The sequence below is a fragment of the Marmota monax genome, unplaced genomic scaffold (assembly GCF_021218885.2).
Source record: "Marmota monax isolate L192 unplaced genomic scaffold, Marmota_monax_Labrador192_F-V1.1 WCK01_AAM20220418_F8-fsc00003, whole genome shotgun sequence".
In the NCBI taxonomy this organism is placed as follows: domain Eukaryota; kingdom Metazoa; phylum Chordata; class Mammalia; order Rodentia; family Sciuridae; genus Marmota; species Marmota monax.
Genome location: NW_026694084.1, coordinates 5,210,749 through 5,282,837, shown reverse-complemented (window position 1 = coordinate 5,282,837; position 72,089 = coordinate 5,210,749). Strand labels below are relative to the sequence as shown.

The following is a 72,089-nucleotide window of genomic DNA, read 5'->3' as shown; positions in this document are numbered from 1 at the left end:
TTAGGAACACAAAGCTGTAGTGAAATGTCCCTAGACATACAGCCTTTAAAGGTGCTCGCTTTCCTCGAAATGAAGAGAAAGAGGCACCCACCCCTTGATCACATACCTGGGATGGATGACTGTGGGACTGTCACCCCGCCTGCCTACCAGGTGTCATTATCAGGCATGAGTGACGGTGTGCCTGCAGGTCTCATCCAAGTGCGATGACAGCCTTCTCCAGGAAGGTCATGCAAAACATTTCTCCTGGAATATATCGCTCTAATCAATTTCAGACCTTGCCTTAGATGTCCCCGAAGCTTCCCAGGAACCATCTGAATGTACGTTCCCATGAGATTCTAGCCGCGGACACCAGAACACTTTGAAATTAAACGGCCTGATGAGTTTAGACATTGCTATGCACATATTTCTAGGGCGATCTAAAAGTACAGTGTAATTTCTATTGTGCAGCTGGGGGTTGTGTTTATCTATCATGTGAAATGGCAGAAAAGGAAACACACATTGATTTTTGCAAATGTATCGTTTTTATGGTCTCTAAAGAAATGAAGGAAATCAGAGACTCCATTTGCTATTGCCATATGGAATATAGTGCGAGAAAAATTTACCAGCCAGAGAACCTGCAATTTCTCATCTTAAATCTTACCTATGAATTGTGTTTTTCTTCTTACATGTGGAAATCCCTTGAACAATAAATGAGGGGCTCACTTGCTTGTCCATTTAATTGTAGTTCCGTGCAGATACCCTTTTCACTGGATTATATTGCTTAAATCTTTCTAGCCATGATTTTTTCCCCTTGTCATCCCCATTTCTTTTGGGAAAGTGAGTAGGTCAGGAGGAGAGATGTCAATTTGGTTTAACTTTTGTGTTGATGGCAGGAGAGTATAAAATGTGAGCTTTGAAGTTGGGCAGACCTGGATGAAAATCTTGTATTCTCTACTAGTTCTGTAATTTGGGGGAAGTTATTGAGGGAGGTGGTATTGAAGAGAGTTTAAGAACACGGGCTTCTTGGTCTGACAGCTTGAATTTAAATCTCGGCTCTCTTTATACTGTGACTTTGGACAATTGACTTTACCTCTCTGAACCTCAGTTTCTACTTCTGTGAACTAATGCTTACTTCACTGGGTGAAGATTAAGTGAAATAATAATGTATGTAAAGCTTTTAACACAATGTCTGGGACATAGGGTGCAATATATGTAGCTGTTATCATTATCATCTCCATCATCACTTATATTATTGATTGTGCTATTAGTTGAGATCATGTAGTAAGTTTGCAATGAACTCAAAATGAAACAAAACAAAATAAATCCTGCTAATCTATTCCTAGTCAAAGTGCTTTTCTACTGTGTCAAAATATGTAATTGTAGGCAATGATAATTCAAGCTGAATGATGGTGAGGTCAGTGATGGTGATCAGTTGAACCACTGGTTTCCTTAGAAGAGTGGGTCTCATCTTTGGGTATATCGAAATCATTTGGGTAGCTTTCAAAAATGCCTGGATGTCACCCCCAAAGATTCTGGTTTAAATGGTTTGCAGTTCAGGTGGGGAATAGGGTTTTAATACATGTCCCTGGGAATTCTAATATGCCACCAACACCGAGAACTACTGCTTTCTAGGTGCTATCTGTGGCTCTCAGATCCTGAGTGACGACTGCCAAGCCAAGATCAGGCTCTCGTGTCTGAGTGGAGGAAGCCCAGCAGAGAAGTTTCATTCCCTGACCCCAGGAGTACCTATTGCCCCAAGATTGAGAGGGTGTCCCTGAGCTCTGTCCACCTTGCTGGGTGTCCAAAGAGGAAACAAGTATCTGACAATCTCCCCACTCAGGAGCCACTGACCCTGCATGTCCTGCCTGCTCCTATCAAAGGGCCACTCAGAGGCACATTAGGCCTTCACACGTTTGAAAGCATGGCTATTCCCAAATGCTAGTGTGTGTGTGTGTGTGTGTGTGTGTGTGTGTGTATGAGAAAATGAATCACAATAATAAATTTCCAGACTCCCCCCTATTTCACCACATTCAACATAAATAGCTGAATGGTGTCTGAGAAGGGGGCACTGATTCTGAGAGCAACTTGCAGTTGCTCCAAGCCACAGGTGGCACCATATTGCTAAAGGCCTTCTGTTTGAGGGTTAGTGGAGTCCACCTCAGGATCAATGGTCATTATTTGCCACATGTGATAGCCTTCTGCCCTGGTTTGGGCAGAGCTTACAAAGTCAAGGATGTCTGGGAATTGTGACGTGTCAAGCTGGAGGGAAGAGACCTCAGAGTTGTGTCCCTGAGGAATGGGGAATTGAAGCAAGGGTAACCAATCTGAGAACCATGGCGCAGGAGCAGGAACCAAGCAGGAACCAAGATGTATGTCCAAACAGGGTGTCATGACACCAGGAAGGTATCATGGGTGTCATGATACCAGGATACCAGAGGGGCCTTGGGGAAGTGGCCAATGTGCCTCCATTCTCAGGGAAAATGGGCGCCAGAGTAGAAGTGGACAATTATAATTGTTTATGTGGTAAATCCTTTGCCTTTTGTAATCCTGGGTATGTCAGTTAGCTGGAGCCAGTGACTATGAATCCATCAATCTCTTTCCATCTACCATGAGGTCTTGTCCATGGACACCCGACCCTTCTGGAGTCTTCTTCATCTTTGCTCTAGTTAGGGTTTCCCAAGCCAAGTCTGCCTTTCCTCCTGGGGTATATCTGCCTTGGAGGAGCCACCTCCACCCTTTCCGGTCAGAGCTCACGACATGGGACTGCTGTGGCCAGCTGTGCTGGAAACCTTTGCTCCCCCGCCCCACCCCAACCTTAAATACCAGTAGTTAGTAAACTCCCCTATTGAGAAGGGTGGATCCAGTAATCTATACCGAGATGGGGCAGACTTAGAGAAGCTTCCTGTTCTGCAGTTCTCTTTAGGTTACTTGCATTTTTATAAGGAAAAACCGCTATAAGGACAGAAATTTGTAAATTGAATTGCACGTGTCTGTCATTAGACCAGTGACAGATGAATCGAGAAATTGATTTCTATTAGGGCCTTGCAGAGGGTGGTGTCTGGGTGTTCCGGGTAGCTCAGAAGCCATTTCCACAGGCGGGGGCGGGGGGGGGTTGCCAAAGGGTTGTAGGAGAAAGAAGTCTCCAGCAGGTTGGCCTGAGGTGTGGGAAGATCAAGGGAATCAATGAGCATGAACAAGGTTTATTTTAACCTGAAATGGGCAAGGTGAATGTAAGTGGAGATGGAGGCAGAGCTGGGGACTCTCCTTTGGCTGTGGGGGACCTTGGCAAGAACTGCTGATGAACTGTCTTGTAGGAAGCTGGAGAAGATTGGAGTAGGGCTCCTGCCTCCCTCTGCCTATGTCAGAGGTCGCAGCAGGCTGTGGCAGGCAAGATCATCAGAAAGGACTCCTGTCACTCCCCATGTAGTCTCTTGGGTGGGAAATTTCCTGTAATAGCTCTATGCAAACTAAGAATAAAGTTGCTGGAGGTAGACTGAATTTAAATCCACTTTGTCAATCACTACTTAACCTCAACCTCCTTTGGCCTCAGTTTTTATATCCATGAAATGAAGTTGTTAATACCTACCACACAGCACAGCTCTGCTGATGAAGTGGGCTATGTGGGAAGCACCAGAATGGTGCCTGGTGCAAAGTCAGTGCTCAACGAGAGGTGGCTAATTCAAATATATAAAATGGTAATTGCACTTATTAAAATTGTATCTATCAAAATCTGTTGTGAGCATGAAAGTATTGAGGGTAATGTTTAGCATAGAACGCATCCTCGGTGAAATCATTTGCTACTATTTCTGTTCTAATGGATGCCCCAGGACCCAGGGGAAAACCCAGAGAGGGAGAGGTAAAGGTGTGGCCAAGGAAAGATTTTCCTGTTTTAATGAATCTACTTGAACATGAGCCTCGAGTTGATTGCATTTCTGTTTGAAGTTGAGTGTTTATTGGTCATTTTTTTTTATTCATAGATGCAATTAGCAGTTTCCACCAATGGGGGGGAGCTCTTTATTACCCCCATCCTCCTGTCCCCTCCCTCCAGGCACCATCCCAGGTTTTGATCTGCCTGAGCTGTTTGAGTCCACACTGGATGAGGCAGCAGCATAGACCCAATGACCTCCTTCTATCTGACTACTCCTTTCAGAAATGGGATACCATTGGGATACTTCCAGAGATCAGATTTCCAGTGCGGTTTTGTACAGAGCCTTTCATCCTTGACATTGACCTCAATTGTTTTTTCAAGATAAGATGAGAGTAGGGGGAGGGCAGAGGGAGATACATCTTCTTCAGGATCTGAGGAGTAAAACCTCTGCGGAGAAGAGAAGGTGAGCACTCTGTAAAAGAGCAGTGGAAACAAAACATCAGGTCCGTGGAAAGCTGGGGAATGGAGTCTTTAGACTTTGTGCTTTCGGCTCTATGCAGAGCAGTATGGCTGCTCAAGGGAGAGGTGGCTTCCTCCTTCCAGGACAGAGCAGACTGGGAGCCCAGTCCTGCCTGTTGAGCACTCATCCATAACTACTTACTTAACTCCTCTAGCTTTTGCTCCTCATCTGCAAGATGAGAACCGCCACTATCACAGTCATGTGTTAGGAGTGTTTAGAAGTGTTCAGGACATAATAGCTTTCTTTCTATTTCTCAGAGAAGTACTTTGTTGCCACCTCAGAGCCTTTGCACATGCTCTTTCTGCTGCCCAGAGTGCTCTCCCACTAGGCTTCAGCATAGATTATTATTATTTTTTTCATTATTCAGGCCTCAGAACAAATGTCTTCTCCTCTAAGGGGCCTTTCCTGATCACCACATCAAAAATGGCCACCCCTGACACTTACTGCATTTATTTCATTCTATTGTTGACATAACACTCATCACTATTTGAAATTATCTTTTCTTGTTTACTTGGCCAGGTATCTGTCTTCCCTGCCTGGAAAGTAGGTTCTACAGGTTCATATCTATTGAAAGAGGCACCATGCTTGCCATATCTGATAAATGAATAACATAATAAAAACACTTATATATTCAGTGCCTAAAACTCAATGTCATTTGAGGTGTTATTATTTTACCAGGAAATGTTTATCATTCTCTTGTCTTATTTCCAACAATTCATAGCTCTCTATGAATTGTTAAATTTTTTTTCATTTGTTCTAATTAGTTATAAATGTCAGTAGAATGCATTTTGACTCATCATACATAAATGGAGAATAATCTGGTTGTACACGATGTAGAGTCACACAGGTCATATAATCATATATTCACATAAGTTAATAATGTCCAATTTATCCTACTGTCATTCCTACTCCCATACCCACTCATCTCCCTTCACTCCCCTCTACCCAGTCCAAATTACCTCTATCCCCCCCCATTGTGAATTAACATTTGCATATCAGAGAAAACATTCAGACTTTGGTTCTTTGGGATTAGCTTATTTCACTTAGCATAATGTTCTCCAGCTCCATCCATTTACTGGCAAATGCCATAATTTCATTCTTCTTTAAGGCTAAGTAACATTCTATTGTGTATATGTAGCACATTTTCTTTATCCATTCATCTATTGAAGGACACCTAGGTTGGTTCCATAGTTTAGCTATTGTGAATTAAGCTGCTATAAATATTGATGTGGCTACATCACTGTAGTATGATGATTTTTAAGCCCTTTGGGTATAGACTGAAGAGTGGGATAACTGGTCAAATGGTGGTTCCATCCCAAGTTTTCTGAGAAATCTCCATACTGCTTTCCACAGTGGTTGCACCAATTTTCAGTCCCACCAGCAATGTATGAGTGTACCTTTTCCCCCATATCCTCACCAACATTTATTATTTCTTTGTATTGTATTCTTTCTTTCTTTCTTGTGTGCTGGATATTTTTTTTTTGTACTAGGGTTTGAATTCAGGGGCACTCAACCACTGAGCCACATCCCAAGCCCTATTTTGAATTTTATTTAGAGATGGGGTCTCACTGAATTGCTTAGTGCCTCACAGTTGCTGAGGCTGGCTTTGAACCCGAGATCCTCCTGTCTCAGCCTCCAGAGCCGCTGGGATTACAGGCATGTGCCATTGCATCCTGCTTGTGCATTCGAGGCAAGCACTCCTTTCAGAAATGGGATGCCATCGTGACACTTCCAGAGATCAGCCCTGTTGCTTGTATTCATGATAATTGCCATTCTGACTGGAGTGAAATGGAATCTCAGTGTAGTTTTAATTTGTATTTCTCTAATTGCTAGAGATATTGAACATTTTTTCATATATTTGTTGACTAATTGTATTTCTTCTTCTGTGAAGTGCCTGTTCAGTTCTTTTGCCCATTTGTTGATTGGGTTATTTCTTTTTTCAGTGTTTTTTTTTTTTTTTTAGTTCTTTATATATCCTGGAGATTAATGCTCTATCTGAGGTGCAGGTGGCAATGATTTTCTCCCATTCTGTAGACTCTCTCTTCATGTTCTTGAGTATTTCCTTTGCTGTGAAGAAGCTTTGTAGTTTGATACTATCCCATTTATTGATTCTTGATTGTACTTCTTGTGTTTTAGGAGTCTTGTTAAGGAAGTCAGTTCTTAAGCTGACCTGGTGGAGATTTGGGCATGCTTTTTCTTCTATTAGTTTCAGGTGACAATAACTTTAAGTTATGTGCTACTTAACTCTTATAAAACCCATCTTTGATGAAGATGGGTTTCTGTAGAGACATGAAAGTCCCATAATATTTCTAAATATTTCAGATGTTACACCATTAGGAAAACTAGGAACTTGCCCTTTTCAAAGAGTGGCTTAAATTTAGTTAAGTTGTTCATTTTGCTCTCAGCTTTCACTGAAGGATGCTAAACCCTAACTGAAGAATCATGTGCTGTATGAGTACAGTTAGGAAGATGGTACAGATCAGCCTCAGGAGTCATGATGAGAAAATCCAGTGTGAGAAATTCCTTTCAAAATCTAACCTTTGTATTTTTGTCTTTAGACTTTGGGTAACAGCCCATGTTTTCCTTTTCAATTCAGTTAGCAGGAAGCTCAAGGTCAAATATTTAACTCACCTATAGCAACAATGTTTGCTATATTGTTAGCTTGCCTACTCGTCTTTATTTCCTCTTAGTCTTTATTTCATGCTCTGGATTCATCTTCACCATAATTGATCTCTGGGAAGACAATTGGCTCAGAAAAATGGTCAGATACCCATAGAACTGGACAGTGAAAACAACGGTCTAATCACATCATAAGGATCATTGCCACCACAGCCCCTGGACACAGCGTCTGCCACTGAAGATGCAGAGTCCTCAGTGGAAGTGTCCTCGGCCAGGACCAGGCACACACAGACCTCACAGCCAAGAGAACAGCACAGAGCCAGTGTCTGTCCTTCTGGGTGTCTGTTCAGGAGACAGCCCTGCCTTCCCTCCACTAACACAGCAGGGAAACCATTCTAGAAAGACCCTCAAACACGGGAAAACGGCACAGATCTTAGACCTCAAAATACAAATGTTCCTTAGAGCTTATTTGCATTTTATAGATTTCTTTATGCATCTAAATCTTTGTGAGATGAAGCGGGGCAGGAGTAAATCAGCACATATTACATAACCATGCCACAGGGCGAAAGAAGCCTCTCTTTTGAATTGAAAACCAGGTCCAGGTCTCATCCACCAACACTGGGGAGAAGTTCAGTCTAAGTTACCTTTTTTTTTTTTTTTTTACTTTTTTGTGGCTCCCTTTTTAGTCTTTGGACTATCAAAGCTACAAGTCACAGTTTTTAGGAAAAAACAGAGAAAGGGGGAGCCTTCTCCAGTGCGCACTCCACTGTGGTTGCGCCCACTCTCCAGATACCTGCACCCAGTCTAAGGCCGCACTTCCTCCGGCCACGAAGGGACAAGCATTTTAGGTACCTAGTGATGGGCTGGCTCACTTCTGGCGGAGGAGGCCAGCTGTACAATGGATTCCCCAGCATGCACACGCACAGAGGCCCCCCAACACCTGTGCGCCTTTCCCCACCCTCCCGTGTTTCTCTGTTATTTATCACCTTACACCCAAGGACGCTGTGTCTGCAGTGCAAATCCTTTTCGATCTCATCTTAGCCTGGATATGAGCTCCGTGCAGAATGTGGGACAGCGGGGATTCTCCCTCGGGGAAGGAAGCAGGTGACATTCCAGGATTTAAAACATAAAAGAAGACTGGTTTGGCCAAACTCTTCACAGCCAGCACATTCCCACGATGATGCTTGACTACCAGGCTGAATTTCCAGGACAGCAGTCTTGGGTGATCTCAGCCTAAACAAGGATAGAACGTGGAGAGGATCCGGCAGGCTGCTGCCCTCAGGGAGGCGCTGTTCACTCACCCACCTCTGGTGCTCCCGCGCGGGCCTTCTGCAACTAAGACGGTCATGTTGCCATCTGACCGCTAGAGGGCGCCGCTGGCTTGTTTCTGGACGCTTGGCCACCGCTCCAATTAGTGTAAGAATCTAACTGGTGTGACGTCCTGAAATAAAACCCAATGTTGATGGATGAACAGAGACTGAATTGTGGATTTAAAAAAAAAAGAAAAAGAAAAAAAGAAAGAAAGAAACAAAGAAAAATAAATTTTTGTTATGTCAAAAACCATAATTAATTTCTTATAAAACATTGGCTGTGTTGCCACTTTGTCCTATAAGTGCCCCATTGGGAGATGAATTAGATGTGGTCCTTTGCCCAGGTATGTTCATGTTCTTGTGAGAGATAACTACATATAAAAAGGAATTGCTGGACGAGAGAATAAAGAATGGAACATAAACAGAATCACTAGAACACAAGAAGAGGAACAAGTCAATATGGAAGATTAAAGGCACTCTGTACCTAATCACACACTCATTCATTCAACACATACTTATTACTGACCTCCAGGTATCAGAAAAGGTGAGATCCTGAGCCCTTAGGACAGATAGAAACCCTTCCTGCACATGTGGTCAACACAGGTTGACCTGAAAGACAGGGTTTTCTTTCTGTCTCCTTGACCATATTCATGGACCCAAATAGGTCTTATGTCTCCTTTCTCTATTTTTCCTAAAAACTGTGACTTCCAGCAGAAACATTTGTTGTTGTTGTTGTTCCTAAGGGCTACTGGTCTGTGAAGAAATGGAGGAAAGAATAGCTGAATCTAGAAAAGTCCAATAGCAGTTGCCAGAAATCTACCTGGGACAAACTTTAACAGAAATCAGAATTTATTGGAATAACTTGGTTTGATTTACAGAATAAAAAATAACGATGTGAACAGGCCAGCCTTGGGAGTAAAGCTGGGGACCTCAGAAGCTGGAAGCAGCTTTTGTATTGATCAAGAGTCTTTTGGTCATAGGTCATAAAACCCAACTAATACTAGCTCAGGCCAAGAGGGACACAGACTGAAAGAAATAGGGAGTCCCCACCACGCTAGTTGCCTTCTCTCACCTGAGCCTCTGTGGGAGCTGGCCTCTGTTCTGTCCTGTGGAGTGCCAGCTTTCTCTGAGGGTGGTAACCAAGGTCCTGGTAGCTCTTTGCTGAAATCTTGTCAACTGAGTCATGAGAGAGGAAAGGAAGTCACTTTCCCCAACTCTGTTTAGAAAAATTTTGGCAAATGGTCCTGATAGGCTCAGAACCTGTCTTTCTTCAACTCTAGACAAATTCCAGAGGCTGGAGGGAAGATGGAGAACCCCATCTGGGTCCCATGTTTCTCTGTATTGGGGGGCTGGTGGGAGTGGAAGAAGATGGATTTCCCCTCAGTGCTACACTATTAAAAGGAAGAAGGAGGAAAAGAAGAAGAAGTAGAGGAAGAGGAGGAGGAGGAGAAAGGGGAGGAAAGGGGAAGGAGGGGGAGGGACAGGAAGGAGGGGGAGGGAGGGGAGGGAGGGGGAGGGGAAGACCATCTATTTGCCAGCAGATGGAATAAAGAATATTGGGCCAACAAAAATATCAGGACTACTGCTGGAGGAAAGATTGGGGAGGAAATTGACAAAACTTCCAAAGCTTTAAGTTTTAATCATATGCATTGTATCTCAGTCACATTTATATTTGAAAACAAGCTTGATTTTTAAAAAGAATTCATCTCCAAAGCTCTAAGGTGAGCTTTAGTTCATCCCCCAGGAAGAAAGAGGAGAACAAAAATAAAGACTTTAATGAGGGAATACATTTACAAATATATGGTTTCTTTTTAATGCAGTATACTAAGAGAGAATTTAATTTTGACATTTTGGGATGACTGTGTTTTATGGAGCAAGAGAACTTTTATCTTTATGTCTGTCACCTAGGAGCATATTTCTTTTGCAGGGAAGAGTCTCTTGGATAATCTTTAGGATCCTTAGAGAGGTTAATTCAACTAGGCACCCACTGGCCCTGGGTGGTGGGTAAAATAGAACTTTAGTCAAACAAAGAGTGTTCTTTCCAACACTGCTTAATAAGCTAAGCTGAAATTTGGGATGAGGACAGGAGATAATGCACACAGGTAAAGAACTTTCCTAGGAGGAAAAGAAATCAAGACCTACAGTCTTTCTTTTCTGATAGACTGAGAATGTCTCAGCTGAGACCCGCTGGTGGAAAGGACCCCAAAGGCCTTTGAAGAGAATTCATGTGAAGAAAGGAGGACAGTTTATACTGGTCCAATGTATATTTGGATCTTGGAGTCACTTTTGACCCCGACACCCTGTTAGAAGAGGCAAGGTTGAGATGGATACGTGAGCATAAACACAGAAGCAAATGTTCAGCATCCTTGGATGAGAGTGAAATATGGAAGGGCGAGGCAAAGATGGCTCCTTGGGATTCAATGAATCTCTGAGGCTTTTAACCATTCAATTGGAGGTACAAAGGAGGTAAGAGCAGACAAGAAGGAAATCAGACAGAGGGGTAACATTGGATAGCCTGTCATTTGGGAAGTCAATTGATTATGTGATTTTTATTTACTTATTTACTCACTTAATTTTGCAGCTCTGGAGATTGAATCCAGGTCCTCATTCATGCTATATAAGTAGTCTAAGATACACACCCAGCCCTGAGTACTTGATTACTTAAGAAAAAGATGAGCCAGACATGGTGACACATGAAAATCTTAGCTACTTGGGAGATTGAAGCAGGAGGACTGCAAGTTCAAGGCCAGCCTGGGCCACTTTGTGAGGCCCTGTCTCACAATAAACGTAAAAATGACCCAATGTATCTAGTTCAGTGATGGAGCTCCCTTAGGTACAATCCCCAGTATGAGAGAGAAAGGGGGGTGAGAGATGAGACTTTACTTGGATTTAGGCTGATGGGGCAGTTCATTCCAGAAATATTGGATTGAGTAAAAATTTGGAAACTAATAATAAAATAAGATGTATACTGTATCGAAGATAGCACAGAATAAGGAATACATCTCATTTAATAATAAAAAGAGTTGTATAGACCACCTAAAATTTGGAGTATGGACTTGGAAAGCAATTGTTTTTCAGGAATAAGATTTTCAGTATGCAATCTAACATATTACCTCTAGGGACTTTTAAAGCCATGTTATACTAACACAATTATTGTGGCAAAATTGGGTTACCTGTTAGATTGTCTCCTAATGGACCACATGTAATTAGAGAAAGACTAGCTTTTGAACCAACTCTACTAATCCTCTCCCTAAAATATCTAGTTGGGACAATTCAAGAATACATCCAGAGTTGGGCCTTGCGGTGCACACCTATAATCCCAATGGCTCAGGATGCTGAGGCAAGAGAATTGAGAGTTCAAAGCCAGACTCAGCAAAAGTGAGGCATTAAGCAACTCAGTGAGACCCTGTTTCTAAATAAAATACAAATTAGGGCTGGAGATGTTTCTCAGTGGTTGAGTGTACCTGAGTTTAATCTCTAGAATCAAAAAGAAAGAAAGAAAGAAAAAGAATGGATGTAGAGAGCCTAGGGCATCTCTGCCATAGATGTCATATATATATATATATATTCATTCCTATCTGGTTCTCATTTTTTACCTTGAAGGAATCAGGCCAACCACATGTTAAAATGTACCAACACATCTAAGCTGTCGGTTTAAGGGGTTTTTCCTCCAGCCATGATGATGTTAACCATGAGATTGACATTTGACTTTATCCCACAGGCATGGCTGGGCAGGCAAGGCCCTGGCGGGTGCACTGGGCCGACTACTAAATATCATTAACAACAGTAAGAAATTCTGTGCTGAAGAGTCCTGGAGGTCTGAGCACATATTTCCTTGATCAGAAAATTCTTTCAACATGCTTAGTTTGTACAAACCCTAAATGTCACATATTTTAAAAATCCATTTCTGAGTTAAGAAATTTTATTAAATATCCATAATGGTGAGAAGAAGGAAAATGCTGGGGCTGTAGCTCAGGGGCAGAGCACTTGCCTAGAATGTGTGAGGCACTGGGTTCGATCCTTAGCACCACATAAAAATAAACAAATAAAATAAAGGCATTCTGTCCTTCTACATCTACAAAAAATAATTTTAAAAAAATTAAAAATAGACTATATCTTTTTTTTTACTTTTAAATATTGGGCAGAATATTTTATATCAGGGTAGGAATTTAACCAAACTCACAGGAAAAGCAAACTCCTGGCTTCAATATTTTTGCAGGCTTATATAAGCAATTAGTTGATGCAGGCTATGTGGTTGATTCTGTTGTTTTGCATGGCCTTGTACTGGGCTTTATGTCTTTTGTAGGGGAGAAACAGAGAGTTATTTTGATTTATATAATAAAGAAGCAGGATTTTGAGATTTTAAGAAACAGAAAGGGGTCAGGGTAGAGTAAGGAATAAGACACAAGATGTGGATTAGAGTTGACCATTGAAGAGGTTGCAAATGTGTCCCAAATGAAGACCCTATAAGAAGAAAGACTCCTTATGTTGCTCTTGATTCATCTGCTGGGACAAATGGCCATCTACCTTCTTGACACCTTCAGGACAGCCTTATGTACTGCAGGGAACCAGAGGTCAGAAGCATGGTAACTGCATTCCAAGCAAGATTGCAAAAATAAGGCAGATATAGGGCAGAAGGAGGGAAAACAGGACATTAGAATAAGAAGAAACTCACTCCTCCAAGAATCTGCAGAAATACCAGGGATAAGATGAATACCGATGTCCCCCATATGAGATGGAGATTCCAGACATTCTGAGGTTAAATATTTTTTTTTTAATTTTTTATTGTTGGCTGTTCAAAACATTACATAGTTCTTGATATATCATATTTCACACTTTGATTCAAGTGGGTTATGAGCTCCCATTTTTACCCCATATACAGATTGCAGAATCACATCAGTTACACATCCATTGATTTACATATTGCCATACTAGTGTCTGTTGTGTTCTGCTGCCTTTCCTATCCTCTACTATCCCCCCTCCCCTCCCCTCCCCTCCCCTCCCCTCCCCTCTTCTCTCTCTGCCCCCTCTACTGACATTCGTTTGTCCCCCTTATATTATTTTTCCCCTTCCCCTCACTTCCTCTTGTATGTACTTTTGTATAACTCTGAGGGTCTCCTTCCATTTCCATGCATTTTCCCTTCTCTCTCCCTTTCCCTCCCACCTCTCATCCCTGTTTAATGTTAATCTTCTTCTCATGCTCTTCGACCCTACTCTGTTCTTAGTTACTCTCCTTATATCAGAGAAGACATTTGGCATTTGTTTTTTAGGGATTGGCTAGCTTCACTTAGCATAATCTGCTCTAATGCCATCCATTTCCCTGTAAATTCTATGATTTTGTCATTTTTTAATGCAGAGTAATACTCTATTGTGTATAAATGCCACGTTTTTTTTATCCATTCATCTATTGAAGGGCATCTAGGTTGGTTCCACAGTCTTGCTATTGTGAATTGTGCTGCTATGAACATCGATGTAGCAGTGTCCCTGTAGCATGCTCTTTTTAGGTCTTTAGGGAATAGACCGAGAAGGGGAATAGCTGGGTCAAATGGTGGCTCCATTCCCAGCTTTCCAAGAAATCTCCATACTGCTTTCCAAATTGGCTGCACCAATTTGCAGTCCCACCAGCAATGTACAAGTGTACCCTTTTCCCCACATCCTCGCCAGCACTTGTTGTTGTTTGACTTCATAATGGCTGCCAATCTAACTGGAGTGAGATGGTATCTTAGGGTGGTTTCATTAAAGAAAGATGACAGTGGTTAAGATTCCCTGGCACACAGATAGTTGGCCATTGAGCGTCACTCATCTCTGGCATTCACTTAGGACTTCCCATAGGTTTAATTCACTAATTTCTTTATACATGTTCAATTCCTTGGTTCTAATGCATACTAACATACTTGGAGGCTAACTGGTCTGGAGTGAGTTCTTCTAGATCAACAAATTTCAAAAACAGTGATGTAGTGGAAGAGGATAAGAAATAACCAGGTTAAGTTTGCCATCTATGTATTTGAATTCTAACAGAGTCTCAAAAAAAAAAAAAAAAAAAAAAAAAAGCCCACGTTGAACAGTTGCCATGAAGATCCCTTCCAGTTCTTTGTGGGGGAGAATGGCAGCTTGAATTAATTGGCCTCAGTTATTGGTTTTCTTTCATCTCCAGCCATGTAGGAAAGATAACCACAGGACTGTAGTAATTATAGTCATCAGGGTGATTTGCTAAAGGTAAACCCATCTGGTGGAGTACAAGGGATTCTGTAAACATTTTGTCAGTTTGCACATTTTGCAGACAACTTTTAAGGAAACATCAGCTTGTTTAACGGGCTTCCTTGGGTGAGTTCTGTCAGCAGAGATACTGACTCTAGCCTTTAATCCCTCTTTCATTTAAGCTGATGCCGCTAATATTTTTTCAGCCATCAATCATGTGGTTGCTGCAACCCTTCCTGGGGGAAATTTTGAAAGCTATGGTGAGGGCTGAGGGCCTGGCTGGTGGGTGGGATGGTTTTCCAGAAAGTGGTAGCAATGAACAGCCCCTTCCTGTCACTCCCAAATTCCCAATTCTCCTGGAATCGCTGGAGTGGTTGAGATACGTGAGTATCTGGGCAGCGAATGAATAGATACAAAAGGCCTTTGCTGATGTAAACATTTATTCCAAAAAAATCAAGAAGGCTGTTGTTCCTCCCCCAATTTCTTATTTTCTTGTTATGTATGTGACTGGAGATGTGGCTCAGTGCTTAAGCGCCTCTGGGTTTAATACCTGGTACTACTACTACCACCTCTAATAACACTAAATAAAATAAAATGTGCAAGAATCGTTCTAAAAAAGTGCTTTTAAAAAAAAAATGTTAACCACTTCTGTTATAAGAATTTCATAGAGCATCCCACAACACACACAGACACACACACACACACACACACAGTTTTCCAAGAGTATATTTGTACTATGCACAAAGCATTCTAAAGTTTTATTTCCTTTTCCTTCCCTTCACTCTATTACTTCTCCCATCCCTTCCCTTCCTTTATTTCTTTCTCTTTGAAAACTTCAGGTCATTCCTTACTAGTCTAATGTCATTAACCCCACTCGACAACCCACAGTGTGTAAAACACCACAATCTAAGGCCACAGTATTGACGCTCAATTTGTTTTTAATTCTAATGCCTGGGTGGTGATTAGAAGAGAGCATCAGCTGAGTGTGGTGGTGCACACCTGTAATCCCAGCAACTAGGGAGGCTGAGGCAGCCTGGGCAACTTAGCAAAACCCTGTCTCAAAAAATAAAAAGGGTTGGGAACATAGCTCAGTAGTAGAGCCCCCCAGGGTTCAATAACCAGTACAGCAAAAAAAAAAATTTAAAATTTTACTAAAAAAGGCAAAGAGCACATCTGTTAATCTGCTGGAGGCTCTGCTCTAAGATCTGTCTTTCTCCTGGACTGTTTAGTCATCCTTGAAAAAATCACTATGAACTTGAGGAAGAGCATCCACCCCTCTCCTATCTGGTTGACTAGGAGTCAGGAGACCTGGTTTCTCATCCCAGCTGTTGTTCCAGCTCTGCCACTGATTGTGAGACCTTGCAGGGCCCAGCTCTGAGACTTCTCTCATTCATAACGTAACCATCCTAACCATAGCAGTTAGGATGTGTCTGTAGCCAGTCACTACAATGCATGTTTTACATGCATTCTTTCATTTAACCTGTGAGTTAGATGGTATGCTGTCCTCAACATCATAGCTGAAGAAGATTGGGCCAGGGAAGGTTCTGTAACATGCCCAGTGGTTGAGCTGCAATGGTGGAGCCAGGATTTGGGCCTAGACAGCCTGTCCCATGATCCTGCACTGCCTGTTCGGATCAATTAAACAGGGTGATCTCCTGGGGTTTCTTACTCTAGGAAGAGGTGTGTGCGTGTGAACGTGGTCAGAGAACATGTACAGCAGGAAGCTGAGAAAACCACGCAAGGAGGATTTTCTCCATTATCCTCAGATCCACCTGTATCCATCAGTTGCTGTGTCTATTGTGGTTCTGTGCAGAGGGGAGAGAGGAGGTAGGCAGGCCAACCATCTTCTATGAGGTACATGTATTTTCAGGAAGTAGTTGATGTGATCTGCAGTACTGTGTGGTTCAATTGCCAGGTGTCTGCTCAGGAGCAGCAGGAGGTGAAGTTAGGAGTGGGCTCTGTAACCCTGGAGTGCCAGGAGAAGCCAAAACCCTTACTGGAGGGACTTGTAGCATTAAAGTTATAGTTTCAGATGTTATTGTATTACACTCCTAAAGTGATATTCTTGGCAGGTTAGGTACTGTCTGATATTGCTAAAATATGCATCAACTTCTAAGAGAGGGTCAAACAGAATCCATGACAGCCACATGAACCTTTAGAAAGCACAGCAAGGGAATTGTGGTGTTGGTTCCACCTACCATAAAAACGCACCAATACAGGGAAGGAATCAGTATTTATTTGATGTCATATTTTTTTAAAAAAATACCAAATAAAGTCCTTATGGGAGAGATTGGTTTTCCCCACCCGCTTTCAGGGCCATGGTGGGGAAATAAATCTACCAAAGGCCACATTGAAATAAAAGGAAAAGCAGATTAATTTTAAGTGTGTTCTGGTTTTTTGTTGTTGTTGTTGTTGTTTGTTTGTTTGTAGATGAAAATATCAAGTTCAATTCACTGGGTGTCTAAAATTAGGACCAAGATGAATGTGAAGTTTTAAAATGTGCTTCTGTCCCAAATGCTAGTGAGTTCTATTCCTATAGAAAAAGATGGATTGAGGAAGAGAAAAAGGGCAGGCGAGGGATAAGAGGTGGAGTGGGAGTAGAGAGAGAGGAAAAGGAAAAGACCAGGAGGCAGAGCAAGGAGCCACGCTGAGCAGAGCAGAGATCAGATGATGGAGGGGCTGGGATGAGAGAGTTGGGCAGCCCGGGGCTGGAGAGAACAAGAGGCGGACTGTCCCCAAGCATCATCATTGCTTCATCAGTGGACTCTTGGCATCTTCTTGGCCTGGGCAGTCTCATTAAATTGCTGGTGGATGGATTAACCACTGTTTGTGCAATGCCAATGTTAGTGTTCCTGAGTGATTGGAAATATCCTGCATTCTGCCTCGGTGACTGTGTTCTCCAGGGAGAAGTGTCAGGGTCCAGAACTGGAAAATTTCCTGAGGACCAGACTAAGGAATCACATGGCTGCATCTGATGTCTCTCCTGACCAGGTCTCATCCCTGTCTTGAGAGAAGGGCTGCACTTTGGCCAAACAGGGTCCTGTTGAAATGCTTGAAACAGCCAGTATTTTTCATCAGGGAAAAGGGAAAACAGGTAGGGAGGTCACAATGGTTTTCCAGTAAGCAACCTACTCCATAGGGATCATGATGCCTGTTTTTGCCCTGCAGGAGGACAAGAGAAAGTGAAGGTCGGTCCATTTCAGAATGGATGTTGCTATAGAAGACAAAGATTGATAACTGTGTCATGTGTGCCTGACCCAGTGGGATGCACCTAAACCAACATAAAACATATAAATATCTATGTGCTAGTGTTTTAGAAAGATCCCTGAACTCATACATGATCAGGGCGCCTGGGATCTAGACTCTCCATCTCCAGAGCTTTTTCATCTTCCCAAATTGGAACTTTGTATGCATTAAGCACTAATTCCCTCCTCCCTTCCTCTCTGTCCCTGGCAACCACTAACCTACTTGCAATCCTGAGTGATTGGAAATTAGTTTTAAAGACCAATTTATTACAGCTTGATTAAGTCTCTTACCATAACTGGCCCAAGCCAGCTATGATTGCAATGTATACATGAGAAAAAGTAGCAGGAACTCAAGAAAACTCAGTAGCCACATGGACACAGGCAGCCATTACTGTGTCTGGGTTGCCACCATTCAAGATTCATGATTTTTTTTTTAACCTGAATACTTTTTGCTATTTAAGAATGTTTTATTAAAATACATATCCTTTTGGGACCTGAGGCCTGAGGTTAATTTACTCCTAAGTGGATATTATGCATTAATTGACAGCTGGGAGAAAGAGACATAGAAAATGGTAACTCTAGAAAGAGAAAGCAAAGAGGAAAAATAAATTTTTAATGTTTCAGAATTTTCTCCTCCTTGGAGGATTGTTAAACACAGAACAGGCACACCAGAAACTTAGAGAATCAACTTATAGACTCAACATTTCATATAGCACTTAGATATTTCCTTTGCATATTAATTCTTCAATAAAATGAAATTAATGTAGCAAATTCTGATTTTACTTATCTAAGAGGAAAAAAAAATAAGATGAGGAATTGAGAGGCTTTCACATGATATGGTTAGAGAGGTAAAGAAGAGTTGGGTTTTTACCCTTATAGGACTAATAAATGTTTCCCCTTAACATTTGTGTAGATATAAAACCACACACATTCTTGTTAACGGGGTGTACTGAGCCTGAAGTCAAAATAGTCAACCAGGCAACCTAAACAAAGTACTGCCTTTAAGCATATTATTTTGCAAATTGACATCTGATGAATTGTTTTATTTAACCTTTGTTACCTTTTAATTGTGGTTAAATACACTATAAGTATACAATTGACCACTGTGACCATTTTTAAAGTGGACTGTTCAGTGGACTTCAGTACATCCATGTTGTTGAGTAACCAACTACAACGTCCATCTCCAAGTTGGAGCTTTGTACCTATTAAGCACTAATTCCCTCCTCCCATCCTCCCAGCTCTTGGCAACCACCATTCTAGTTCCCATCTTTGTACTTAGTTTTAAAGACCAATTTATTAGAGCTTGTAACTGTGATGTTTCATAATCTCAGCACTTGAGAGGCGAAGTCATGGAGAGAAGGTTTTTTGAGGAAAAGTAGGGTTTACACTGTCTTTTCCAACTCTTATGTCCCATATTTATTTCTTTCAAAATGAGATTTCAACCATTTCCCAGAATTTCAAGTGTTCATTGAATGAATTCTAAATGAATAGGCAACACAATTGATTTATTCTTAGTGATTTTAGGAACAGATGCATCAAAGTGCTTCAAAAGCGCATGGATTTGGGGCTGGAGTTATAGCTCAGTGGTAGAGCGCTTGTGTAGCATGTGTGAGGCACTTGGTTCGATCCTCAGCACCACATAAAAATACATAAATAAAATAAAGATATTATGTACATACACAACTAATTTTTTTTTAATTTAAAAATTTAAATTTAAATTGTTACTTCAATCATTTCTGTTGAACTAGGACATATTGAAACTAGTCAAGGCAGGCTTCTGCCCTAGATATTAACATAAAATACATGGAAAAAAATTAAATTTATAGGGAAAGTATAGACACTTTTAAGTGAGTATCTAATTGCTCTTTGTGATTTCTTTCACAAGCAAAACCTAGTATATTAACAAATAGACAAGAGAGCAATAAACAGTTTCTGTGATCAACTTAGTGAATGCTAAAGTTCTAAAGCAACATACAGATTATGATAAATTGATAATAAATGTGACATTCTCGGCACACGTAAATAAACCCTGAATTTGAGAACCTCTGGTTTCCCAGGGCCCTAGTAAATACACTTTTAATAGAAATCGCATGTAAAGAAGCCATATGCTTATAATTACCCAAACATTGTAGATCCCTTGTGTGAAATTTCACATCTTTATTGCTTCTATTTTAATGTTTACAAAGTTGGTAGTAATTTTTCAAACCAAATATGATACTAAACAGGAAAGACAATTTCCTATATAATCATAATTTTCTATGCAAGATTTGGCAGGGATCATATCGCTCCTAAAGTTTAATCATTTTTTTACTCTCATATAAGCATCGTAGGTGCTCATTTGAGAACAAACTTAGCCTGCCCCATTTAAGTATCCCAATACCTATTAGAAAACTGCAATGTGTTTTTAATCTAGAATATTTGGACAGACATAAAACATGTTGAATCATTACAGAAGAGAAGTGTTGCCACAAATTCACAATGAAATACAGTAAAATCTTGCTGTGTCAAACAAACAGCCCTTTTAGAGAAGTGACGTACCAAAAAGAAATTCTTCAGAGAATATGAAAGCCTAATTAGATGAAAAAATTTAAATGCAATTTCAGAACAAAAGCATAAAGATTGAAAATGTCTAAAATTAATCAAGTATTTTTATATTAAAAAATCCAAGTATTTGTCTAACAATCATCATATTTACTAGAATCTGTGAGCTTTTCTATATGTTGTACATAATTTGCATGAAGAACTTAAAGGGATGTAATTTCACTCAATCTGGGGCAATAAAACCAAGGAGATGTTTTAAGTTTATTTTTTTTATCTGATACACAAAACATAAATTATACATATTTATGGGGTACCATATTAAAGTTAGAATATTGAGTAGCCAAAAGTGACACACAGATGATCCCAAACCCTTCATTTATTATCTATAGTCTATAAAAATATCCCCACAGTCTGCTTTATTCTGATGTGCTTTGTGTACTTTTTGGATTCTAAGCAGTCTCCACCCCATTTAGTTTTAGACAGCAGGCTGGATTAACCACATTTGGTTTAGTATGGCTGTAGGCAATTGAATACACCTGGTTTGCATGGAGAATGAAAATTATTTGCTCATTAGGAAAGAGAATCATTCATTTGAAAATGAAATTGCATACTTTACAGCCTTCCCTTTAAAATCAAAGCATTTCTTGAAGTTCTTGGCAGGTAGCTTACCTCTGTTTCATAGTGTAAACCAGTGGCTCACAAACTTAGCTTGCATCAGAATCCCCTGAGGGCTTGTTAAAATACAGATTGCAGGGCCCCAGCCCCAGAAGTTCTGATGCAGTTGATCTGGAGTGAGGCCTATGAATTTGCATTTCTAACCAGTTTCCGGTGATGCTAATGCTACTGGCCCAAGGGTCACAGTTGAGAACAGCTGGTATTGGCAAACTACAACATGGTTGGACATCTACTTGTCCTGTAGTGTGAAAGAGAGCAATAATAGGTCCATTTGAGTCCTCCAGGGGCACTTCATGCTCCTTGCAATATCCAGAACTAGAATTCTAATTCCCTGACAATCTCAGAGCTATCAGAGTGGGGACCTTCATGGGACCAACTGAATCTCTGATTCCTTGTTCAGCTGACATCTCATTCAGCTGATCGAGGGGCTGGGGGAACCAAGGCTCAGAGAGGCTGAGAACTATAATAGCCTCTAGCACAACTCTTCATTCTTTTTCATTTAACTTCTCTATAAATCTGTCAAAGAAGCACTCAAATAAACCAAATGAAACAATCAGGTTCAGAATTAGTTGGGTAAAGCACAGAGAATGAATGAGACTGGTACCTCTGGCCTAAGTTGTGAAAGAGACATTTTATCTTAGACATACCCTTCCCAGGTATCTTTTTTCTTTCTTTCCCCACCTACCTTCCTCTACTCCCCTAAAGTGAACATAGTCCTCACCTTCCTCCTACTGCTCAGGACTCCACCTTGACTACTCTTCGAAGAACACTGCTCAGTATTCTGAGCTAACAGAATTTTTTTTTCTATTTCAAAAGAACGATCCTACAAATGAAATTTTATCAAAATGTCAAAAACATTTCACCAGTATGCAGGGCTTTGACTGAAAGTCCAATACCTCCAGTCACTTTTATAAAAGTTGCCTTTAAAGTGACACTTTAACATAAAAATAAATAGTAAAATACAAAGAAAACCTCTTTTATTTACTTAAGAGAATCTTCTCTTCCTAGGTGAATATAAAAGGATCACTTAAAACAATAATGGCACAAGCTTAAGAAAATAACAGAACAATTCTATTTGTTTCTGGTCCCGTATCTCTGAGAAGACAGATCGCTCCTTTGTGGATGTTTTGTTGCCTCTTGTGTGACCTCATAACTTCTTAAAATTATATTAATTGGTGTCACTATCCCTCTCTCAACTTTGAAAATACCTATAAACTTTCCCACGCTCTATACTGTTTTGTTTCTCCATATGCAACTCCTTCAGCATCCACTGGGGGGCAGGAGACACCAGACTCACAGCTTCCTTCCATTTGGGAGGGAGACTCCAGGATATATCCCTTCAGTCAAGCTGCCCCAGGTGCCCAGGCCAGACCTTCTGAGTTCATCTCAAGAAATTTTCATCCCTTTAAAATGTGCTTCATAGAAGAAACTGCTGATGAGATAACTAGAGCAATATTTCAAAGACTCAGAATATGGCATGAAGATCTAAAAGCAGATTTTGACTTGCTGTTTGCTCTTTGTGTGTTTTTACAACACACACACACACACAGACAGGAGTCACTTAGATCAAGGGCCTTAGTATAGTCTTAATATTGGAGGATTCCTATTTGAAAAATACCCACAACAGAGGAAATGATCAGGCTTTATACATTACTGAGTCACTGTCATGACACTTGAAGTAATTTTTTCTTTTAAATATAGAGGAAACATTGGATTAAGAGTCAGAAAGTCTTGGCTCCTAGTCCTGGATATATTTCTGACTAGCTTGTGACCTTAGACCCCCTTCCACTGATATGTCTCCTCACCTGTAAAATGATCATTGCAGTCTTTTCGGGCAAAGAGAACTTTCCTTACATGCAACTGAGGCTGCTAGCAAAGGAGAGTAACACCTGTCCCAGGGTAATCCTGAAGTATCACAGACCCTTTGTGATCCTGGCCCTTGGGTCATTTGTTGTTCCACATGACTCTGTCTAGTACACTGAGAGGTCCTGAGTCTCAGCGAATAGACTCATTAATTGTTTCCTGTTTACTGATATCTTGTAGCAGATAATAATTGCTGTGGGCAAAATGTAGAGAAAACATGCAGGGTTGCCCCTGTGGGCAGGAAATATACTTATTGGTTGGAGGGTCCAAACCCATGAATCATCATTAACCAGACACCACATTGATAGAAATTAAAGTTATGATAACAGAAACCACAAGTGTTCATTTCCCTGAGGGAAGGAATAGAGACAGACCACAAGGAGGAAGCCTCTCCTGGATGACACTTGAGAGGCGGATGTGCAGAACAAGATGCTGAGCAGGCCAAACAAGACCGCGTGCGTCCCAGAGGTAGCAGGTAGGCAGAAGAGAAAATGAGAAATGAAGAGTTTGTGTGGTTTTGCAGAAGAGGCATTTGTAGGCCAGTAGGAGGGGCAGAGAGCACAGAGAAATGTTGAAGGCAATGGGTTTGGTAGTAAAAGGAACAAAGGAAGAATCTGACATGGCATCTATCCTTGTAGCAATAATATGAAAAGGACATATGCACCAAAAATGAAGTGTGGAAGGGGACCTATAAAGGCAAAATCATTTTTTCTGTTGTAGTGGAAAAAGAATCCTTAAACTATGTTTTTTTTTTCTGTTCCATTTCCTTTTGTGTTATTAACTTAGAAAAGAGAGAAGAAAAAAGAAAAGGCTATAGTAAAGCACTTTCAAGTATAAGAACTTGACAATCATGAAACTAGGGACATAGGTAGGGTTGAGATAGAGCCAGAAGTATCCATGGAGGAGATCAAAAGGAGGGCAGTGAAGTTCCATAGCCCAGTGGTTAAGAGTTCAGACTCTGGAGCAGTGAGACTGGGCCTCAGTTTCCTTGACTGCAATGCAGGGATAATACAGCACCTAACAGGATTTTTGTGAAGATTAAATGTAAGGGTCTCAGAATCATGATTGATGCACATGTCTTCTGTGGGTGTTTGCCGTTTCCTGGGGAGGACAGTGGCCATCCAGGATGGAAGACATGGCCCAAACTTTAAGGAAATTAACAGTATAGAACCAGAAGAGAAGCAAAGCTCTCTCCCCCTGCAGGCTGTCAGGCAAAAAGTTCTAGTAAGGAACAAAGAGGAGATGAAATGGCAAAAAATAGAAAGGGAAAGAAAGTGAGAGGGAGGAGAGTAGAGAGAGGAAATACCTCAAAAAATAAATAAATAAAACAGTATGAGGGAGAAGGATACTACCTGAGATGAAATGAAACCACAAGAACAACAAGAAGAAAAAAAGCAAGAAATGAAATGGTGATATTGGAGGAGTAGGTATGATTGCTGGAGGGAGAAGACACTGAGCTGAGGGGCCAAGTCCCGGTTCTGTCCTTGGCTGCATACCTCCTGGCTGAGTGATCCTGGAAAAGTCACTTAACCTCTTTCAGTCTGATTTTTCTCATTCTGGAAAGTGAAAATAGTCACACCAATCTCAGAGTATTGGTACGATTAAAGGGGAACATATTGTGATCTGTGCTTGAGTACCCAATAATCGTGCAAGGCACAGAGCACTGTGGGAGCTAGGAGCAGCACTCTGCCGCCAGCCTTCCTGCGTTCAGGCCCAGGAAGGAGCGAGGCAGTGGGCGGGGAAGACAGGCACGGGGAATCTGGGGACAGATAAAGGAAACTCGTGATGGGGCGAGGCTGGGCTGAAGAGAAACAGATTGGGGTAGAGCTGCAAAGGGAGGGGTCCGCTGGAAGGGGAGTGGGGAAGCCGGGAAGACAGAGGGTGGGAAGCAGAGAGAGATGGGAGGGCAGTGCGAGAAGAAAAGCAGGCTGGGGAAAGAAAGATTGGAATGCAGAAGGAACTTGGGGAAGGAGGAAGTCTTGAAGACCAGAAGGACCGAAGAGAAGGAAAATGGGGTTGCACTTGAGGTGGGGGGCAGGCCGCAGGAGGCAACAGGAGCCCGCGAGCCGGCGACGGAGAAACGCAGCGGCTAAAGCCAGCGTCAGAAGAAGTTGGGGACTGCGACAGGAGAGGCTGGGGCCTGCAGGGGAGCGCAGCAGCTTTTAGCATCGATCCAAACTCTAAAGACTCATGGCCTTTGCCTGACCTCGAGGGTTGGGAATAGACGCCTGTCTTTGTGGAGAGCGGTACCCCACGGAGAGAATGGGACTGTCCGGTGCTGGGCCCTGCGTCGGGCCCACCGCGAGGCTTCTCAGGCTCTGGGCTGGTCCCTGAGGGCAGCCAAGGACCCGCCTGGCGGTTGGGGCCGGGGAGAGAAGGTACCACCGCCCGGAGCTAGCGCGGCAGCCAGCGGCAGGGGCGCCAGATCCCAGCTGTCTCTCGGGGGCGCCGCCGCCTCCGTCGCCTTCCTGGTTCCGGGCCGCTCAATGCAGCGAGTGGCGAGGACCTAGAGCCCGCGAGCCGCTGCGGAGCGACCGCTCCTCAGAGAGTGCTAGAGGTACACTGTGGCTGAGGGCAGGCCCTCGCTCCCCAACCGCGGGACGGCGGCCCGCCCTCCCCAAGCCATTGCTTAGGACCGGCTCTGCGACCTCCTGCCGGCCATCCCGCACGCGTCCCGCGGGGGCGCTGCGTCTTCCTGCTACACCGGCACACCGCGGCCCCTCTCCCCCACACCTCCTGCCCGCACCACCCGGCCTCTCCTCCCACCCTCCCCTCCCCTGCACTGCCCGGTCTCCCCTCCCCTCCCGGCGAGGGGCGGGAGGGGGCGTGGCAGGCCCGGGGTTTGTGTGCCTGGGACCCGGCTCTTCGCACTCGGAATCTGCCCGAGGAGCCGGGCCCCAGCCGCTGTCCAGCCACTCCGTGCCCTTCGCGCCCAGCGCCGTCGCCGCCGCCTCTTGGGGAAACACGGCCACTTTCTCGCCATGGATACTCCCAGGGTCCTGCTCTGGGCCGTTTTCCTCATCAGTTTCCTGTGGGATTTGCCCGGTTTCCAGCAAGCTTCCATCTCCTCCTCGTCCTCCGCTGAGTTGGACTCCACCAAGGGCATAAGGAGCCGCAAGGAAGGGAAGATGCCGCGGGTGCCGCGAGAGAATGCCGCGGGTCGGACGCCCCAGGAGCTCCAGGAGCCCCAGTCGCGGCCGCAGGACGAGCCCCAGCGGCAATCGTCTCAGCAGACCCCGGCGCAGGAGCAGCCCGGCCGAGGTCCGCGCGTGGTGCCCCATGAGTACATGCTGTCAATCTACAGAACTTATTCCATTGCAGAGAAGCTGGGCATCAATGCCAGCTTTTTCCAGTCTTCCAAGTCGGCTAATACGATCACTAGCTTTGTAGACAGAGGACTAGGTAAGTGGCAAAGAAGACGCCCAAGTCCTCTCCGGCTGGAGCTCCGCAGCCAGAGTGCGGCTCCAGCTCTGGCAGGAAGCTGCATTTGTGAATTCTCTTCTCGCTCAGGACACCTCCCCCTTTCTTTTCTTTTCTAAATTGTTTTTCTAAAGCCTGAGTAAGTTTCTGAATGCGGCTGCAGATTTTGCTCCAGTCTACAATATTCCCTCCCGTCCTTCTTTCTTTCTTTCCTTCCTTCCCCGACTTTTGCAGAAAGCATCGTGGTGGCCGCTCATCTGTTGGCTAGTGGAGGACGCATAAAGGAAGGGAAGTGGTAGGCAGACAACCAGGGATGGAGAAGGGTCAGGGCGAGGAATGATGGACTCTGTACCTCTAGGTCTCGGGTTGTGTAGGACGCGCAGCCCTAGGCCTGGACTACTGGGACGGACCAGGCGGGCCCTAGGGAACCAGTGAGCAATGGAAAGCTCAAAGCTCTAGTCGCTCCGGGGAAAAGCCGGCCCCAGCTAGTCCAACCGTCGAGGGAGCCAGTCAGCTAGCTGTGTCCGGCTGTGCTGTGGTGCAGACGCTGCGCGGGTTTTCCGTGTGTCCCAGTGTGGGAATCATCAGCTGGTGTTCAGCCAGTCGCGTGCCCAGAGGCTTCTACCATTTTTCTCCCTCCAGCGTCAAGCACCCAGAGGCTCCGAGCCTCTGGTTTCTGCAAAGGTAGTAGTAGCAGCAAGTGGAAGGGCGGGCTGGGGGGAGGGTCCACTAAGTTTAGGAGTTGTTGCTATTTAATGCACGTGGGTACACTTCTAAGCTCCTCTCTCTGAGCATCTAGGGCCCCCGCTCCACTTCGCCTCTGCCAAATCGGGTGCACAAGTGGGAGCCTGAGAAAATTCTTGCAACCCACTTCTTGCCACCATCGCAGGTCCTCAGCGTGTTAGTGCTTTCGAGGAAACCTCGTGGCCCACCCCCCATCACAAACTGGGGGAAATTCCACCGCTCCTAACAAGGAGAGACAATAATGCTTAGAGAGAGAAGAAAGGAAGGGAGGAAAAGGAAAGGAAGGGGAAAGAGAAGGGCAAGGAGAAGCAAGAAATGAGAAGAGATTTAGGCAGCTATAGCTATCCATTCCCCAGACTTAACTTCGCTAAGGGTTCCGCTTCCAGGTGGGTGAAAGTGGGACTGCCCAGGAACCCAGAGAGCCCTGAGGTTCCTGCAGAATAGCCTGCTCAACTACCTCAGCTATGGCTGCTTGAGTGCTCACGCGTTCTTAAAGCTTTTCAAAGCGAGCTAACGGCTCTCAGTCTCGGCTCTACAGCATCTCGAGCCCTTAACTTCTACCTTGCAGTCGCGTTCCTTGCGCGCGGAGGTCCTGCCCACGCCGCGTGCGCCGCTGTAGCCCAAGGTCAGCGGGATTATGAGCTGCTGAAAGGTCCTGACGGCAAATTAACGCCATGTATTTTATGACGATTTTAGGTTTACAAAAGTCACTTTTGCAAAGGCACGTGACTTCTTCTTAGTGTTGCAACTAGGTCCCCGGCCCGGGTACTACTCTCTCTGCTAGTCTGCATCCTCCTGCCACCCTACCTCCAAGTCCTCTAACTTTCCGCTTTTTTCTACCTTGCCAAAGGAGAGACTAAGAAAGCTAAAAGAAAACTAAAGAGGCCTTCCCTAAGGGAAGAAATCCTGGAGGCCTAGGCTGGCCGGCAGTTGGGCGCTCTTTTTCTTTTCCCGGGAAGTGGCAAGAATCTTTGCTCCTCCCCCCCAAGCACGCACCCCTGACTGGCTGGCTGTGTCCTGTGAGTTTGGCACTAGACCAAGGGACCCTGCTTATGGAGACCTTCTGAATTCAGGCAAGGGGGAAGAGGTGTCCCTTGTAGATACGGACTCTCTTCACCGTATCTTGCCCTGCAGCCTCCCGATCCCAGACCCTGGGGCACCGCTCTGTGAACCACCTGGCGCGGGAAGCAGAGGAAAGGATTGGTTTCGCGCCTGGGTTGGGGGGGCTTCTGTTCCCGAGCCAAGGTCTCTAGGCCAGTCGGACAGAACCCCAGATGTCCGTCCAGCTTCAACCCCAGAATCAAGGGGCTGGGGCTGCGAGAGGTCTGCACTGGTTGGGAGATGCAGCCTGATTCCTGAAACCGCAACTTCAAAGGCTGAGTCCCCTCCACTCCCCAGTTCCCAGAAAACGTGAAGAACCACAGCTAGTTGTCTAGGAAGGCGGTGCAGATTGTCGCTTGCCTCGCAAGGGCGAAGGAGTGCGGAGCAGCTGGCGGGAGGGGAGCGCAGAGGAGGGGGTACATTGCTAGCTGCAGCCCTAGCTTGATAAAGGAAAAGCCTCACTTTCCCTCTCACTGATTTTGATTTGATGTGTCACCGGCGGTGACCTCGGGCTGGACCTTCCGGGGCTTGCTTAGCATCGGGCCCCTGATTGGAGTGTTTCAACTCAGCGATCTAATTGAGGGTTCATGTCATAACATATCAAACGGTGTCTAGTCTCCCGTGATGGAAGGGACCCGCTAGCCGCGCGCATCCCCGGCTCCTGGCGAGGACTTCCGCCGGTCTCACGCGGGGGTTCTTAAACGCGCCAAACCCTGCAACAACCCCTCCCCCAACCTAAGGATGGCAGGGCAAGGAGGAAAGAGCAGGGGCCAGCCTAGTACTGGGTCAGTTGTGTTGCCTCAGGGATGTTTAAATCGCTGAAGAGTGTGGCAGGCTTGGCTCTGAGGAGCAAGGGTCCCCCAAGGGGAGGAGCAAAGGAAAGGGAAGGAGCCCCAAAGCCGGTTCAAGAGGCATGAGTGACTCACAGTATTTGTCAAAAGCCTTCCTAACCTGGGAACCTAAGTTATACCTGAAGCCTGAGGTTGAGAATGGAAGAGATTAACTCTGTCCTCGATGAGTGAAAAGTGCTCTAGCTCAACTGAGATGTCTGTACTATTCCACCTGCTGCTACCTCTCCCAACTTCCATGAGGAGACCTTATTGCAAGATTAAAAAAAAAAAAAGTTCTTCCTTTTGGTTTGCTCTTTAAACATCTAAGGGTAATAATAACGATAAAGATTTATTGAACTGTTGCTGTGGGGCAAGTCCTCTGCTAAAATCTATTGTATGAATTATTACATTTAATTCTCACCTGTAACTTCCCTGTTTTACAGGTGAATTAAAGCAGAGATGTTAAATAAGTTGATCAAGGTCACTCAGCTAGCTAGTGAGAGGAGAAAATTCATATAAGGTACTAAACTCTGAATACAAAACAGGGCATTATATGAGTAGGTAAGGGGAAAGAGGATTTTAAGAATGGTGGCAAGAAGAAGTTTTAAAAAATGAGATTTTTGTGGCCTAATATTCCACTCTAGTCTTTAAAAAACTCGTTAGGAGTTCTCATGCAACGTTAAATTTAAAGGTCTGAATTTGTGTTGTACCTGGCTTCTTCTTATATTTATTTTAACAGAGGCACAAAACTCATTAGATCCCTGATCTTTTAAAAATGCCTTTATTGTGCCTTAAAAGTGAGTTTGGATTCATAAAGATGAGAAAGCATGTGCCTGTATGTGTATCAGTGCAGGCAAAGGATCAGAATGGATCAATTGGATATAGCAAAATTACAGTTAGCTCATGAAATCACTCATTAAAAACGACATTAGTACTGGAGCCCCAGGCTCCCAATGCTGGGGCCTGGGAAAAACAGACAATTAGAACTTCTATGAAAGAATTCAACTGGGCTGAGGGATGGAGGAGAGAGAGAGAGAGAGAGAGAGAGAGAGAGAGAGAGAGAGAGAGAGAGAGACTGACTTAGAATTGCAAGCTTATATAAGCACCATATAAGAAAAAAAAAACTCTCAAGGATGAAGGAAACAAAATGAGTATAAAAAGTATTGCTGAGTTAGATTTCCAGATGGCTTTGAAATGAGAATATTCTTTAATTTAAATTTTTGTTGTTGTTTTTACAACAATGGTCTTAAAAAGGAGCCAGTGAGGAATAGATAAAAACCAAAACGAAGTCGGAACATCCTTGAGGAAATTGACACCTAGAAATGACTCTCCGGAGATTCTGCTGCTAATTGCATGTTGACTTTTCCAGTTACCCCGTGGATCGTGATTATCAGGGGGTAGGGCAGGACAATGCTGAGGATAGGCCTTCTGCCCCGAGGACATTCAAAGACACATAGTTCCCTCCACGACTGAAGTTCGTCTAGTACATCATGTTTATGCAAAACAGCGGGTTTCTGGGTGGACCTGGGCCTCAGAATGGTGTAATCAACGCCGAAGCGCTTTTGTCGGGACCCTGTTGTCGTTGGCAAACGGAAAATGAAATATAAGCAAGGAAGTATTTTAATGGGGACGGAGGGAATTCGCAACTGTTAATTATTTGGTGACCTTGTATTCGATTTGTTTGAGTCCCTTATAAAAACACTAATTCAGACCAGACGGCCAAGTGAGGAAGCCGGCAGAAGGTTCCAATCTAGGCTTTATTTCCCCGGAAAGAGGGAACAACCTTGGGAAAGTCTTGCTAAGTGTTCAAGTGTGTGCTTGTGAGAGCGCGCGGGCAGGATCACCAGTGCGGAGTCTGTAAGGAAGTCCAGGTTCAAGATGCTCCTCCCGCCGGTGAACCACAGGGTTCTGGGAAAAGCCTAGGGGGAGAGGGGAGGAAGCCTTAAACTAGAAATTTGTTCTATTCTTCTAGATAGAATTGTTCTACCTTAAAGGCCACAAACCAACTCCTTGCCCATGGCCTTATTTGTATCAGTTATAGTCATCCCCATCCATAAGGCCATAAGAGACTCCTTACAAGGAAAATCAAGAAGCTAAAAACACCTAGTGTCTTCTGCAGGGAGAAGGCAGGTTGCACCGGCATTCTTGGTGAGCCTCTTTGGCAGCCAGAGAGGCTAATCTGAGGAGGACATTGTGTGTTTTCCTCAACTGTGGAGGCTGTCAGGCCTCTGGGAGTTTGTGCAGTGGAGTTGCTGGTGGGGGAGGGGATCAACATTTCTGTACATTGAGAGAAAATAATTAAAATCCACCCAAGCCACAGCCTACTGCAGGCCTTGTGACAACTACTCCCCCTCGCCCCCCACCCAACAGATTCGGGACCTGAAAACTCTCCTATCACAGAGGACGCATGCAGCCTGGATCCTCTGGGAATGCGGGGTGCTGCACTGATGGAGGCCCAAGTATATAAAAAACTCCTGTTTTTCCTAGCAGGAGTCCTGGGGATACCAGCATACCTCACCAATGGTGGTGCATCTTCCTGGGGGAGGTGGTGGGGAGGGAACGGAATAGAGAGGTTGGGGGCAGGGAGTATGTTAGAAATAGGGTTGAAGCCGAACTTTTGCTTCCTGCCAGGACTGCTGAATGCTTCGAACTACCCAGGGCAAATCAACAATAACTCCTGGTGGCTTTCAGCTAAAGTGAAAGGCATTAATTAGTTCGATAATCCTTCGAGTATTGAGTAATCTGGATCCAACAATGCTTTCTTTAGATGAGAGGACAGAATTGAACCGAACCCTTGGGGTGTGGGAAGCGGGGATGTGTATCCATCTCACCCACTGCGTGGCATTCCCCCACTCTCTCCCCACGTCCTGTTTATTTTTAAGCTTAAAGTCTGTTAAATAGTATCTCCTGTTCATTGGAATTAAGCAGGTCCTTGTGGGTCGAACGGTGCCAAGGTTGCCGTCCTCCATCTTCTAGGACTGTCTATTGGCACGCACTGCTGGAGGCCGACGGATAGGTACGTTTGGAGTGAAGAGCTGCAGGATCTTGGAGCAGACCCGCCGCTTGCGGGCCGCGACCATTTCTGGAGGAGCGCGCGCTGCTCAGCCAGTGGCCCGCGAGCCTGGGGGCGGGGCCTGGTTTAAGGACCAGATAGTGGGCGTGCAAGTGACGAGAGGGGCTGGCCTCTGGCACAAGTTGGTGCTGAGTTTGAGCAGAAGAGCAGAGGGTTGTCTTCGGGGTGGGATGGGATCATCCCTAAATAGCCTAGGAGACTAGGGAAATCGATGCGCCTGCGTTGCAAACCTGGCTTCCAGGCAAACAGCCCCTTCCCGACTTCCGCGACGACCGCCGCTTGGAGGCTCCTTGGGGAGAGAAATTGAAAAAAATTCGAGGCTACCGCCTACAGTTAACAACAAGAATCTCATTTTGCCACTTTGTTTCGTTGTTTCGGAAGTCAGACCAAGATCCACCTCTCACGCGGGCTTGCCACGATTCCTTACTTCTGAGTCTGGACCCAGTTCAGCACCTTAAAGAACACATCACTGCAGTTTCTCCTGAGCAGTACCACAAAGCGCTGAAAGCCCAACAGTCTGCCCACGACTGCATGCCAGTGTGAACCCCTCCCTCTACCTGCAACCTCAGTGCTGGTTGGGGAGGGCATCTTTTACTTTTCATCTGAAGCCTGCAAGCCAAGCGACCTGGTCGTGTTCCAGCGCCAAAGGCGGCTATTGGACTGAGAAAACCTCCCGCCCCCAGAGCCCTTCTTAGAGTGCCCGTGATGCTCCCCTTGGCTACTTGTGGACCCTTCAAGGAAGTTCACCCTAGCAAATCACCTTGGTCGGGCCCAGCACCTTACCCAGGGGCGGCGACCTGCGGAAACTCCTGGGCAGAGCAGAGGCGGCTTGCATGAGGCAGCAAGGTGTGAGGGAAGGTTGGGGGACGAGCTTCTGATTGATTTTGATTTGCTGTGTTATCAAACGAATATTTGAGCCGCAATAGTCCGGAGCCCAGGGTTTGACCGCGATGAGACGACAGATGCCTGGGGCATTGTCTTCGATCTTGGCTCTTCTTTTCTGGTTCTTCTGCCACCGCCCACCAAGAAAGAGAGAGCCCAGAAAATTTTCACTGGCAAAGTTCATACAAACTACTTTGTAAATGAATATGTCTTACCCTCTAGCGACAAAAGGTGGCTTCTGCTGGATGTATTCTGTGCTCAGGGAAAAGGTCTGTCCCCGGCCCTTGTCGTCCGCCAAAAATCAGTGCCAGTGGGGTTGGAGTTGCCTCCGTGGAAATCTTGCTAGGGCTCCGCAGCGAACGCGTGCAGTTGTGTTTACTTTTGTTTGGGAGCCAAGGTGCCCTTTCCCTTCTTTCCACCCAAGCTTCACATGTTTGCCTCATGATGATCCGTAGCTTGATGGAATTTCTCCATGGGACTCAGACTACCAGAACCGCTTAGCCCACGGGGTCTACAAAGCTCAGGCTCATGGTGTGTAGGGTGCAGATCTACCAGGCCAGGGCGAGAGGACGGGAAAAGCAGAAATTCAGTGGAAGAGGACACACCTTGAGCCTTTCTGGTCTTTGGAAAGAGAGCAGAAGCTGAGGAACGGAATGCAGGCCAAGTATTTGGGGAAGGCACTGAGAAAGCCAGAGACCTGGAGAAAAGCTGGGCCAGTGAGAGGGTGGTACAGACCCACCAAGACAATCTCCCTAGCTGACCTGCAGCAGGTTCCAGTCTCACCACAGGGTGCTGCAGCCATAGGGTCATTCATTTCCACACGTGCTGCCCCAACATGTCAGTGGCCTTTGTCAGGTGAGGATGAGGAACATCCTTTCCCTACCCAGGAAAGACTGTAGACCAGGCACCAGAAAAGTTGCCAAGAGAAGAGAGAGGAAGTCCAGGGCCACCCGGGGGGCTGCCCCTGCTCCTGCCCCTGCCCCTGCCCCTGCCCTCTAGTCTTATGAGTTAGTACGCGGGCCAGCTTTGTTTCCCACACCCCAGGAGAAAATTGCAGAAAGACCCAATCCTTGATGAGATGGGGTAGAGGTCCTTGGTCACCTGGCATTGTGGAAGGGACAGCAGTGTCAGAAATGTCATGACAGGATGGAGAAGAATCAGTATAATAGGAACAAGGCTGCAGTCCAGCTGAGCCTTGACCTTCACTGGACCTCCTCTGATCAGGAAGAACAGGAACAGGACGCACCTGATGCTTTCTTTGTCCATGATGCCCAGCAGTGCCTTACATCCATTCACTTCTGGATATCTTGTGGAGAGAACTGAATCACATCTCCTAAAGGAGACCAAGAAAAGGACAGCTCCACCTCTTCCTACCATGATGTTGGGTAGTTATAGTAATTTTGGCTGCATTTCTGGGGGTGTTCCATGAACTGTGACCCCTGGGTGCCTTGACTCTGACCTTTGCAATGATCCTGCAAGGGAGCAGTGGTTCTCCCACTTTACAGAGGAGACATATGAGTCTGGGATAGATTATGTAACCTAGTCTAACCAATGTCACCAAGTCACTAGGTCACAGATCAGGATTTAAATTTTTGTCACATAGTCAATTCCTATGCTCATTTCACATTGTCAGTAGTAACTAACACGTGTATAACTTCTCCAGAAATTATTCACACTTATCTCCTTTGCCCTGCCCCGTGGCCCTGTGAGCTGTAATTATAATCACCGTTTTGTAGATGAGAAAATTCTTTCCTTGTAAGTTCTTTTTCAAAAGTCTTATTGTGAAATTTCTTCAGTTCTGCTGATTAGGAAATGAGTGATTCTGCAGACTAGGGGAGAAGCCCTTCCTCCTTCCAGGCATGGGAAGTATGTAAGAGCTAAGACACTGAGGCACAGACATCAAGGGCTGGGACACGGAGAGCAGAGGCAGATACTGGAGCTAAGCTGCTGGTTCTACCACCTACTATCTTGGGCTAGTTTACTCTCTAGATTCCTATGTTTTTGTTTATAGTAATACTTTTTTTCAGAGGCAAGTTTTTGAAAAATATTTTTTTTTTACTTTGACACAACAATTGTACAATTTTATGGTGTATGGCATGAAATTTCAGTTGGTATATTCTGTGTGTCATGGCCAGATTATAGGTGATTTTGAGGATTAAAAGAATTTAGATCATGCCCAGCACATAGTGCTATTATGGGTATTTGCTATTACAATTAGTAGGCTAGTAAGTTAAGCAAGAGTACTGGGGTCAAGCAAGAACACTCTGGAAAGGGTGAACTGTATGGATGGCTCCCAAATTCTCCAATTTGGTGAGGATGCTTAGGAAATGGCCATTATTTCACAAGGCTGAGATCTTAATAGGGCCTGACTCAGGACTATGTCCATCCTCAGGGGATACCTAGGAAATAATGGTATCCCAGGTGTACAGTAAATAGTTGAAGCACCGAGTGCTCTGAGAGGTCTTGACTTTCCAGGGGTAGGGACTGGTGGTTCATTTTCACTCATCTCATACGTTGGCTTGTTTTCCAACCTGATAATATCTCAGGGCAGTGCTGAAGCTGAGATACCTAGGGGAGAAATGACTCCAAACATGGCCATGAATTCTGAGCTTGAAAGTCTTCCTTCTGCTAAAGAAAAGGGAGGAGGCTAGGGAAACCCAGCCCACCCATGTTGATTACATCTAGGATGAACACACATTCATCCTGTTTCCCCTTTCTTCTGCTCTACTGTCCAGTCAGGACCCATGTTAAAAGATGTGACCTCAGGACTGGGGTTCCAGGTTTGAAATTGGGAACTTCAGCACTTCCCCTAACTGTCCCTTACTAGTTGGGAGACAATGGGTGAGTTGAGATACCTCTAAGAGCTTCAGTTTCCTCATCTAGAAATGAGTATAACAGTAAGATTGATCTCTAGAGGCTGGGGTTGTATCTCAGTGGTAGAGTGCTTGCCTAGTATGTGTAAGGCACTGGGTTTGATTGTTAGCATTGCATATAAATAAATACGATCATATATATATATATATATATATATATATATGTGTATGTATATATATACACATACATACATACATATATATGTATGTATGTAATATATATATTATATATATTAAAAACAAGAATTATCTCTAATGCTTGCAAGAAGGACTCAGTAAAAAATGCCCTAAAAGCTCCCAGCATGTGTCTATCATGATGCTCAGTGATGCTGCTGGCTCTAACATGAGGGAGTGGGAAAGGCTTAGCAGCAAAGACTTCTGAGGTTTCCTTTGATGAGTGATTATTCTCAACCCCCCATCCCGGTTTAGGTGTGTCGGGTGGGAAAGGCTTTCTCAGGCTGAGCTGTTGCCTAGTCACAGGATCTGTGCCTCAGGGTATGTGGGTCGGAGGTGTGACTGTGTGGCTGATTAGGTCTGCTGGGTCGTCCTGCCATCTGGTCAGTAGCTGCGTACATACCCCAGTGATGTCTTGGGGGAAATGCAGTGCCTGCCCTTGTGTCCCCAAGTCTCCAACCAAAGGAAGTTTCAGGTTTTTGGAAACCCACTGCTGACTGGCTCAGGGAGCAGTCTTCTACAGGAGGCACCTGGGCGGGGCCACCTCAGTGGTGCTGTGCAGTCTCCCTCTGGCTGCCCTGGGGCTGGGTTTCTGGGAGTCTGGTCGGCGGCACCATAGGCATCTTCCTTTCTGCTCAGATGTTTGCTTCTCTGGCTTCCTCCAGCCACATGCTGTGACCATGGACAGGTGCTCTAACCCTTCTAAGCCAATTTCTTCAGTTAACATGGGCAAATTGGTATCTACCTTGTAAGTAATTAGTTCCTTTTTTGTTCCCTCACATGTTTTCTTCTTTAATCTTTTATAACCCCCACCCCCCTTTTTTTGGTACTAGGGATTGAACTCAGGGGAGATTTACCAATGAACTACATCCCCACCCTTTTATTTATTTTTATTTTGTTTGTTTAGGGCCTGGCTAAATTGCTGAGGCTGGCCTTGAACTTGCTATGATCATCCTGTCTCAGCCTCCCAGAGTTACTGGGATTGCAACCTGTGCCACCACGCCCTGCCAAATTTTGTATTTTTAACTTACATTCATTTTGCCTATTGGAAACATTGTACCTTTGAACAAACTCTCTCTCCTATTTTGTTTATTTAATTATTTTTTTAAATTAACTGCACACCAGAACTGTATCTATGAGGAGCTCTTAGTCTTTTGCTAACTTTGCTTTCCATGTTATGAAGGATTTTATTCAAATATGCCAGTGATTTGTTTCTTCCTTCTTTTCTTTCTCTCTTCCTCCTGTCTCTACTCACCTCCCAGGGAGAAAGGATAAATAAATCCAGCAACTATAACTTGAAAGGTCACTATGTCTAATACTCAGCAAACACTGAGTTAACTGGGCGTATGAGCTTTGTTGTAACAATTCAAATTAAAAGCAAAATACAAAACTCCCAGGGTGTATTACTGATCATTTTCAATTTAAAGGCCTAAAGCTTAGGATTCATTTCCAGGATGTAAGTGCCACAGAGTTTGAAATGAAAGTGTAGTCTAGTTAAGGGATGGAGTCATTTTATGACATTACTCCTCATTTACATAGGACTTAGTGGGAGAGGTAGTTTTTGCAAGGCAGTGGGAAGGGCCAGGTTCCTGCACACAGGTGACCCATGGTACCTGGGCCAGCCTTTGTGAAGCCGGGTCTGCAGGTAAAGTGTCTACAGGTTACAGAGCATGGTGATACATACATTCCCCAGGGCAAGGCCTCCTCTGGACTATTTCTGTGATGCATGGCTCCAGAGCAGGTTCAGGCAGGTGGGGAATGTGGTCTGTAGGGGATCTGTGTAGAGCAGCCACCTTCATGGACCCTCTGTTTAGAATTCTAGAGACCTAGTGAGAGATGATGTGGTTGAAAGGATTTTAAAAATATGAAGGTAGCTGTGGGGTCCAGGAAAGAGCTGAGAGAGATACCAGCTTAAGACCCTGCTTTTGGCTCAGTGCTTTAGAGGGCCTTGTTTTTTCCCTTCCTTCAATAATACCCCTCCCTATGTGGTGTCCCATAGAGCAGGGAATCCAAGAAGCCCAGGAGACATACCCTCCTACACTAGGGGCTTTCAAAGTGTGATTCCCTGGACTTGCAGATTCAGCACCACCTTGGGGCTCATTAGAAATGCACCTCAAACCTCTGGGGCCTGAGATAATTAGCGTTTCTAATGTTTCTCTGTGATTGTGTGGTAGACGTAGGGACCATTGCAGGATTAGCAGCTTTGAAAGCCAATATTCTAGACCAACCTCTAGATACTTGGGCCACAAAATGCTTGCAAAAATATCCCTGAGACCACTTCCAATACCTGGAGGGCTTCTTTAGCAGGTCTATTCTCCCAAGAGAGAACCATACTACTGTTGTGCATGTGTGTCTGTTGGGCTGGGATGCAGAGATCTATGGGCTAAAGGTCCACATGCATGTAGGTGAGACCCCTGGAAGTGTGGGATGCTCCTGGAGTGGGAAGAGAAGGGAGCAGGATGGAAGTGGAAGGCTCCATTTGCATTCTTCTCAGTGTCCTTGAAAGGGTAAATGTGGGCTGGTCTTGCTAGAAAGATTATTAGAAATCCCAAGGTTGTAGAATCAGTAAGTGCCTTTTGCTAGAGATGTTTGCCTCAGTTTTGATTCCACCATGCACTAACCATTTATCAGCCCACACTTTTAAAAAAATGATAACAAAAGCAGGCTGATCTGTCCATGTTGCACGGGAGAGAAATAAATACATCATTCTTCTTTATCCCTGACTAATGCTCTCCAGTTAGTGACAGACTATCTCAAGAGTTATGTAAACAGAGATGGAAATGACTTCCTAAGGGAGGTCAGGTTTTGTTCCTATCAAGTATGGATTGTGTTCTCCATCCCTAAAACCCTGGCCACTATTGGCTGCTTCTAGATTCCAATACCTGGACTACAGTGATGAGGCACTGGGGCTTAGGGACTAAAAATTCCAACTCTGGAACTAAATAGACTGAAAAATGGATCTCAGCATCACCATATCCTGACTTTGGATAATTAATTTCTCAAAGACTTGGTTTGCCCATCTGTAGTGTGAGAACAATACAAATACCTTATACAATATAATACCTTATAAAACTGAGGTTAATAAAGTAACAATTAGAATCATGCCAGTCCTCACAACATTTAACTTGTACAGCAAATGCCTGAGGGTTGTCCCTGTCATCACAGCCCTCACTGGTGGGTTTAGTGGGGAGGTATGGAAGTGAAGTCTATGGCAATAGGTCCAGAAATCTGGGCAATGGCTAAGCATAGTCAGTCACAGTTTTCTCTTAAGAAGAAAGTATGCTGAATTCCCCCTGATGTTAATGTGACCCTGGCTGGTTTGAAGGTCTTGGCTTCCATAAATCAACTGCCTCTAGCAGCTTTTCCCTTTTCACCTCTCTTACCCTTCCCGCAGCTCTGTCTCAGGTCAGGGCATGTGTGTTAGAGAAGGGCATCGGGTCCTGCAGTCAGCCCAGAGTGCTGACTGGGTGTGGTTGAGGCTCCAGAGTCCATGGCCCTGGGCTACATCTGGACAGGCACTGAGGGTCGGATCAGGACCCAGTGACACTTTTACTATTGAAATCGACCCAAACTTTACTAGCTTCTGGGGAAAGCTAGGGGCTTTGGGGATTTTTGTATTTGCTGGGTTGTAAATATTTTATGGGAAGGCAGCCCAGGAAAATCTGGTTAGCTTTCCGCTTTGCACATTGAAGTGGGTTGGCTTCATGCACAAATGTGTCAAAAAGGAGTCCAATTTTGTCTTGGTTCAGAAGAATTTGCCTTGGATTTTTAAAGCCTGCTGCCCTCTATATGTCCCAAATTTCTTTTTCTCACTTGTAACAACAACAACAACAACAACAACTTGTCTTCAGGTCTAGCTACAAATCAAGGAAATTTCATATTGGGTGTAAGGAAAGGAAGGGGGGGGATATCACTCTGTGTGTATGCGTGTGTGTGTGTGTAATTGTACATAGTTAAGGTTTTTTTCTTCCATGTATATCTATTTCTCATTGACTGCAGGTACTTCTCAATGAATGTCTGGTGTGCATGTTTGTTTATTCCCTACCACCCCAACCATATTTTTTGAAAGCCTCACTACTTTTATTTGTTGGTAAGGAAGGAAGGAAGAAATGAAAGAAAGAGAAGAAAGGAAATCACATAGCAGCTCTTCCTTCTGTCTGCAATGTTTTGGGCCTAAATGCCTCAGCAAAACTGCCCGATGGCAGCAATGTGACCCTGAATTTGGGGGGGGGGGGGCGTCTGCAGTTAGGACTGCATCTTTAAATTACCTTGGAAATTAAAAAGAAAAGAAAAGAAAAGCTGTCAACAAACATTCAGGAACCACACTCCCAGGACCTATCCTTAGATAAGGGGTTCAATTAGCTGGAGCAAGGTGGAGCACTGGTACTTTTAAAATTCTCCAGAAGATTCTAATTGAGCAACCAGTTTGAGAACCTTTCCCTGTAAAGTTTCACACTACTGACCAGCGTGTACTCTGGGTCATCCAGGGGTCTAGGTGACGTGTGGAGTAAGATGCAAGTGAGGGTTGCAACTCCTTTGGCCTGGCCTAATGAGGAGGGGTACTGGGAAAGACCAGTAAAGAAATAAATATAAACTGGGTAATTGTACATAATACTAAACGTAAGGTAATAAACCAAGCCCTGGGATAGTGACCAAAAGAAACTACTTTAGATTAAGGTGGTCTGGGATGGCTTCTAGGAGGAGGTGATATTTGCGATGTGAGACAAGGAGAACAGCGGTGGAAGAGGAGGGCTGGGGGGAAGCACAGCCCAGACTTGCGACCACAAAGAGCATATTAGTGGTTACGCAGCCTCTTGGGGAGAAAATCCGGGAGGCCGCTGCCTCAGCCAGATTGCCAGCAGCCACCGACTTCTGCCCTGGGAGCCCAAAGCTGACCAGGAGAAGGGGGCTAGTCCTGGTGTGTCCCTTTCCCACGCCGTGCACGGTTGGGGCGGGAAACCGGGGAGCGGCCCGGGTCGGTTTAGCTGGACTGCCCTCTCCCCGCCCTCTTCCTCCTGGGGACGGCCAGGGAGCACCGGGCTGATCTCCCCCTTAAGTGAAACTGACTGTAATTATTTTTTATCTCGCAGACGATCTCTCGCACACTCCTCTCCGGAGACAGAAGTATTTGTTTGATGTGTCCACGCTCTCAGACAAAGAAGAGCTGGTGGGCGCAGAGCTGCGGCTCTATCGCCAGGCGCCCGCAGCGCCCTGGGGGCCTCCCTCAGGGCCACTCCACGTGCAGCTCTTCCCTTGCCTGTCGCCCCTGCTGTTGGACTCGAGGACCCTAGACCCGCAGGGGGCGCCCCCGGCCGGCTGGGAGGTCTTCGACGTGTGGCAGGGCCTGCGCCACCAGCCTTGGAAGCAGCTGTGCTTGGAGCTGCGGGCCGCGTGGGGCGAGCCAGACTTCGGAGAGGTGGAGGCGCGCCCGCGGGGACCCCAGCAACCGCCGCCCCCGGACCTGCGGAGTCTGGGCTTCGGCCGGAGGGTGCGGTCCCCACAGGAGCGCGCCCTGCTCGTGGTGTTCACCAGATCCCAGCGCAAGAACCTGTTCGCTGAGATGCGCGAACAGCTGGGCTCCGCTGAGGCTGCGGGCCCCGGCGCGGGCGCCGAGGGCTCGTGGCCACCGCCATCGGGCGCCCCGGACGCCGGGCCTTGGCTGCCCTCGCCTGGTCGTCGGCGGCGGCGCACGGCCTTCGCCAGCCGTCACGGCAAACGGCATGGCAAGAAGTCGAGGCTACGCTGCAGTAAGAAGCCCTTGCACGTGAACTTCAAGGAGCTGGGCTGGGACGACTGGATTATCGCGCCCCTGGAGTATGAGGCTTATCATTGCGAGGGCGTGTGCGACTTCCCGCTGCGCTCGCACCTGGAGCCCACCAACCACGCCATCATCCAGACTCTGATGAACTCAATGGATCCCGGCTCCACCCCACCCAGCTGCTGCGTGCCCACCAAATTGACTCCCATCAGCATTCTGTACATCGACGCGGGCAATAATGTGGTCTACAAGCAGTATGAGGACATGGTAGTGGAGTCTTGCGGCTGCAGGTAGCGGTGCCTTTCCTGCCGCCTTGGCCCGGGACGCAGGGGAGGACTGACTGCAGAGAGCAGGAGGAGGAAGCTGGCCTTGGAGATGGCTGCTGGGTGGGGTGGGGGACAGCCTGGACGCGAGAGCGAGAGCGGGGTGCAAGAGAGGAGGGAGGGAGCACAGCCTTCCCAGAAACTTCCACCTGCCAGCCCAGAGGGAGATATGGATTTTCACACCTTGTCTGGCCACCCTGGAAAAACAAGCCAAGGAGTTTATTCGTTTTATTGTTGTTGTTTCTCTTTATTATTGTGTCTCCCAGGTTTTGATAGGAGGTAGGGGGAGGGGAGATGCATACTCATTTCTCAATTGCTCCATGGATTGAAAAGAATAATAGTTTAAAAAGGGAAACTGGAAGGAAGAATCACCCACCTTTGAACATATCTTGGTTTGGTTGTTTCTACTTTTGTAAAGAAGGTGGGGTCTTTCCAGCCACGTCACAGCCCATGCCTTGTAACCTCCCAAACAGAAGGTCTTAGGGAATTGGCAAATGGAATAGGAAAGTCAGAAAGGGTTCTGCCTTGAGTGGAGCTTTGAGAGTGGTTGACCCAAGCGACTTCTTCACTCCCTTGTATATTCCCATGAATTTACCAGTTCTGCCCTGGCCTCTTCCAGCACTGGGCATTGGGTACCTCCATCTCACTCCTGAGGGCTCAGGTCACTGGATGTCTTTACTGTTGCTTTTTCTGGTGGGGGGAAAAGGGAGCTGGTATGGATGGAATGACAAGAATTAGTCCATATGGAACCCCCTGAAGGATAATGAGAAACCACAAGGCCTTCCCTCTGACAGGGCTGACACCAAGGTCCATTAGCTCAGGCTGGAGGTAGCCCACCCAAAAGCTCTTGGTGATGTCTGTTTCTAATTGATTTCTTTAAAACAGAATTTACCAAAATTCAAACATTTCCTTCTAAGGGGAAGGCGATTTCCTAATTAAAAAAAAAAAGTAGGTAGGGGTGGAGAACTGTATTATTAATGTAAGAAGTACAGAGGAGGGAGAAAGAACCCAAGAAGTACAAGGGCTACAAGGGGAGGGGAGATGGTTGGCCCCACAGGAGGATGGGATAAAGGGCCAGGCCTGGAGCAGGGAAGGAAAGGATGAAAGGGGACGAGACCCCTTGTCTCTGAAGTTTCTTAACTTCTATGTTCCCTCCCCTCTCTCTGACATTCCTGAAAGATTACCAGCCAGCAATCGCCCAGGGCTCCCCCAAAAGAATTGTTTTAGATTGTAATTACCAGTTAGGCAATGTTTTTAAAACTTAGTAATGAGAAACTGTGAAAAGAGCCAAGTGTTACATTGAGCTTGGGGTGGGAGATTGGGGAACAGGCTGTAAAGGAGGGAGGCAGGGGTGGAATTCATCTTCCGGAAGGAAGCAGGAGAGAGCACACAGAGAAATTGAAATACCCATTCCCAGGTAGTCAAAACCATGAACTTTCCCCTAGCCTGCCCAGTACTGTTTTCAAATACTGCCCCTGAGAAGGCCCTTTGAAGAGTGAGCTCCTCATCTTTGACCATGAAATGGTTTAAATGGGGGAACTTGTACCAACTGTTAAAGAATGTTTTGGGTTATCCTAAGTGGTTTGCTCTCTCCCCATCTAAACCTGTTGCTTATTTGGTTCAGAGAACTACAAACTGTCCAAGAATAGGTGAGAATGATAATAAATGCTAATATAAAATGCTAAGAAAATAAAAAAAGGACTTGGCCAGGAGAAATAATTTAAAATGCACATTTGCTTTGGATGCACTGTTGTTCTGATAAGGCTGTATATATTTGTTTATTTAAGGTGACTGAAAGTGCAAAGAGGAAATGGACAGCATGCAATTCATCTTAATGTACAAAACGTTATATGCACTCAAATGTTATAATTTCTAATATTTTTAAAGTTTATATTCGAGTTGTACAAAGTTAAGCATTAATCAGATATTTCATTCTTTCATAAAGTTATCATTTTCTTAAATATTATTACAAAATTTTAAGTCTGTCTAATGGAGAGTTTTCTTTTAAACTGTCTACCTCACTATAATACAAATATTTACAACACTAAAGTTACCAGAGGTCAATTAATATTCAAAACATTTTTATAGTACACCTTTCCTGGATGATATACGATCTGATTAATACTATATTATTAAACTCATTTCCCCCTTAATAACTCAGCCTGGTTTATATGCATCTGTTTACAGAAGTCATTTTCTCAAGAAATTATTGTCCATAGTGTTTTGTTCCAGTGTGGGGACTGAACATTTGAAAAAGCACTGATTGTTTTAAAATTCACAATTTAGATCATTATACTTTGCCTTCTTAACTTTGCAATGACTCTATTTACTTTTATTTTTGGTACTGGGGATTGAAATCAGGGGTGCTTAACTATTGAGCCACATTCCCAGCTTTTCATTTTGAGACACGGTCTAGGTAAGTTGCTAAATTGCTGAGGCTGGCTTTTGAACTTGTGATCCTTCTGCCTCAGTCTCAGGAGCTGCTGGGATTAAAGGTGTTTACCACCATGCCCAGCTGTAATGATTTTTAGAAAATAAAATGTTCCTTCACCAGGTGAAAGCCAAATCCTGGTCATTTATTAGACCATGTTCATAAACCTGTGCTTCATTCCAGCATCTTGAGAATCCAAATAGGCATTGGATTATTTCCTGGTATCCTTTTGAACCCAGGGCATCCTGCTTTTGAGGTATAAGCAATACCTCACCCATCCTTCTTAAGTTTCTTTAATTACTCTTTATGTTTATATCATACTGCAAGCAGAAGATAGAAGGTGTTTTTCTGTTTGTACTTGCTGTAAATTGGGGAATGTTTGTACCAGCCCAAGTCTGAGAATTCACCACATGTCAGGCAGAGTGTTATGTACATGTGTTATCTCATTTACTCCATTTCATTGTTGAGAAAAACTGAGGTGCAGAAAATTTAAGTAACCTACTGGTGCTCATCTAGCCAGGCAGTGGTAGTTCTCATTCAAACTCAGTTCTATAGCCTCAGGATTTAATGTCTACACAATTTTGTCCCAGGTCATTTATTTGCTGATTGGTTCCTAGGTGCCAGCATGAGTAATTTGCTGCTAGTCACAATTTTCAGGAATAAACCACTGGTGGATGAAGGGGGAACTTCCACAGGGGCCACTGACATTGCCTGCAGCCTGTGAATTGCGACTGCTGAGGTAAGGGGCAGCTGGAGGGATCAGGGATGTAGCTCGGTGGTAGAGTGCCCTGAGTTCAATTCCTGCATTAAAAAAAAAAAAAAAAAAATCCCAGTGGCTTGGAGGCTAAGGCAGGAGATTTGTGAGTTCAAAGCCAGCCTCAGCAACTTATGGAGGCCCTAAGCAACTCAGCAAGACCTGTCTCTAAATAAAATATAAAGAAAGTGCTGGGGATGGGACTCAGATGTTGAATGCCTCAGAGTTTAATCCATGGTACAAACAAATGAATAAATAAAATAAAATAAAATGATGAGTAGCTGGAAAGTGGGTGTGGGTTGCACAACTCTGTGAGTTCTTAGCTTTGGTTTTGTCCAGGGAACTGATAGTTTAGGCTTTGGCAGTTTCTCTACACTTTGTGGGGACTGCCTTGGGTGTCCCATGTTATCAAAATAATGATTAATTTACAAACAGGATATGTTTCAAAAGGTTGGTTGAAAATTGTCTTTTTAGAACTGAGAAACATTGTCCCAGAGAAACAGTTCTTAGTTGAGTTTCCAGGTCATTTTGCAAAAGTTGCTCAAATGGGATTTTTTTTTTTCTAAACGAAGCAGTTTTGAATTTCAGGTTTAAGAAACAGTTACCTAGGAAAGCGAAAAGAAGCTCTTTCTCTCTCCTTTATGGAGGGTGTTTTTGAAATAGTTGAGAATTCTTTGCATTTTTCTACCACTCTTTCTACACTGGGGACCCAAGTCCCCCAATCTCCTGACTGCCCTGAGGACTCCCAGACCTTCACCTTAATCCCTGCCCCTCCTACCTGAAATTTTTCTTTTTTGCATGGATACTTCCATCTCCAAAGTTAGGACATTTATTTCTTAATTCAGGAGAAACAATCTGATTGAATTATCTGAATATGTAACTATTTATCTACCCTCAGCCTTGGAGACATTTGCATTTTAATAAGAAAATCTTGATGAATTTGGATTTCTTCTAAGTGATGTAAAAACATCCAAACAGAACAGGAGATGATTCAACATTCAAGCCAAACAGCATTTTGAGAGTTGTATGTGAATTAGGCACTTATACAAGGATGAATGGAGACATTTGTCAAAGTGAACTTTTTGGTGTCCCTTAGGAGAAATTTTGTGCATTGAAGACATTTCTATGGCCAATATGTTTTAACATTTGTATCCAGTATATGAAAGCAAAACATTCAATAGCTTATTTTTTCAAAAATATTTTTTAGTTGTAGATGGACATAATATCTTTATTTTATTTATTTATTTTTTTAATGTGGTGCTAAGGATCAAATCTAGTGCCTCACTCATGTGAGGCAAGTGCTCAACCACTAGCTACAACCCCAGCCGCTTGTTTTTTCTTTTAAAGCTCTGAAGTTTAATGTATGTATGCCCTCTCGAGATGAATTTTGCCCTTCATTTGTTCATTGCTATATTCTTAGCACCCAGAATTGTGCCCAGCACATAGCAGACAATAAATAAGTGAATGAATAAGTTAACAAATCCTAGTTTACATATAAATCTAGCAATTTCAACAGTCACTTTCAAGGAAACCATTAACTAATGTCTCTTTAACTCAAGCTGAATGGATCAACCTCCCTGAATCAAGTAATTTTAGCTACAAACTTAGTTAAAAAATTTCTTTAAATATTGTACATTACTTTTCTCATTTTAATATATCCAATATTCTTTTAAAGCTCTTCAGGTCTCTCTTTACAGAAAAAACCTTTCCATATACTTAAATCACTCCATGTAAATCTAATGAATTAAATTTCTCAAAGTAATGATTCTTAAGTTCTTTTAAACATTCCAATGCCCTTTGTACCTTTTGAATTAGTGTCAGGAATCTAAAATTAATTGCCTATTTAAATTCATATCAGAGGTTAACTTGTTAGATACCTTAATAAACTACATTTTCTTTTTTTAGTATATATATATATATATATATATATATATATATTAGTTGTCAATGGACCTTTATTCTTATTAATTTATATGCAGTGCTGAGAATTGAACCCAGTGCCTCACACATGCTAGGCAGGTGCTCTACCACTGAGCCACCACCCCAGCCCCTACATTTTCTTATAACTTACAAACATCTTAAGTGCCAGATATACACAGATTGTCCCAATGATTTCAAAAGCTATTTTTGAACACATTATGAACACATTAATAATTTAGATTTGATTTAATTAATCTCCGCACTCCATTCTAAAACTTCTTTGAGTCAAAAATGTTAACCTTCTACTGAAAAATTTGAGTGTCACAAGCAAGATAGAATGACCATTTCAGCAGACAGTGGCGGCAAGTCTATCTGTATTTTGGTCAAGAAAGGAGATGGACTTTCCCTGAGACACTGGCTAACACATCAAGTCCCTTTTAAAGAGTCATTGTAATAAAATAAATCCAAAATTCATAGCTTTTATGCGTAGACCTTCTGGGTTCTATATAGGCCATTTAACTATTTTTTTTTCCTCCTGATCTGAGTAAATTGAATCCCACACTTCCTTTGAAGATGGTAGCTAATTTTCCTCATGGATTAATTGGATTTTACATTTTTCAAACTCTCTTGGGACTTTTCTTTGTTTTTGCCTTTGACTTTAAAATTGCTTTACTGCTGCTGTGTTGGATTAGTTCACCCTTACATAATTCTTCTAATAATTCTAGCCTCTTTCAACTTTATCACTAAACTTTGGTAATCAGAATTCTGTATTTTTTCCCCCTGATTTTTTTCCTGTCTGGAGAAGTATAACTTTTTGCAGATGTTAAAATGACATCTAATGGGAACTGTACATCCTTACTCCTTATCTGGTTCTATGGTCCCAATACTAAAGTTGTGCTAATGGAAACATGTTTTTTATATTTGAGAGGAATTCCAGGAATATTACTACATAATTTTATAAGGCAACCTTTACAACTCAAGTTGTCATTACCCTGCTTCACAGATAAGAAACTGAGGTTTAGAGAAGTTCAGAAACTTGCTTGGGAGGAGATGGGATTTCATCTGGTAGGATCCAGAAGCATTCTCATCTGCTCTGTCATTAGGCAGCTATTCAGTGAGTTATTGCCGTCTGGCAGGTACTGTTCAAGGCTCTGGGAAACTTTACATGTATAACTCAAGAAAAAGAAGCTTTTTAGTTTGAATCTATCCCATTTATTGATTCTTGATTTAAATTCTTATGCCACAAGAGTCTTATTAAGGAAGTTAGGGGCCTATTCCCACATGATGGAGATTAGGGCCTATTTTTTCTTCTATTAGACAAAGGGTCTCTGGTTGTATTCCTAAGTCCTTGATCCATTTTGAGTTGAGTTTTGTGCATGGTGAGAGATAGGGTTAATTTCATTTTGTTGCATATGGATTTGCAGTTTTCCCAGCACCATTTGTTGAAAAGGCTATCTTTTCTCCAATGCATGTTCTAGAGAGCCTACATCTTGGGAGAAAATCTTTACCCCTCACACATCAGATAGAGCACTAATCTCTAGGGTATATAAAAAACTCAAAAAGTGAAACACCAAAAAAAACAAATAAGCCAATCAATAAATGGGCCAAGGACCTGAAAAGACACTTCTCAGAAGATGATATACAATCAAAATCAACAAATACATGAAAAAATGTTCATCATCACTAGCAATTAGAGAAATGCAAATCAAAAACACTCTAAGATCTCATCTCACTCCAGTCAGAATGGCAGCTATTATGAAGACAAACAACAATAAGTGATGGCAAGGATGTAGGAAAAAAGGCACACTCATACACTGCTGGTGGGACTGCAAATTGGTGCAGCCAATATGGAAAGCAGTATGGAGATTTCTTGGAAAATTGGAAATGAAATCACCGTTTGACCCAGCTGTCCCTCTCCTTGGTCTATACCCAAAGGACTTAAAAACAGCATACCACAGGGACTCAGCCACATCAATGTTTATAGCAGCACAATTCACAATAGCTAAACTGTGGAACCAACCCTAGATGCCCTTCAATAGATGAATGGATAAAAAAAAAATGTGGCATAATACACAATGGAATATTACTCAGCAATAAAAGAGAATAAGATCGTGGCATTTGCAGGTAAATGGATGGAGTTAGCCAAGATAATGCTAAGTGAAGTTAGCCAATCCCAAAAAACCAAATGCTGAATATTTTCTTTGATATAAGGAGGCTAATTCATAGTGGGATAGGGAGCAGGAGCACGGGAGGAATAGATGAACTCTAGATAGGGCACAGGGGTGGGAGGGGAAGGGAGAGGGCATGGGGTAATTAATGATGGTGGAATGTGATGATCATTATTATCCAAAGTACAGGTAGGAAGACATGAATTGGTGTGAGTATACTGTGTATACAACCAGAGATATGAAAAATTGTGCTGTATATATGTAATAAGGATTGTAATGCATTCTGCTGTCAAATATAAATAAAAAAAATTTACATTAAAAAAAAAACACCTCAAGAAAAAGGAAGCTGAAGATTTCCCGGGCTCCTGGAAGCTGCTCCCTTTACCTCCCTTCTGCCCTTTGTCCCTTCCCTTTCCAGCTCACAGATTCACTCACAGTTTAATCCAGTCTCTACTTTTGTTAGAGTTCATTTGAAAGTTCTGGGGAAATGATGGGCCCAGTGTGTTGGAGAAAAAGGCCCTTGGACTGCCAAATGTTTTCACTCCTCTCCTTTGAAACCACTCAAGTTATCTACAGGGGGAATATTTTCCTGTCTGTGTTTTGATAGTGTTAGAAGTCTCGGAGGTTCAGGTTCTACTTTGGAACTTCTCTTATCTCTAGCTTTATACCTAAAATACCTGATAAGCTGAGAAAACCACGGAGAGAATTGGCTTCTGAGGTCTGTTATTATTTTTGCCCTTGCTAGTGATTAATGCTTATTGGACACCAATAGCATTCAAATCAAGGTAGAAAATTTAAGGTTATTTAAGGCCCTTGGTTAGAAAGCTCAGTGTTCTATGGTTTATATATCAGAAAGAACTTTTAACTTTACTCACTTAAAAATTGCTGTCCAGAACAAATGGACAACATTATTCTTATAAGAGTGTTTGGTTTAGGCTTAAACACAACTGTATGTATTCACTCCAGGTTTCATCTTTTACTAAAACTTGACGATAGAAGTGTGTTGGGAATTAGTTGCTAGTGACCAGGAACAAATGACTTTTCCAAACAAACAGATAGCAGTTTCATTAAAAAGCAATTTTCTGTTTTCTACAAGTTTGTTGTATTTGTTGGAAAGTGACTTCTCAGCTGGTGTATTGTTACCCGTGGTTCACTTGCCAGCTTGGTGGCTGGAGAGACCACTGTGGCCTGCTCTGAACAGCCTCCACAGTTTAGCACTCCTCCCTTTCCTAAATGTTGGAATTGGGGTCTTTGTTGAGAAATGGGATGCAGCTCTGGCTTCTATACATCTTTTACTCCACACCTAAAATGTTTACATTGTTCATTATTAAATCCTTGATTTTTATTCCACAGAGGGGGAAAATGGGAAACATGTATAAATGCTGAACTTACAGGGTAAACACTTGAGAGCCTTTCATGGATGAAACTTTGAATGCCCAGTAATCATATGTGTTATTTTGCTCCCCAGAGGTAGGCTACACATTGAAGTAGTTCTTCCAAAAAGCATGTTCACCAAAGCATTCAGAAGCCAATCTAGGCTTTATGGTTTGGTATTGGTAGGTGGGTATTGTGCTCAATACTAAGAATATAGACTTAAATAGGAAGGTCCCAAAAGAGAGAAAACTTGTAAAATCATTGCACAATGTGGTAAGCAGTATTAGAGATGCTACTGAGGTGTTAGAGGAGGAAGCAGATCTCCTTTATACCAAAGGGGCACTTCTCTGAATTTTCAGTGGGCTGCTCACCCTTGTTAATCTTGATGAGATAGACTATCAAATTTTAATGTGTAGAGTGTAATCACAATTTTTTTTTGTCTCCCTACAATAACTAGCCTTTGGAGAATCAAAGTTTTGACACATATCTTTTTAAGCATGCTGAGGAGACTCACCTGGACTCTGTATTTTAGTAAACTATCTTTGAAGTTCTGGAGAGAACATTGCAGTCAATCTTGCCTTGTGACCTTGGTAGAATGGTCTGGGAATTGATACTCACATGAGCCAATGCAGAGAATTCACCTTGGGTCAAGAGAGAAGACATAAGCAGGTATGTCAATTAGGATTGGGTATATCCACTTAAAATGGAAACGACAATAACTTAAGCCAAATTGTTTATTTCTGTCTTATAAAAAACAAAAACAAAATGAAGTTTGGTATTCAGAGTTGCTATAGTGGTTTCTCAGTCATCAGGAATTTTTTTCATCATTTAAATGCACGGTTTCTATTCTCAAGTTGCAGCATAGTTCAAAACAGCTCCTAGAGCTCTGTTCATCACATCTATGTGAGAAAGAGGGGGTGGCTGAAAGAATGCATCCTACCCCAGCAACCACCTTGAAGGAGTCTTTCTGGAAATCTCACCTAATGCTTTCACTTACATCTCACTAGTTAGAACTCAGTCCCTTGACCCACCTGGCTACAAAGGAAGGTGGGCAATGTCATCTTTTACCTGGGCTAATTGCTGTCAATAAAACAGGTTCTGTAACCAAGGAAGAAGGGAAAAAATGGATACTGGGAAGATAGTGGTAGACGGTGACGCAATAGGCATGAGTGTGGCTAACCAGACCCCATAATTTTTAAGAAGAGAGTTGACATACATTCTTCCGAGTAGTATGGGAGATGTCAGTGGGACTAGAGAAAGGGAAAGTGATTTATCTGCTTTTAAACAAACCAAAAAAGTTACCTATTTTTCTAAATTACAAAGGTGATTTTGATAATGATTGTTGTTACACATTGTGCTTTTCAATATTGCTTTTCTTGACTTGGCTGAAAAATTGTGACCCCATGAGAGGAGAAGGCACATGTCATGGGAGGTGAAGGTAGAGTGTTGTCTTCTGTCCCCTGAAAGCAGTGGCAGTTAGTTTTTCCTATCCATCAAATGGCAGTGGAAGGGTTAAGAAGTCAGTGCCTACCCAGGGCTAGAAGATGAAAACCAGTAGGCTGGGATATTATTTTTATTGTGTTGACACAGATGCATTTTCTTAAAGATTTATAAGAAACTTTTAATTTTTCAAAATACTCTGCTTCTTGCTTTACAAATTCCATTTTACTTATGTATGTGTTATCTACACTACAGCCTCACCAGGGGAGAACAACAACAGAGAATAATTCTCTTTACTTTGAGGTTTTACATTCACGTGGAACACTTTTACTGAGTCAATAAATTACTGCTTACCAGCAAGTGTTTCCCAAAGGAATTGATCTTCAGAAAATTTTGCTAAAATTTGGGAAAGGCACTAGCCATCCAGGAAGAGAGAACAAACAAAAAGAACCTGCTAAGTTTCAAGAGAAGCTGGAGGTTTTGCATGATAACATCAGCACCAACAATAACAATAAAAACAGCAACCATCTATTGGCTACCTGCAAGACTAAGTGCTTTTCATACATACATCCTGATTCCTTTTCCTCCTGTCTGCTTGAACTGTCCCCAATTCACAGAAGAGAAAACCGAGGCTCATAGTGAGCGGTTAAATAGAAGGCCTGTGGATACAGCCAGAAAAAAAGGCCAAACTGGGAACCGCACCAGGCAATTTGATTCCCAAGCCCACGGCAGTCTTAACCACTATGTAATATTGTCTCACAAACATCCCCAGAATCTGCTCCATCTCTTATCACCGACAAAGCCTTGGATTTGCTGGTAGAGAAAATATGCTTGAAATCTAACTGGGCTCCTCTAGTATCTGTTTTGACAGCCGAAATTAATTGTTCACTTTCTGAGCACTTTTTGGCAACTCTTTCTAATGACCCGAACCGCCGTCTCCTTCCTTTTCGGCTTGGCAGGGCTCCCTGTGTCGGGCTGACAGCGAGCGGGCGGGCGGGTCCCAGAACTTTTCTGATACTGCGCTCTGGCAGGGCTGCAGGCTCTCGGGAGAAAGGAAGCGATTGTTCTCACTCTCTGCAGTTGCTGAGAATGATGGTGGGCATTTTCGGACTCTCTGATTAGAATGAGAGACTCACAAAGCTGATGAAACCAAATGTGATAATTGGGTTGAAGACCAGCCTATCTCACATCTTGGTGTTTATCTACCAGAGTCTTTCTCACACTCCTCCGCAGGCTCGGAGGAGAGGGGGGATCCTTCCTTCCTCTGCATTCTGTCTCTGGGTTGGCCAGAAGAGGGAGCCGCTTCGGTTAGAAGGTGAAAAATGTACAGCCATGTGTGTTAGAATGGGCACCTATCTCCAAAATGGCTCAGACTCCCAGGACTAACTTGTTAAACTGTTTTTGTGGGGAATAGAAGACACCAATATCTGCGGGGGGCAGCTCTGAGCCCACTGACATATGCTGTCCACAAACATGCAGAAATTATTTGAAAGCTTTCAACATCATACTGTAACTGTCAAGATAGCAGGTGCAGTTCCCTAATCTCAGCCTGCCCCAACCTCTCAGAAATTTGAACATCTTCTCCTTGAAGCCTTCTCAGCTCCTGCTGTGGTTGGAAGGAGTGTCCTACAGTAGTTCACACCAAAGGCTTGGTCCCCAGGGCATCCCTACTGGAGGTAGTGTGGACCTTTAAGAGGTGGGGCCTAGAGGGAGGTGTGCCCTCAAGAGGGACCTTGGGACCTTCATCTCCTCTTTCCTTTTTTTTTTTTTTCCCCACTTGAGTTGTAGGCAGTTTGCTCTGTCTTACACTCCAGCTGTGATGTGTCATCCTTGCAAGAGGCCCAAACCAATGGGACCACCAAACCTAGGATTTGAACGTCTAAAGTTCAGATCTAAATAAATCTTTCTTTTTAAAAGAACTTATACATGCTTTAATCCAGATGCTGACATTAGAATTGTACAGTTGGCATGAACTCTATCTGCAGGTGTCTACAGGTTAAAATGTGAAAGAGATTATATGGATAAATGCTATAATTCCCTCCCCTCACTTCTCATTTTATCTATTTTTCTTAATTAATACACAATGAAATTAAATCAGAGAGATTAATCTTTGGGTTTGTATAGGGATATATTTTTTTTCTCCTGACTCTTCAAAATCATGGTAGGATTCCTGGTAAAGATGAACTTGGAGGTGGGTTTTAATTAGGAAGAGAGCCAGGGACGCACACCCACTCCCAGCAATTCAGGAGGCTGAGACAGGAAAATCTCAAGATTGAGGCCAGACTCCTCAACTTAGTGAAGACTTCAGCAACTTAGTAAGACCCTGTGTTAAAATAAAAAATAAAAAGGGCTCAGGATGGGCTTAGTGGTAAAGTGCCCCAGGATTAAATCCTTAGTACCTTCACCCCCAAATTAGAAAGCAAAAAGTAAATTTGAACTATGAAGGGAGGTGGTTCTTACAGATGAGGGCTGGGTGGAATAAAAGAGAGAGAACAAAAAATCTCCAACAGCTAGGTGTGGTGGCATATGCCTATAATCCCAGTGACTCAGGAGACTGAGGCAGGAGGTTCATGAGTTCAAAGCCAGCTTCAGCAACTTAGTGAGGTCCTAAAGCAACCCAGTGAGACCCTGTCTCTAAATAAAATATAAAAAAGTGCTGGGGATGTGGCTCATGATTAAGCACAACTGGGTTCAATCCTTGGTACCAAAACAACAAAAATAACAACAAAACCCCCCAAAACAAACAAACAAAAAACCCAGAAAATAACCAAACATAAAAACCCTTCAATCTTTCTTTACTTGATGGCAGAGAAATTTGGACAAACTCTAGGAGGAAGACTATGAATTTGATCCTAAAAGCAGTGGTAACTTACTGAAAATTATTATGGCTGAAATGAAGTAGGTACAAGGAGATGATATTGGTAACATCAGATAAGTGTGATGCATTTAACTGCTGGCTCCTGGTGGGGGAACATTCAGTAATGAGGCCATAGTTTGGGAGGACAGATGTAGTGACTAGCCAGGGAAGCCCCAGTTTATACCTGGTGTTCAGACAGAATTATTGATAAGTTCCATTGTTTACTATCAAAATGTCCTGGTTTGGTTGATAAATTACACAGTCACCCGGGCACTAGTTTACATATGGCTGATGGTCAAAGAGAAAAATTCTATACTTAGAAATGATTGGGGAGGGGAAGAGGTAGCTTTAAGAGAGGTGGTAGTAAAACAAACACACAAACAAAAAGCAGGACAGTGGGAATAGTCAAGAGTGATGTCAATGTACCCTGTCACAAGGGCAGTGGGCAATCAGTGAGGGAACTCAAGGGAAGATGTCATGTAACATGCCAAGGACCATGGGTGTTTGTTACATAAAAATGTAGGATTAGCAATCAGGGCTTGTTGGATGAACTTGTTCACAGGTGGAGACAGCACAAACTAACAGTAATAAAGGAAAAGGAGAGAAGCCCGAGAGTGGGACTTGGAAACAGATTTTCTGAGTATAAGATATCTAGGAAGAAGCATGGAGGGTTGTGGATTCTGCTCCTTGTGCGTGGGTCAGAGAAAAGGGTAGAAGGGACAATAGAGAGGTAATGGCTTTGGAAATGAAAAAAAAATGTAGAGCAGAAGCATCAGGAGTAGAGGGGTAGTGAAGATATCACTTTGATGGGTACCAGGGACCCTGGAGGCACAGGGACAGATGGTCATGCATGAAGGCTTGAGGCCAGGTGCTTTCACAAATGGACAGTTATAAATTAGAGTGACACGTTTGTGGGGAGGCACAGTCAGGAAGGGAATAATTCTGCTTCAAGGTAGGGAGAGAGATCCTACTAGAAAAATGCTAAAGCTAGTGTCAAAGCCAGGCAAGGTGGCCCGTGCCTGAAGTGCCCAGTACTTGGGAAACTGAGATAGGAGGATCGTGTGAGCCTAGGAGTGTGAGACCAGCCAGAGCAACATAGCAAGACCCATCTCCAAAACAAACAAATAAATGCATAAGTACATAAAATAAATGCATAATAAATGCATAAGTACATAAAACAAATAAATGCAGAAATACATAAAAATAAAGTAAAATAAAATAAAGTTAGTGTCAAAGAGTTGGAGATGGTTGAAGGGGCTCAGGATTTTCCCAGTTTCAGAAGTGGAGAGAGAGAGGATTAGAACATCCTCCAGGAGGAAGGATGAGTGTGAGCACAGAGCAGGGGGTTGCTGCTGACCTCAGTATCTCCAGGACGGTGAGCACACTGCAGAGCAGTCTCACATGCAAAGCTAAAGCTTATGAATTTATCCCATGGCCCACCACGAGCAGTGCTTCACGAAAGGAGAGGTTTCAAAAGCTCACTTGAGCCTTGGCTGGGAGGACATTGAAAGACAGCTTGCATGGAGCAATGGGAGATGGAGGAACCAGAGAATTCCTGGTAAGGCAGTAGCGGGGGATGGAGTTAAGGGGACACTTACAGAATCCATTTGAGGGCAATTTGGATGTGGAAGGTGAGGGAGAGAGAGGATTCAAATATTTTGACTATGAGGAAATCTTTGGGAGGGCGGTGAAAGGAGACAGCCCTAGAAACAGAACTTCAGGGATGTTAGAAATGAGTTTAGTGAAAGAAAGCAGAGACAAGTTCAGAGTGCTTAAGCCTGGAGGGGAGGGTAGAGATGGAGTGAGAGTTTGACTGTGGGGAGGGGACAGGGAACAGGAAGGAGAAAGGTGGGGGTGGGCATGCTGCCAAGGCTAAATGAAAGTGGTTTTGTCTTGTTTCTTAAGATGGATGGGGAAGCCTGGGTATATTTGGTTTTGATGGGGTTATAGAAACAGAAGGAAAACGCTGATGAAAAATGAGGGCGATTCTGTGGTGGCTAGAGAAAGCAAACAGCTCCAGCAGATGGCACAGTACCGTGCTGGGTTTACCATCAGCAGGTACTTCATTCTTGAAGAGGATGGGAGGGAGCGAAAACTCAGGTAAAAACTGGGGTTGGGGGTTGGGGGGAGCTGAAAAAGAGAAATCGTTGAGGCAGAAAGCAATCAGAGACAAAAATGGAATTAATGGGTGTCAGAGAGGAAACAAGGTATCAATAGAGGATTCAGGAGAGAATAGCAGGGGACTGATGACACAGCAAAGATTAGAAAAGAAAGCCAATTTAGAATTGCAATGTTCATAAGGTGAGGATGCCCTGATTTTGTTTTGGAAAAAAACCACCATCATTCAATATTTAGCCCAAGTGCTCTAGAGTTTAGCTGAGTACACGGAGCTCCAGGGCAGGAGTGAGGAATCTGGTTCAATCCTAAGAGTGTATTTCACCCCCTGAGCATAGTGATTGGTACACATGCATGTATCTATCTCAAGTCAGAGGTAGGGAGTGTGAATTCTGGAATTTTACATTGAGTTCTTGAGGGAAAGAACCTTTTCTTTTATGCTGGATTTGGACTTAGAAGGATATAAGCAGGAGCTGCTACAGATATTTTACAATGTGGAGGGGAGTCTCTTAGAGAATGTGGACAACTCAGTGGAATGCATAGTTAGTACATGGAGAGAGAAACTGGGTCTTCATGACCTCAGATGAGCTGGTGCCTGAAGCCAGTCTTAGTCCTAAGATTTTCAGCTACATGAGCACTAAGACTGATTCACTTTTGATGAAGGCACTTGGATTGAGTCTTCTTAGTTGCTGTAGAGTTACAGCCGATGGAAGGGTGTAGGGGGGCTATTAGAGAAGTGCAAATAGTGAGTGACAAAAGGAGGTATTTTAGTACAGGAACAGAATAGAGGCTGTTATGGTTTGGATGTGAGGCGTCCCCCCCAAACTCATGTGCTAGACAATGCAAGAAGGTTTAGAGGAGAAATGATTGTGTTAATCAGTGAATTAATCACTTGATGGGATTAATTGGGTGGGAATTGAAGGCAGGTGGTGTGGCTGGAGGAGGTGGGGCATTGGGGGCATGGCTTTGGGGTATGTATTTGTATTTGGCAAATGGAGTTTCTCTCTCTGCTTTTCTGATCATCATGTGAGCTGCTTCCCTCCTCCACACTTTTCCTCTCTGGTTTTTTACCTCACCTGGGGTCCTGGAGAAAGGAGCCAGCTGTCTGTGGACTGAGGCCTCTGAAACTGTGAGCCCTTAAATAAACTTTTCCTCTCCTAAAATTGTTCTTGTCAGGTGTTTTAGTCACAGCAGCAATAAAGCTGACTATAGTAAAGGCAGAGGCCAAGAGATTCTTGGAGTTCAAAAAGACAAGGCTGATATGGATTGAAGGGAAAGGATTACTTGGCCAAGGATAGCCAGGTATTGAACATCTGTGAATGGTACTGCTATAGTTATAATCTTCAATGTCTCCAAAAAGCCCATGTATTAAAGTCTTGGTCATCATCCTGTGGCAGTATTGGGATGTGGTGGAACTTTTAAGAGGTGGGCTTAGTGGGAGATTTTAGGTTATTGGAATGTGCCCTTTAAGGGGATTGTAGGATCTGATCTTTTGCTCTTGCTTTTTACCTCCTGGCCGTCGTGAAGTGGGCAGCTTGCTCCCTGTCATGATGGGCTGCCTCATCACAGGCCCGGAGGCTTTGGGGCCAAGCAACCATGGACTGAAAACTTTGAAACTGTGAGCCAAATTAAACCTTTCCTCTGTATAAGTTTATTTATCTCAGGTATTTGTTACAGTAATGGAAATCTGACTAACACAAGTACCTTTGGACTGTAGAATATTTCACTGATGAACATCAGCCTAAGAATTAAAGCCATGGTGAGGATTCTTTTCTTTTCATGGACACATAGAGAATAACTTACAGTAATGATAATCACACTCTGAAATACCAATAGAAGCCCATTTATTTGTTTGTTCATTAATTTTCTCACGAACATTTTATTAGCATGTGCAAAACAACATGTCCATAATCAGAAGGTAGAAAACATACCATCTTTTCCCTTGAGGCACTATTGAAATAGGACAGCAGTCAAATGTGTTTAGAGCTGGGTGGTCTGCAGAATGGTGGTAAGCCCATCAGTTTGAGCTCAGAGAAGGCCACAGAGAGGTAATTACATGGCCAGAATAAGTTAGTAAAGTTGTGCGGCTCATGGATGCCTGAAAGTCCTGCTGTTATTGCATTTGCAGTGTAGGTGAGCTTTGTTCTCACTCACATTGGAAAAGAGGAACCAGATGAATATGTTTCTCTGCTTTCCTGGTCTGTTTCTCTTAATGTGAATAGACACTTGCTTATTAGCCATGTTGCCCTCTGGCTATTGTAGGATGCTGTTCATTTAGGCAGTCAGATGTGGATTTTGAAAGTTTTCTTAATGTAACTGCACTGGTTGAATTAAGTACAGTTTTCTTTATTAGTACCCCCGCCTGACTTTTCACTCAGGCTGAATAGGCTTTTTGCCTCTCAAAGCAATATATCTCAGCAGCTGCAACACATATTTGATGCAATGAAATTGCAATTTTTGTCTTTAAAATAAATACCAACTTTTCTCCTTCTGTAAGCTGTCCAGATGATCAAAAGCCAGATAAGGCCCTGAAACAAATTCCCTTTTACCATTTGCAATGTAAAAAAACTCCTTGATTCCCAGCGAACCCTCCCCTTTCATTAATGGAAGTATGGCTCTTATCTTGATGTATGTGTAACTGGTGCTTCTTCAGTTCTGACAACAAGAAAAGTGAGCAGCGGAAAATAATGGAGTCCTGAAAAATTGCTATCCTGATACCACTAAAATTTCTCCTTCTTTCAAGCCAAATCCCCCCACGCATCGTGTTTGAGAAATGAATAGCACAGAAATATCTATTAAGTTGACAATCTGCAAAGCTCTTTTCTTTTAAGTAGTCAATGATTATTGAATCATTGGCCAGTCTTGAACACTTCTTCTAGGTACAGTGATAGTTGATAGAATGGAAAAGATGTTCGTTCATTTGTTCGTTCTTTCTTTCTTTCTTTCCTTCTTTCTTTCTTTTTTTCCCCTTCAGAAGCTTCAAAACTATAATGGGAAAAAGCAATTAAATATTCTCTGGTTCTCCACATACTTTGATGTGAGTAGAAAATAAAATATATATATATATATATATACACACACATATATATACACACATATATACATATACATACATACATACATACATATATACATACATATATACCCACATATATACACATATATGCACACACACACACACATATATATATATACATGTATACACATATATGCATGTATATGCATGTATATACATACATACATTCACACACACACATACATATATTTTTTTACACAAGAGGGGAGTCTTACATATTTGAGTTGTCCAGTGTGACAGTGGAGTGGGTGCCATATTTGGTGGGTGCTCAGTGATGAGCTGAGCGTCAAGCTCACCAGCATGGACAATGGAACATTGATCTGTAGCCAGGCCACAAGTCCAGGTTCACAACAAGGCTATAGGTAGTTGATTTGTTCCTTGTGCCATCTAGGGTGATTGTAAATCAAATACCTGAGAAATATGTTTTCTCAGGTCCTTTGGGGCTACATCTTCAGGCGAGACAATGTTATCTCTAGTCAGTCTAAAGCAAGCGAGGGTCATGAAAAGAAGGAAGCACAGCAAAGAGATTCCATCATAATTTAGTGACTGAGGTTATCTTGATAAGCAGCAGGACTCCATTATGATAAGTTATCTAAAGCTGTTATAGGGTCAGGGCTTCCTACTGACTCATTGGCTGGGTGGGGGCACGGACTCTGACATGGGCACTCTTCTCATTTGTAAGATATGTGTCCAGGATCCTGACTTTCTCATGACAACCTCTAGCCTGTTTCTCCACCCAAAGTCTTAGATATTTTGGCCAAATACCATTCTCTCTGTGCATCAAGTAGAGACCATCAAGAATGGAGTGCTCTAATTTACTCTTGAAACTTCCAGCTGACCACTTTGACGGAGTGACCCAATCTACTTCATATTGGTCAGCTCCATTTCCCCGGGGCAGTTCCCTTGTCAGTCTGGTCCGCATTTCTTCCCTCCCTTCTTTATGCCAGGTTTTGTCTCACTCACTAGCTCAGGAAACTAGGAGCTCTCAGCTCTAACTGCACCCAAGTTCACCCAGAAAACTCTTCATGGCAAAGCAAGATACAACATCTGACCTGTATCACGATAGCAGCATGATTTTGCTTTGGCATGGAGGGTTGTCTGGGTGAGCTTAGGTGCATTATTCTCATTTTCTGAGGACAGAAATCTAGAAAGGAAGTGGATAAACAGATGCTCACCTGAAGAACAAGAGCAGTGGCCACTATAGGGGATGGATCCCCAACAATATTGATGACTATCTACAACATTCTGGCCCAGGAGCTCAAGATGGCCCTTAGTAAAATCTACCATCCAAGAGCTTTTCAAGGGAATCTGCTAGTCTAAGCATCTCAGCCCCATCTCCAGTCTGAAAGATTCTCTCCTTGCAGTCTGAAAGTCTGAAAGAAATGGGTGAAATGTAATTCCTGGAAAATGAGAGATCCAGGGTAACTTTGTCTTAGAAAATCAGTAGTGTTGGATGCAAAAAACAAAACAAAAACAAAAAACAAAGTACACGTATAAAGGCATAAATTGGCGTGAACATACTTTATATACAGAGATATGAAAAATTGTACTCTATATTCTATATGTGTAATAAGAATTATAATGCATTCCACTGCTGTCGTGTATTTAAAAAATAAAATCAATAATAGATAAAAATTACAATAAAAAATAAAAAATAAATAAAAAGAAAATCAGTAGTGTTGGGATGCCACAGAAAGAAAATGAGGAATTTAAGCACAGAACACAAAAGAGGCCTGAGTAAGAACTTTCACCTGAACTCAGTCTTCCAAGTTCACCCTGCTTTCAATATGGCTCTGTTCTCCCAGCCCTAGAATTACATTTTTATCTCTTGTCTTTGTGTATTTTCCCGGGGAGGGAAGAGAAGGGCTTGTCTCTTTCTTCTCCTAGGGAACAAGATTTCTGGGACTCTCTCCCATCCAGAAATCAACCATGAAGTGTTAATGCAATTCAGATGGGCACTTATCTGAGTCCAGATGATGGCTAGGAAACCAGGATGAATGACTCTTAAGTAGAAGACAGCGGATCAACCCTGACTTCTCCTTCATTGACCATCTCTGGGTGCCTCCTGGGTTTTCATGTGTCTCTTTCCCTTTCACGCCCACCCTAGTTTCAGGCTGAGATGTTAATATTATTGTTCATCACTATTCTTAGTTCTGCTCTGAGCTCTCATTTTCTGTTGGAGACTGTTCCACTCCTTACTTTACCTACTTTGTTGGGGTATCCAAGAAGGGGGAGGAAGAGATCTCCCTTTTTCCTTCCCCTGCTCATGTCATCCTTCAAATATGGAAAAGAATGTGTTAACAGCTAAAAAGAATAACAAATTTCCTGAGAGTTGGGTGGGGGATCAGAAGACACCCACCATCACTCCTTGTCTATTACTGTTTTTCTTCCTATACCTGGACTTTTTTCCTAGCTCCTGTTTTCTTGTAACCACTCAGGTTACTGTTTTGTGTGGAATTTGCTGCTTTTTGAAGATAATATTGTTCAATGGTCAAAAAGCAAACAGAAAATGGAAAAAGGAATGGAGTTAAAGCATTCAGGATTAACTGATTTGTTTCCATTCAACTCATTTTCATTGTGCATCTATTATGTACCAGGTTTTATGCTAGGGAGGATGTGAAAACACACACACACACACACACACACACACACCCACCACTGCCTGTAGCAACCCAGCCCATCTTGATTCCTCATTAGGTGAGATTTGAGGCAGATGGGAGCTAAGGAATGGTGGGTACCACTGGAAGGCAGAGATAAATTTTGTGTGGGGTTACTAGAAGAGCCCACCAGGGGCTGCAAGGATGGAAGGCATGTTGGGATCATATTCTGTGATCTTGTAAATCTTCAAAGCCCCTATGGGAGTATTGAAATAACTAGTTTAAGGAAAACTGCCTTTACCCAGTGAGATGTAGCCACAGGCATGCACACTTAGAGAATATTTGCTGCTTATCCTAAAGCAGTAGCTTTTAATCCAGGGTGCAAGAGTTTGAGGAGATTGATCCCCCTGCCTTTTCAAGGATACTTGACTGGGGCATTTTTGATGTTATATCTGGGGGTGGGGGTCAGGGTTAGGGAAGGATAGAAAATGGGTAGAGATGGGATGCTGCTTAGCAGCCTCCAAAAACCTATACAGCCTTGATAACCATGAACAAGTGGGCTGGACATGTCAACAGAGTTGAGGTTGAGAAACCATGATGCAAAGGAGGATATCTCTGACCTTCCTCTAACTGTGCAATGATTGTCACAGGGAGCATTTCTCAAGCACTTACTATGTTTTGGACCCTGTTCTTATGGTTTTCATACAGCATCTTGTTTTCTCACAGAGTACAAGGGAGGTCCTCTAATCATACCCAATTTTCAGATGAGGTGAATGAGTCCTTGAGAGATTAAGTAGGTTGCTCTAAGTCCAAATGCTAGAAAGCAGCGGGGTCAGAATCTGAACCCCAGCAGCAAGGCCAAGTGCATATGCACTTCACCTCCTTTATGTTCCACCTGTGGACAACAAAACCTGCTAAAGTCCATTGTTCTCAGTATAGTTATATTGTTTTTGGCTTGGGTGAACATGGAAACCCAGAAGAGGGTGTAGAGAAGGGACGATCTCAACAATTTGTCTTTGTAATGAGAATGCTCAAAAGTTCCCTGTCTCTGAATCGCTGCCCTGAAGTTGGTGGATGTTGGTGAGCAGGAATGAAGAGACACACCTGACCAGACAGGATTGGAGGTAATGACAGGGCACGCTGTGTCAGGCATGCCACTGCCTCTTAAACCACACACGCCCAGCTTGCTGATCTCCCTGAAGTGGAGAGTCAGTCGGCCACATCAGCCATCCCCGGAACCCTTTGAAATACCACATTGGAGACTTCTTGGCAAAGCCTCACATTGGAAGCCATAAGCAGATTCTAAATTACCATTATCATTAATAGGAGCTGACATTTAACTGCCCCCTCCTAAGTACTGTTCAATCATTGTCCCTTTTCATTCCTTTCTCCAGATTCCCACAGGCCTCCTTAGAGAGAAGGGTACCTGAGCCTGCCCCAGTGTGTGGTCCTGGCAGAACAATGGAAGCAAAGTAATCCCTGACAGAGCTGGCTGGGACCTTTACATAAAGCAGATATAGGGGCAATGGAGGGAGGGCCTTTGGGAGCAGCTCAGAAAAGGGTAGAGGACTGGAGAGAGGCCAGGCGTTAAGGGCAGGGTGGGGGCCAGGAGTGCCAATAATCCGGGGTGAGGGAGATAGAGTGACGGAGAGCCCTGTTTGTATTCATACGTATCCAGAGTTGTCACTTTAATGGATTAAAGAGAGATGCAGACATGCTCCCCAGCTAGCCCAAGAAGCCAGCTGCATATGGGAGAAGAATTTTCAAAAAGCCCTTCATTCAGGAAAAACTATCTGTAACTTGTCAATTTAGAGCATTTTTCTTTTTTAAAAAAAATAACAATTATGCTTCAGGTTCTATTCACTTTTGCTTTGAACATGGGGTTTAGAAACTGTGCAAAACCTAGACCACATCTCTAATCTGTCCATTCATGCATCCATTTATTCAGCAAATATTTACTGAAATTGATTAAGTGGCAAATATTATTCACAGCATGGGGGATATAGCAGTGAACAGAATAGATATGAACTTGCCCTCACAGAGCTTGTATTCTAGAGGAGGAGACAGAGAATAAAACAGTAAGCATAATAATAAAATAAATGACTTCTGTGCATCACAGGGTACAGCCAACAGAATGAAAAAATAACCTATGGAATGGAAGAAAAATATTTGCAAATCAGGTATCTGATCAGGTATTAATATATAGAATACATAAAGAACTCCTCCAACTAAACAACATCAAAATTTTGATTTTAAAATGGGCAAAGGACTTGAACAGACATTTCTCCAAACAACATGGGCTAACAAGCACAAGAAAAGACGCTCAACAATATTAATCATCAGGGGAATGCAAATCAAAGCCACAATGAGATGCCACATTGCAGCCATGAAGATGGCTACTATAAAAGAGACAACAGGAAATGACAAGTATTGGCAAAGATGTGCACTGTTGATAGGAATGTAAACTGGTGAAGTGACTATGGAGAACAGTAGGGCAATTCCTCAAAAAAGTAAAAACAGAGTTACCATATAACCTAGCAATTCCTCTTCTGGACATACACCTGAAAGCAGGGTCTCAGAGATATTTGTACATGTTTGCCCTGTTTACCCACAGCCATTGACAAGAGTTGATGAACAGGACTCATTCACAAGAGTCAAAATGTGGAAGATATCCACGTGTCCACTGATGGATGAATGATAAACAAAATGTGATTGATGTATGTGTGTGTGTGTGTGTATACACACATACATACATATGTAATTGTGATATGTACTTCAACATGGTGAACCTTGGGGACATTATGCAAAGTGAAAACAGCCATCACAAAATGGCCATTCCACTTAATATGAGGTATCTTAAGTAGGAAAATTCATGGAGACAGAATGTGAAATGGTGGTTGTCAGGGACTGTGGAAAGGGAGAAATGGGAGAAGTTGTTGTTTAATGGGTTTGGAGTTTCCGTCTTACAAGATGAAAAGAGTTCTAGAGGTTGGTTGCACAACAATGTGAATGTACCTAACACTAGTAAACTGTGCACTTAAAATGCTTAAGATGGTAAATTTTATTGTCCCATGTAATTTACCCTAATTAAAAATAAAAAAAGTAAGTAAGTGGTAATGGTTTGTTCCAAGGCAATGAGTGCCCTGGAGACAAAATGAAGCTCAGTGACAGGAAATGGGTGTGCAGGATGGATTTGATGATGCAGCTTTAGATGAGCTCTTTCGACTTAGCCTTGTTGAGAGAGTGACATGCAAATGACCGAAGTCTTGAAAATGGTGAGGGTGGGAGCCACATGGATATGGGAGAAGAGAATTTGAAACAGAGAGCACAGCTGGGGCTGTGCCTTAAGGTGACTTGGCGTGTTTGAGGGACAGGAGGTCAGGGAGGAGTAAGACAAGTGAGCCCCAGGGGTAGAGAGAAGTAGCAGATCATGCTAGGTGTTGGAAGACATTATAAGGATCTGGCTTTTATCCTGAGTGAGGGCCAAACCACTAGAGGACTTCTAATAGAGAAGAACAGTGTTTGAACTAACTGGATGATGCTTTCATGGAATCAGTCCACCTGCTGTGCTGAGAAAGAACTGAATGGAGCAAATAAGGAAGTTGGGAGCCTAGCAGAGGCTACTGCATTAAGCCAAATCAAAATGTTATGGTGGTTTAGACCCAGGTGGGAGCACTGGAACTGTTAAGAAATGGCTAGGTTCTAGGCAGAAATGGAAGAGTTAAAAAAAATTCTGATGAATTGGAAATCATTGGTGAAGGAAATAATGAATAAAGATGACCTCAAGACTTTTGTCCCAAGCATTCAGAAGAATTGGAGTTAATGAAATGGGCAGAGCAGCAGCGGGAACAGAATTTGGTTGGGGGAGGGCAGGTGTTTGATTTAGACACATTAAGTCAGAGATAATAATCACATATTCAAAAGGGACCTTGGTGTGTATTTGGGTCTAAAATTCATGGGGGGCAGGTGCCAACTGGAAAAGAAAATTGGGGCATCATCAGTGTAGAAATGGTATAGACTGAAAGCCATGGATCTGAAGGAGGTCATTTTCAAAGTGGGTATATGTAGAGATTTAGGAGGCCCCCAAATCTATCAAGGTTCCTATAATAATAGGTCCAGAGAAAAGAAACCAGAATAGGAAATTCAGAGACGCAGTTGGCTGTTATCATTCAGAACCCACAGTAACTGCAGCATAGACAACCTTCAAAATGGTGCACAGGGTTGCATTTTTGAAGGTAAGGACAATGTGAGTCACAGAAGAAGGAAGTGACTTGCTCAAGTCATCACAGCTAGTCAAAGGCAAACTGAAAGTACTTCTCATAGGAACTTGCCTATCAGGGTAGGGGCCAAACCTTCAGTAAAATAGGAAAGTTCTTTCTTTGAAGCTCAGTGAGGGCCAACATGTAATTACACAGTACATTACAAATGCTATAAAACTGACAATACAATAAACAAAGCCAAAGAAAGAAAAGTTAACTGTGGATCCTGGTGACTTCATGGGGCTGAGCAGGTAATAAGGGAGTGGTGCTAGCAGTTATAAATTTAACTTTCAAATCTGCTTCCTCAGAGACATTTTCTGTCCAGTCCTCTTTAATGATGTCTCACTTCCTCAAAATCCTTTTTTAATGACAGGACCCACATGAGTACCTGGAAGCGTTTTGCACACTTAGATTGAAGAAGTTTTCAAAGTTCACCAATAGAATAAACAGGATTTTACAACTAGGTGAAATGAAGCCCTAGTAGTTGTGAATTGGCAGTCTATGCAGTACAGAATGGCAGGGCTGCACAAGTTCTTCTTACATTATCAATTCAGTGATATTCTCCATGCACCTCATGTTTACCTTGACCTACTCTAGCTTTATTGTGAATGTTCAGTAGCAACCCAATTGTACTTTTTCCATAGTCCAGGTACCTTTTTATGTTTCCTTCTTTCTCTAAAGCTGTTCCATATCTCGCCTCTCATAATCTTATACTTTTAGATGAGATCGGGCGCGTTCAGGGTGGTATGGCCATAGACTCATAATCTTATACTTTCAGAAGAACTAAGAAGAAAGAAAACTAAGAAAGCAAAATCACCCATAAGACCATTATCTAGAAACGATAGCCACGGTTAATGTTTGAGCATGTTTACTTCTAATGGATTCTCCCATGCTTAATTCCTTTTGGCTTATTAACAATTTTATTAACAATTTTATTCACATAATATTTTAAATTCTTAGTACTCCCCAAACTGCTGAACTATTCTGGGCTCATTGCTTCTAGAAAAACATGAGACTGAGAGTAAATGAGATTCATTTCCTGGTTATACAGTTTGAAAAGTCAATATGTTTAGGCATGTAAAGATTATAGATCAGAGTTTCAGGAATAGGATTTGAGGAACATAAGACCTTCAACACACACACACACACACACACACATACACACACACTCCCCCTCCTTTGCAACCCCTGCTTCCCATAGGGGTTCCAGAGAGACGGTCCTAGACTTTACTGTCCAGGCTAATTACTAGGAAAATGGCAACAAGTGAAGACAGATTGTTGGATTTGAGAGCTGGGGGGCGGGGGTACTCCCAGTTTCCACATGGGACCTGGGAAGTGGTCAAATCACAGAGATGGAATGGTGATAATAATATCTAAGTCAGTTTTCCAAGGTGTCTTAGATCTTTCTGTGGTCTGGAAGCAACAGGATGATCCAAGATTGGAACTTGACCTTGGCTGGAAAAGAGGGCCATGGTCAGATTTGGGGATGGACTTTTCCTCAGATGTTTCAGTGTCCTGCTGAGGCCGAGGAACCACTAGAAGAAAGCAAAACCTCCTGGATTCTGAAGTTAAGTTTTTAGCACTCTGACGAACATATTTTTAAAAAAATTGAATTGTCATTTTTTTACTCTTGGATTTGTGGCTAAAAGTTACCTATTGATCATCCTTTAGATATATTTCCTAACTGTTTTTCCCCACTGTTTCAAAATGTATCTTTTTGAACATCATTTTTAATGCTGGCCTAATATTTCACTGAGCAGATGTTATAATTTTCCAAATAAACCCTTATTGTTAAACATTTTATTTATTTCCATTTTTGCCATTATAATTAACTTTGTATATCATCAAGCATAAACATCTAGAACGAGTGGTTTAAAATAAAATGGAGTTTTGGGTAAAAAGTGAACACTTTTAATTCCCATGATACATTATTGCCAAACTATTTTCTAAAAATTGGGTGGAAATACATACTATATGAGTCATTTGTAAGAATTCATTGTTAGAATTAAACATTTATATCAGCATCAAATGACTTTTCTGTTTCATAGTTGAAGAAGAAATTTCCCTGGTATATAAAAAATACATAGTCTTTTTCTTTAATTAAAAATACATTTAGTTTTCAATAAATTCTTTGGAATTTATTTAAATTCTATTTTAAGAAAGGATTGTATAAAAAGGAGTTAAAATCATCTATAATCCTATTACTTGAAGATAGCCATTGTTCACATTCTTAGTTAATTCTCCAAGTCTTTCTGCTCACACACATAACCACACACACCTGCATTTTATTTCTAACAAAAACGAACTCATGTTATATATATCATTATATGAATTTTTGATTTAACAATGAGATGTAAGTTTTATGATATACAATATTCTTGTAAAACATCTACCAATTATTAATATCCTAAGCCTGTCTTAGCTACTACACACTCACTTAATAACAGTTTGCTGTTGACATGGTGGGATAGGAATAGAAATACCAGTATTGGGAGGATAGAATATTAAAAATGACTTTAAGTGGCTCTCCATATAATTATACTTGTTTCATATATCATTATCTGTGTATCATTAATTATTATGATATCTACCACAATTAGTGTTCATCAACTCCCCAATTTATTGGAAATTTAGATTGCTCCCTGTTTCCCTGTTATAGTAATTCGATTAGGACCCTCCCTGTAGACATACATCTCTGTGCATACATCTTTATCTCCAATTATTTTGTTCAGATAAATAGTTCTGCAAGTTCCTTGGGAAAAAAAATCTTGTTTCCAAAACAATGTTATAAAGCATCATTTCTGGTTTGACACATCAAGATCTTTATCCAGCACTTGTAACTGTAGAAATCGCTTTAGTGCATTTGAGTTGTAAGACTACTAGTACAACCTGACCCTAGATATCTTTTTTTTTTTTAAACTGGATCAGAATACTTTTTTTTTTTTAAATCTTTTCAGGTTTTTTTTTTTTTTTTTTGCTTAAAGATGAGTTGGCTGTCCAGTGCTTTCTTCAATTGACCCTACCCACAGGCAATTGCTAAATACTCAGTTCTTGGGAGTAATTGTCTCTTCCTCTTACCTTTATATGGGGTGGCCTGTTTAGAAAGCTGTCCCATTAAGTGGAGCAGCTTCTAAATAGACTGCCTTACATTTAACAAAGCAAGTCAAGCCAATTATGTTAAAACCTAGCCAGGATTTGCCTTGCAATGTGTGGGCGCTTTCAGCTGTGAGGCTGTACCCTGTAATGTGTGCTGTCTGACCCAACTTGACACAACTTGCATGGTGTATTTACTCACCTTATTCAAAGGGTTTCTTTCTTTCAAGGCACTGGCTACTGAGAAATATGTGAGTGACCTGAGGGGAGAGATCCAGGGCCCCATCCTTAATCAGGCATTTCTCAGGTAACAGTAAGGGTTTAACCCGTCATGTTTATTGGTGCTATTTTAGCAGCAAGATGTTGATTTTACAGGTATGTTATTATTAGATTTGATTATTAAACTACCTATAAAATATTTGATTCATGTGGATATTTAAGCATCCGATTGAATTATTACTTAGTAATTATTGTTTTGAAATTATTTGGAAATTTTTATCTCTCAATTTCTCTACAGATGAATCAAAAAGACCTCCAGCGGATTCCTTTAGTACCCTTGAGAAAATCAATTTAGTCAGGCTTTATTTTAATTTCCCTGGATGTAAAAACAAATGTTTGGGCCTTTAGAATTTTCTGAAGCCTTAACAGAAAAGAGGCCTTGAAGAATGATCAAAGGGCAGTGGGGGAAGGAAGTGACCAGTCACTTTGTTCTCAGAGGCATGGGATAAGTCCTCTTTCCCTGAAGAAATTTCTCTTCTCTTTGGTTGTTGAAATATGATGGCTTAATGAGGAAACTGTGGTGTCTGTACCTGCTAAGGATGCAACAAGCCTGGAGAACCCTGACTCATCCAGAACCTGACCAACTTAGGATGACATCTCTACAATTTAGTGACCATGCACCTCTCTCTCTGGGTTCCCTTGCAGCTTGTCATTTTCTTCCTCTCTGAAAGCTCTATTCAAGTACCACTGATGTCTCAAGGCACTTCTTTTTCTCTCTTCTAATTTTGAAAAATTTCAACTGTCCCCCACTTCCCCAGATAATTTTCTAACCTTGAACTTGACAGGGCTGGGGGCTTCCGGTCTCCGCCCCACCTCTTACAGTCCCCTTGGCCTAGGCGCACCGACCTTTTTGTTCCCAGAAGAGGCTCCTTCTGCACCTGGCACTGGAGGCTGGTGGTGCTCCTAAAACTACTCCCCCTCAGATGTTGGCTTCTGTCCACCTGCCCCCCGCCCCGGCGCAGGCCTTGCGGGGCTCCTGTGCCAGGCTCTGGGAGGCTCTCTGTCACCCACTGCAGATGAGCCGTCCAATGCTTCACCTCGTCATTTTCTTCATCGCAGGTATCACTCGTGACACGTCTTCTTCGTATGCTTTCGTAGTGTTTGTCTCTCCCCACCAAAAGGTCACCTTTGTGAAAGTCTGTCTGTCCTTCCCTTGTCTGTCTTTTCCACTGCTGTCTTCCCAGCGCATAGAACCTCGCGTGGTTGGAGATGGAGCTCCAGGAATTGTAGCTGAGTGAATGAATGAAGGAATGCGCTCAGTATCCGCTGAATTTGCTCAGTCGGGGAGGCAGGGGTGTGCAGGTGTGTGATATCCTACTGGTGAGAAGAGAGTAAATTGCTCATTTTTTTGAAGGTGCATTAACTCTTTCAGGCCCCTAGGGTATCATTTAGTTCACTGGAATAGTAATTTACTAAACAGTACCTTAGGGGCCTGAAGAAGTTAATGCACCTCCAAAAGTTTCTAATTTACACCAGGGAGCAGTTTATTTACCCAGCAGGGTTTGACCTAATAGGTCTTAACTCCGTTTAAGAGAGTCATAAGGACTTTATCGGTTTTCCACCTTCGCATTTCCTTCTTTTAGCATTTATCTGATTGTGGGATGTTGTTGTTGCTGGTGTGCACTTGCACACAATACCAAGGCCTAAGAAAGACATTGCTACCTTTATATCCTTGGTGCATATTTAAAATGTCTGATAAAACAAGCCCAGATTGTAATCCATTCAAATAA

At 43.1% G+C, this 72,089-nt stretch overlaps 1 protein-coding gene across 1 annotated transcript; it reads left to right on the top strand.

Moving 5' to 3' along the window:
* The first annotated feature begins 25,680 nt into the window (after positions 1-25,680).
* Gdf6 (growth differentiation factor 6) lies at positions 25,681-42,009 on the top strand. The gene is made up of 2 exons (XM_046464596.2): positions 25,681-26,220; positions 41,006-42,009. The coding sequence occupies exons 1-2, from the start codon at positions 25,800-25,802 to the stop codon at positions 41,965-41,967; spliced, it is 1,383 nt and encodes a 460-aa protein (XP_046320552.1). The 5' UTR covers positions 25,681-25,799; the 3' UTR covers positions 41,968-42,009.
* The last annotated feature ends 30,080 nt before the right edge of the window (positions 42,010-72,089 follow it).

Bases quoted from the DNA above. Each gene is read 5' to 3' on its own strand.
- Gdf6 (XM_046464596.2), top strand. From the start codon at position 25,800: ATGGATACTCCCAGGGTCCTGCTCTGGGCCGTTTTCCTCATCAGTTTC. The intron at 26,221-41,005 runs GTAAGTGGCAAA...TTTATCTCGCAG, and splicing joins CTTTGTAGACAGAGGACTAG to ACGATCTCTCGCACACTCCT.